Here is a 72,089-nt window from a genome sequence, read left to right on the forward strand (position 1 = left end):
GTTTGTTATTAAAGTATGTGAGAGAATAAAAAGTGTCAGGATTCAGAGATATGTAGCTAAATAATAATGAAAATTCACATATTGATTGTAAATGCTAAACACAAACCATAGTTCTTATATAGTGGCCTAAATACTGACAAAACTGTACAGATATGAAAGAAAAAATAGTTCTGAAAATGTTGACATTTCATAGAAGGTTAGGGCTGGAGGGGATCTTAAAGATCATCTAGTCTCACCTTCTCTTTTCATACCTTGGGATCCTGAAAAACGGAGCAGTAAATTATCCAGAATCATGAAGGTGGTTCATTGTAAGGCCCCAAATAGAAGCCAATCCCCTTTGAAGTTCCATCTCATCTAGGGTTCTAGCCACTATAAAATACCTTTTCCTTTTAATATTCTTAGTATTCATTATCTAGCTTGGTCCATGTTTCTTTTAAAGTCCCAATGAAATCAAACTGTTTAAATCAGTTTCACTGTTAAAATGCATTCATATAGAGATATATTTATGATCTTTTTCCACTGTTTAAACTGAAGATTTTGAAGATGACTTGGAAATTTTTCCAGAATAGTCTGCCCTCCAAAAGTGGTATATCAACACTTTCTTTTCTTAGAGAATTTTTTTTTTGTTGTTGTTGTCCAATAACTGTTTTTTCATATTCAGTGGAGTGGAGCAGCAGTGGCATCTGATGATTAATTAGTTCAAAAAGTGTTAGTTCCCCAAGGATAGCCTGTTAGATACTTTCCAGGTCATTTAAAAAAGAAATCTATTGCTCATGTTTACAGGTGGTGGCACACTGCATTTAGATTGGCTAAAAGACACACAATGAATTTACAACTTCTGCAGTTCCCATTGCTAATCCTGTTATAGTAATCCTGAGCAAAAATCCAAGTTTACATTTGACAACAGAAGGATGAGTACTTGCCTCTTTGATTCTATATTACATTAAATATTCCTTATACTTTCTTTTTAGATTCTTGTGATAGTCTGCATAATTTGATCTAAACATGTTTTAGCTTAAAGTTCCTAGGGAATTAATTCACTTCTGAATTCTGAATGATTTTGTTAAACCAGTTGGATGAATTCTCTAAATGATTGGTAGTTGTCCTGTATAGGACTATGGACACCAACACATCAAAGTCACCGTGCAATTTAATTCCTGAAGTTGTCTCCCACAATGTTGGCATTGGATCACATAATCAAGTATATAATGTTCTTTCAAAAAATATTATTTTGGTCTTTTTCATGTTTTAAAATTACTACTTGGTCTTGGTTCTAAAATGGTAGCTTAAACACACTCAGTGAAGCTGAGATTCTTAGCAGAAACCTTGATAGAAAGATAGGGAATGTTTTTGTATGAATGTAATCAGAGCCTCAGGTGAAGCTTATTATCTAAAAACATAACAGATTTGGACTTTTCTAGATTTTAGAGCCATTAAAACCTATGGGCAAAGGTTTATTTGCCTCAGTATAGGAGGAGCAAGGTTTGGGTCTCATTATTAAGAAACACTGATATAGATGCTGAAAGCCCTACCTTATCGGGTGCAATAGTCAACACAACACATTTTTCCATAAGTACCTGCCATATGCCTGATGTTGATAGGTTGCTCCAGAGAACGAAGAGAAGCAGAAATGGACACAAGGCCATGCTGGCCTGCCAGGGAAAAACAAAGAGTAGACCCTCTTAATTTAACTTCTTATTCACCATTTTTCCTCAGCTATAGGGAAGAGTGAATTTGAAGTGCTGACCTGTAAGATACACTCCAATTACAAAAGTTAATGGCTTGGTTCTTGAGGGCTCAGAATATGGTTACCAGTGAAAGCAAAATTAGACCTTTTTTTTTTTCCTTTTCTCTTTCTTTCTTTCTTTTTTTTTCTATCTAAAAGAGACCTCATGGGCTGAATGTCACTTTTAGTCCTCTCCTGTGTCTATTATGCATTTATTGATCTTTTTAACTATAATCCTGAAAGTGCCAAGTAAATAGATTAAAGACTGCCAATATTAATTTTTAAGTGTATTTAAAATCTTTGAGAACTTTTCTTTCCTCCTCCTTGGAAAACAAAGGCAATGGCTCAGAGCTTTAATTTGGTTTTATTTTTTCCTTTTAACTCTGGCTGATTGTTGTAAATGTTGTGCAAATTAATTTCACAGAAAATCTACTTTTGTATTGAAAAATGAACAGAAAATCTGTTGAAATGTTCTCTTATTTTTATCTAGATATAACTGGTCTTGATAGTTAATGCTTGCATTTCTAGGCTGAGAAAGTTTACAAAATTTATCCAAAAAATAACAATTTTTCCCCTCATTACTCACAGTCATAATCATTACCATAGGCTATTTGCAAAATCATCAATCTGCATTCAGCTCTGTGCTGTGAACTTAAACTGTTCATTTACTGACTTGTATATTAATACTGCCTTTTTTTCTCCTAGAAGAAAACTATTTTGTGTTGTAAAACTTAAAATGAATTAATCACCCTACGATTCTTTATGAGGTAGAATATTTTATTAACTCCGCTATCATTTCTCTTCTCTTTCAGTTAAGGTGGGCAGTTTTTACCAGGAGACCAAGCAACCCCCAGCATTGACCAGCCTTCTGTTCTCAGGTGCAGGCTGTCATTATCCTTTTCTTCTATTCCTTACAGTCTCAGAGGATTTCACCTAGAATCCTTAATCCACCAAAGTCCTTAAACCATGCAGCAGAACTATTCTTTTGTCCTTGGAGTAGCCAAAATAACCAGTTCTAGAACTTTAAGATTTATCCTACCTCCTAAATGGCTAGGGTACCATGATAGATATTTAATTGCTTGTGACCAGGGTTTGTGCTTCTAAGGTGTTACCCTGTGCCAGGTTAAATGGCAAAGAAGTTCCTCATGAGTCTAAGAGGGTGCTCTTGTGGGAGGCTTGTTCATATACTATCTTGTACTCTGAAGACGTCCAGGCATTTTAGTTGTTGACTCCACATCTTTCAAAAGGTGTTACATTTCCTTGAAGTTAATTAATATACATTTATTAAATTAGTAATTTTGGTAAATTTGGTGAATTGGCTGCTTGGCAAGTGGATCTTCAGGTGAGTTGCCCCAGAAAATTGGTTTCAGATGAACTGATTTTCAACATATTAATGTAGAGTCAGGCTAAGCCAAGACACTTGCTGACTTCTTGGCTGAATACACACCAGAGTGATAATTCTAAAAACATCAGTCAGAAGTGCTACTCTTCTCATAAACCCTTTAATCACTTCTCATTGATTTTAGGATGATTCTACCTGCTTTAGCTGGTGCTGACGCCTTCAGCTCACTGGGTACTGGCCCCTAGCCCTCCTGTAGTCCTATTCGCCAGCCACTCTGTTCCTCTCAAATCCCTTTCTTAGTGCTGAAAGTCTCCTTCCCCACTGTTTCCTGGCTCTCTCATCCTCTCGATCTCTGGCAAAATGTCACTTTTTCTGTGAGGCCTTCTCTAATCCCTAAACTAGGTTAGGTTTCTTGATTAGTGGTCCTATATGCACTTTTAGTTTTTTTTTCATGGCATGTGTCAGTACTACTATACAATTATTTGAATAATTGTTGTCTGTCTCCCACACTAAAATGCAAACTCCAGGAAGATAGATATCAACAACTATCTGGTTCAATGCTATCAAATAGTATTTCTGAAATGATGGAAACGTTCTGTTTTGCACTATTTGGTATGATAACTATGAACCATATGTAGATATTGAGTCCCTATAATGTGGTTAATGTGACTTAGGACTTTAATTTTTTAGTTTTATTTAATTCTAATTAATTAAAGACTAAATTTAAATAACCATGTATAGTGACTACTATATTGGACAGAAGAGGTTTGGCTCACTGTCATATCTGAAATTCCAAGCATAGCAACTGACATAATAGGTGTTCGATTAATATTTGTTAAATGAATGATTTAGTGGGGTTTGTAGTATAAATCTTATTTTTGGATAATGAAACTGAAGGACAAAGAGAATGTGACCATCGTTGACAACTGCATACCTACATTCATTCATATTTTATAATGCTTGATTTATATTTTTAAGTCTCAAGGTTCTAAGTCTCAGTTTCCTCACCTGTCAAACAGGGACCATAATAGTAACTATCCTTTAATGTTAAAAATATTTTTTCTAAAATGAGGTAAAATTGTATTATAATATATAAGATTCAGGTATAAGACATAATTTGACATCTGTATACACTAAAAAGTGAGCACCACCAAAAGTCTAGTTACCATCCATCACATGATTCCCTTCACCCATTTTGCCTATCCCAAACCCCTTTCCTCTCTGGCAATCGTCAGTCTGTTCTCTGTATCTGTAAGTTTTTGTATGGTTTTGTTTGTTTGTTTAGATTCTACATATGAATGAAATCATACAATGTTTGTCTTTCTTCATCTGACTTACTTTGCTTAGCATAATACCCTCAAAGTCCATCTCTGTTTTCACAAATGGCAAAATTTCATTCTTTATGGATGAGTAATACATTGAATACACCACATCCTTTTTATTTATTCAACCATTGTTAGAAACTTAAATTGTTTCCATATCTTGACTAATGTAAATACTGCTGCAATAAACATAAGGGTGCATATATCTTTTCAAATTAGTGCTTTTGTGTTCTTTGGATAAATACACAGAATGGAATTTCTAGATCATATAGCAGATCTAGTCTTAATTTTTTGAGGAATCTCTGCACTGTTTTCCATAGTGTCTGCACCAATTTACGTTTCCACCAATAGTTTATGAGGGTTCTATTTTTTCTGTATCTTTTGCAACACTTATTTCTTTCCTTTTTGATAATAACCATGCTAATGAATGTGGGGTGATAGCTCACTGTGGTTTGGTTTGTATTTCCCTGATCATAAGTGATGTTGAATATCTTTTCTTATGCCTGTTGGCCAACTGTGTGTCTTCTTTGGAAAAAAAATACCTGTTCAGATCCTTGCCTATTTTTTAAAAAAATTTTTATTGTTGAGTTGTATGAGTTCTTTATATATTTTCAATATTAATCCTTTATTGGACATGATCTGTTATGAAAATATTCTACCACTTGTTGGGTTGCTTTTCCTTTTTGTTTTTTTTTCTTCCTCAATTTCATCTAAATTATAAACATAGTTTTTTTTAATTAACATATAATGTTTTATTAGCATCAGGGGTACAGATCTGTGAACCATCAGGCTTACACATTTCATAGCACTCACCATAGCAGATACCCTCCCCTATGTTCATAACCCAGATACCCTATCTCTTCCCTGCCCAACCCCAGCAACCCTGTTTCTTTCCTGAGATTAAGGGTCTCTTATGATTTCTCTCTCTCCCAATCCCATCTTGTTTCATTTTTCCCTTCTCTACCGCCCACAGCTCCCTGCCCTGCCTCTCAAATTCCTCATAACAGAGAGATCATATGATAATTGTCTTTCTCTGATTGACTTATTTTGCTCAGCATAATACCCTCTAGTTCCATCCACATCATTGCAAATGGCAAAATTTCATTTCTTTTGATGGCTGCATAGTATATATATATATATATATATATATATATATATATATGTGTGTGTGTGTGTGTGTGTGTGTGTGTGTGTGTGTGTGTGTGTATACACATACATATACCACTTCTTCTTTATCCATTCATCTGTTGATGGACATCTAGATTCTTTCCATAGTTTGGCTATTGTGGACATTTCTGCTGTAAACATTCAGGTGCACGTGCCCCTTCAGATCACTACATTTATATCTTTATGGTGAATACCCCGTAGTGCAATTGCTGGGTCATAGGGCAGCTCTATTTTCAACTTTTGAGGAACCTCCATACTGTTTTCCAGAGTGGCTGCACCAGCTTGCATTCCCACCAACAGTGTAGGAGGGTTCCCCTTTCTCCGCATCCTCGCCAGCATCTGTGATTTCCTGACTTGTTAATTTTAGCCATTCTGACTGGTGTGAGGTGATATCTCATTGTGGTTTTGATTTGTATTTCCCTGATGCCGAGTGATATGGAGCACTTTTTCATGTGTCTGTTGGCCATCTGGATGCCTTCTTTGCAGAAATGTCTGTTCATGTCTTCTGCCCATTTCTTGATGGGATTATTTGTTCTTTGGGTGTTGAGTTTGATAAGTTCTTTATAGATTTTGTATACTAGCACTTTATCTGATCTGTCATTTGTGAATATTTTCTCCCATTATGTCAGTTGTCTTTTGGTTTTGTTGACTGTTTCCTTTGCTGTGCAAAAGCTTTTGATCTTGATGGAGTCCCAATAGTTCATTTTTGCCCTTGCTTCCCTTGCCTTTGGCGATGTTTCTAGGATGAAGTTGCTGCAGCTGAGGTCAAAGAGGTTGCTGCCTGTGTCCTTTTCAAGGATTTTGATGGATTCCTGTCTCACATTGAGGTCTTTCATCCATTTTGAGTCTATTTTTGTGTGTGATGTAAGGAAATGGGCTAGTCTCATTCTTATTCATGTGGATGTCCAATTTTCCCAACACCATTCATGTGGATGTCCAATTTTCCCAACACCATTTGTTGAAGAGACTTTTTTCCATTGGAGATTCTTTCCTGCTTAGTCAAAGATTAGTTGACCATAGAGTTGAGGGTGCATTCCTGGGCTCTCTATTCTATTCCATTGATCAATGTGTCTATTTTTGTGCCAGTACCATACTGTCTTGATGATTTCAGCTTTGTAATAGAGCTTGACGTCTGGACTTGTGATGCCACCAATTTTGGTTTTCTTTTTCAACATTCCTCTGGCTATTCAGGGTCTTTTCTGGTTCCATATAAATTTTAGGATTATTTGTTCTATGAACAATGTTCATAGATGAACTATGTTCTTTGAAAAAGGTTGATGGTATTTTGATAGGGATTGCATTAAATGTGTAGATTGCTTTAAGTAGCATAGACATTTTCACAATATTTGTTCTTCTAATCCATGAGCATGGAATGTTTATCCATTTCATTGTGTCTTCCTCAATTTCTTTCATGAGTACTTTGTAGTTTTCTGAGTATAGATTCTTTGCCTCTTTGGTTAGGTTTATTCCTGAGTATCTTATCATTTTGGGTACAATTATAAACGGGATCAATTACTTAATTTCTCTTTCTTCTGTCTTGCTTTTTTGATTTCAACTTGGTTAGATTTTAGTTCTTTTATTTCTCCAGAAAGGGTTTTTCTAATACCTTACATGCTTTTTTTGAGCCCAGCTAGCTCCTTGATAATCATCATTCTGAACTCTAGTTCTGACATATTACTAATGTTCGTATTGATTAGGTCCCTAGCTGTTGCTACTGCCTCTTGTTCTTTTTCTTTTGTGGTCAGTTTTTCCACCTTGTCATTTTATCCAGATAAGAATATATGAGTGAGAAAACAAAATACTAAAAGGGTGGGAAAGACCCCAGAAAAATATATGCTAACCAAATCAGAAGAAACCCAAATCCGGGGGGAGAAGAAAGGAGGGAAAAAATTAAAAAATATATATATACTGGTGAATAGAGCAGAGCCACCCACTTGATTTTGGGTGTATTCTGGTCTCTTAGAAGAAACTAACTCCCAAAATTTTAAGGAATGAAAAACTTATATGTATATACAAAAACAAGGGTAAACATGATGAAGAGATGGGATATGACTGTAAATTGAAAAATAAAAAAGATTCTAAAAATGGAAATGATGAGTTGGTTGGAAGAAGAAAAAAATATAAAGAGGAGAGAATGTTATCTGGCTGGAGACTAGAACAAATTCATTCGCTAGATTTAGGGTATATTTTGATCTATTAGAAAAAATTATATCCCAAAATTTTAAAGAAAATAAACATATATGTATACAAAAAATAAGGTTAAATACAATGAAGGGATAAAATATGACTATAAAATGAAAATTTAAAAAGATTTTTTAAAAATGGTAATTGATAAGATAAATGGTTTAAAAAACTTAAAAGGGAAGGGGAAAAGTTAAAAAATAGAATAAGAAAAAAATTAAATTTTAAAAAATCAACTTTGAAAGACTAAAGGATCATGGGAAAAAAGCTATGAATTCTATGTGTTGCTTTCCCCTAGCTCTGGAGTTCCACAGTTCTCATTGATTGGTGAACTTGGTCTTGGCTGGATGTTCTTGCTGATCTTCAGGGGGAGGGGCCTCTTGCAGTGATTTTCAAATATCTTTGCCAGAGGTGGAATTGCACTGCCCTTTCCAGGGGCCAGGCTAAGTAATCTGCTTGGGTTTACTCTCGGTAGCTTTTTTTTCCTTGAATGCTTTCCATACAGCTTTGGAAGAGGGGAATGAAAATAGTGGCCTCCCAATCTCTGGCTCCATAGGAGCCAGAGCTCAGGGCCCCACTCTTCAATGTGCCCTCAGATAAAAGCAATCAATCCTTCCCATCTCTCTGGTCTCTGGCTGCACTCTGTGCTCACCCACCCTATGACCAATCATTTCTATCTCTGTCACATGGCCCCATTTGGAGTCTCCAAATGCAACAGATTCCTGTCATGCACTCCCACACTGTTCCTCCTGTAAGAGGAAGGAAGGGGTCTTTACAGATCTGCCACGTGTGGGGTCCCTGATCGAAGAGCAGTGGCCTGAATGTGCCTCAGATCACAGTTTAAGGTAACCCCAAGCTAAGAGTGCACTCCTCAGCTCTGTTCCTGTAGCCGGCTTCTCTGCACTGATACCTGGGAGCTCTGCCACACTCAGATACCCCTGGTTTTTCTGTGACCCCGCAGTTCCTGAGACCACACTGTACCCGTGAGGGCTCCACCTCCCACTTAGCCTCTGGAGTGATGTCCCTCAGTGGAGCAGATTTCTAAAAGTTCTGATTTTGTGATCCATGGCTCTCTCAGTTGCTGGGATCTGGTCCCTCCCTCCACGGTCTATCTTCCTGTCACTTTGGATTCATTTCTCTGCACGTCCTACCTTCTGGAAAGTGGTTGATTTTCTGTTCCTAGAATTGCTGCTCTTCTCTTTGATCTCCTGTTGAGTTTGTAGGTGTTCAGAATGGTTTGATAACTCTCTAGCTGAAATACTGGGATCTGATGTTATTTCAGTCTCTGACTCCTCCACCATCTTGCTTCCTCCCCTGCTTTTTCTTTTTTTTTTCTTTTTTTTTTTAAAGGGGCACCAATTGGTCCATGAGGCAAATCTTTTTTTTTTTTAAAGATTTTTTTTTTTAAATTTATTTGTCAGAGAGAGAGAGAGTGAGCACAGGCATATAGAGTGGCAGGCAGAGGCAGAGGGAGAAGCAGGCTTCCTGCTGAGCAAGGAGCCCGATATGGGACTCGATCCCAGGACTCTGGGATCATGACCTGAGCCGAAGGCAGCCGCTTAACCAACTGAGCCACCCAGGCGCCCCTGCTTTTTCTTTTTGATGATGGTTTCCCTCACTGTAAAGAAGACTTTTCGTTTGTGTTGTCCCAACCATTCTTTTTTGCTTTTGCTTCCCTTGCCTTTGGCATTAGATCCACAAATATATCACTAAGACTGATGTCAAGGAGTTTACCATCTATGTTTTCTTCTGGGAATTTAGCGGTTTCAGATCTTACATTCAAATATTTAATCTATTTTGAGTTAATTTTTGTGTATGGTGCAAGATAATGGTCCAGTTTCATTCTTTTGTCGGTGGCTATCCAGTTTCCCCATCCTCTTATTGAAGAGACTATCATTTCTCCATTGTATGTTCTTTGCTCTTTGTCATAAATTGGAACCATAGTGTGGGTTAACTTCTGGGCTCTCATATCTATTCCTTTGATTTGCATGTCTATTTTTATGCCCAAACCAAACTTTTTGTTGCTATAGGCTTGTATTATAGAGATCAGGGAATGTGATACTTCCAGCTTTGTTCTTTTTCAAGGAGATTCCTTCGGTTGTTTGGGATCTTTTACAGTTCCATACAAATTTTAGGATTATGCTTCTAGCTCTATGAAAAATGACATTGGAATTTTCATAGGGATTGCCTTGCCTCTGTAGATTGCTTTGGGTAGCATGGAATTTTAACAATATTAATTCTTCTATTCCATGAGCACTGTATATCTTTCCATTTATTTGTGTCTTCAGTTTTCTTCGTCAGTGTCTTAAAGTTTTCAGTATACAGGTGTTTCACATCCTTGTTAAGTTTATTTTTATGTGTTTTATTTTATTTTTTTGATGCAGTTGTAAATGGGATTACTTTCTTAATTCTTTCTTTCTTTCTTTCTTTCTTTCTTTCTTTCTTTCTTTCTTTCTTTCTTTCTTTTCTTTCTCTTTCTCTTTCTCTCTCTACTGAGTGTGGATCCTAACATGGGGCTTGAACTCACAACACTGAGATCAAGACCTGAGCTGAGATCAAAAGTCAGATAACTTAACTGACAGCCATCTAGGCACCACACTTAATTTCTTTTTCTGATAGTTCATTACTAGTATATAAAAACACCACAGAGGGGTGCCTGGGTGGCTCAGTCGTTCAGTGCTGCCTTCAGCTCAGGTCATGACCTGGAATCCTGGGATCAAGACACACATTGGGCTCCCTGCTCAGCAGGAAGCCTGCTTCTCCCTCTCCCTCCCCCCACTGCTTGTGTTCTCTCTCTCGCTGTGTCTGTCTCTGTTGAATGAATAAACAAAGTCTTAAAAAAAAAAACCTACAGAATTCTGTATATTGGTTTTGTATTCTGCTACTTTACTGGATTTATTATTTCCAACAGTCGTGGGGTTTTTGTTTTTGGTTTTTGGTTTTTTGTAGATACTAAGGATTTTCTATATATATTGTATTATATCATCTGCAAATAGTGACAATTTTACTTCTTCCTTTCTAATTTAGAGGACTTTTATTCTTTCTTGTCTTATTGCTGTAGTTAGGATTTTCAACACTATGTTGAATAAAAATGGGGAAAGTGGTCATCCTTGTTCTGTACCTGATGTTAGAGGAAAAGTTTTCAACTTTTCACTATTGAGTATGATATTAACTGTGGGCTTGTCATATATGGCCTTTATTATTTTGAGGTATATTCCCTCTATACCAGTTTTGTTGAGCTTTTATTATAAATAAATGTTGAATTTTATCAAATGCTTTTTCTGTATCTATAGAAATGATCATACAATTGTTATTCTTCATTTTGTTAATGTTGTCTTTCATGTTGATTGATTTGCAGATGTTGAACCATCCTTGCAACTCTAGTTTAAATTCCACTTGATCATGGTGTATAATCATGGTCTTTCTTTTAATGTATTTTTGAATATAGCTTGACAATATTTTGTTGAAGATATTTGCATCTGTGTTCATCAAGAATATTGCCCTGTAGGGACACCTGGGTGGCTCAGTTGGTTAAGCAGCTGCCTTCGGCTCAGGTCATGATCCCAGCGTCCTGGGATCGAGTCCCACATCGGGCTCCTTGCTCATCGGGGAGTCTGCTTCTCCCTCTGCCTCTGCCTGCCATTCTGTCTGCCTGTGCTTGCTCTCTCTCCCTCTCTCTCTCTGACAAATAAATAAATAAAATCTTTAAAAAAAAAAAAAAAAGAATATTGCCCTGTAATTTTTTTTTTTCTTTTTGGTGTTGTTGTCTGGTTTTGGTATCAAGGTAATGCTGGCCTCATAAAATGAGTTTGGAAACATTCCTTCTTTATTTTGTTTTTGTTTGTTTTGGAAAAGTTCAAGCAGGATAGGTATTATATCTTTGAATATGTTTGGTTTTGGACTTTTGTTCCTTGGGAGGTTTTTGATTACTGTTTCAATGTCCTTTATAGAAATTGGTCCATTTACATTTTCTATTTCTTTATGATCGAGTCTTAGAAGACTATTTATAGGAATTTATACATTTATTCTAGGTTGTTCAATTTGCTGATGTATAATTTTCTGTTGTAGTTTCTCATGATCTTTTGTATATCTGTGATATCAGTTGTAACTTCTCTTTCATTTCTGATTTATTTATTTGAGTCCCCCATCTTTGTGTGTGTGTGTGTGTCTAGCTAAAGATTTGTCAATTTTATCTTTTCAAAGAACTAGCTATTTTATTAATCTTTTCTATTGCCTTCATTTCTATTTCATCTATTTCCATTATGATCTTTATTATTTCTTTTCTTCTGCTAACTTTGGGCTTCATTTATTCTTCTTTTCTTATTTCTTTTAGATGTATAGCTAGATTTTTTTATTTGAGATTTTTGTTGAGGCAGACATTTATTGCTATAAATTTTTTATAACTACCTTTGCTGCATCCCATAGATGTTGTATTTCTGTTTTCATTTTTCTCAAAGTGTTTTTTGATTTCTCCTTTGATTTCTTTGGTGACCTGTTGATTTTTCAGTAACATGTTGTTTAATCTTCACATTTTGTGATTTTTCTAGTTTTCTTCTTGTAATTTATTTTTAATTTCTTACTGCTGTAGTCAGAAAAGATGCTTGATGATTCGGTCTTTGAATTTATTTAGACTTCTTTTGTGACTTAACATGTGGTCTATCCAGAAGAGTGTTCCATGTGCACTTGAGAAAAATTTGCATTATATTTCTTTTGCATGTAATGTTCTGTATATATGTATTAAGTTTTTCTGGTCTAATGTGATGTTTAAGGCCAGTGTATTCTTATTGACTTTCTATTTTGATGATCAATCTAGTGATGTATGTAGGATTTGAAGTCCTCTAGTATTATTGTATTGCTGTCAGTTTCTCCATTTAGGTCCATTAGTATTATGTTTTTTGGTGTTCCTATGTTGGATACATATGTATCGGTAAATATTATATATTCTTGCCAGATTTACCCTTTATAATTATGTAATACCCTTCCTTATCTTTATTATAGTCTTTGTTTTAAAGTATCTTTTGTCTGATAGGACTATAGCTACATCAGTTTTCTGTTTCCATTTACATGGAATATCTTTCTCCATCCCTTCACTTTCACTATATGTGTATCCTTACATCTGAAGTAAGTCTCTTGCAGGTAGTACAGAGATGGGTCATGTTTTCTTATCCATTCAGACACTCTGTGTTCTCATTGGAAAACTTGGTTTATTTGCATTTTTAATTTTTTTTAATTTTTTAAAGATTTTATTTATTTATTTGATGGAAGCAGGCAGAGAGGAAGGCGGGGGGTGGGGAGGAAGCAGGCTTCCTTCTGAGCAGAGAGCCCGATGATGCGATGTGGGGCTCAATCCCAGAACCCTGAAATCATGACCTGAGCTGAAGGCAGAGGCTTAAACCACTGAACCACCCAGGCGCCCTGGTTTATTTGCATTTAAACTGTTTTTTGACAGTGTGAACCTTTGCCATTTTGGTAACTGTTTTCTGGCTATTTTTGTAGTTTATCTCTGTTTCTTTTTTCTTCTGTTTCTTTTCTCCCTTCCCTTCTGGTTTGATAGGTTTTTTTTTAGTGTAATGTTTAGGTTCATTTATCATTTTCTTTTGTGTGTTTACTCTTACTGTGAGGTTTTCATATAATATTATATGTACATATATATATATAATGCATATAACATTACATATATATATATATATATGAAATGGTCAGTTTTAAATCGATAGGAACTTAACTTTGAACTTAACTTTGAACACATTCTCAAACTTTACCTTTTTACTCCCCCATCCCACATTTTATAATTTTGATGTCATATTTTATATCTTCCTTATTTTATGTTTCCCTTAATTACAGTTTTAGTTAATTTTAATTTTGTTACTTGTTGTTTTTTAACTTTTATTCTTGCTTTATAAGTGACTGATTCACTGTCTTTATTGTGGGTTCACCTGTTTTTAATGAAATTTTTACTTTTTTGTGTTTTCTTGTTATTAATTATTGCCTTTGTTTTCAACAAAAGAAGTCCCTTTAACATTTTTTGTAAGACTGGTTTAGTGGTGATGGACTTCTTTGGTTTTTGATTATCAGGAAATACTTTCAGTCTTTACTTTTTTGTGTGTGTGTGTACTAATTTATTTCTTTATTTTTTCTATTTTTTTTCTTGTGTTATGTTAGTCACCATACAGTACATCATTAGTTTTTGATGTGGTATTCCATGATTCATTGTTTGCATACAATACCTAGTGCTCCATGCAATCTGTGCCCTCCTTAATACCCATTATCAGGCTCACCCATCATCCCCTTTAATTCTTGCTGGGTAAAGAATTCTTATTTGGAAGTTTTTTCCTTTTAGCACTTCGACTGTGTCATGCTACTCACTCCTGGTCTGAAAGTTTCTGCTGAAAGGTCTGCTGATAGCATTATTGGGTTTCCCTCTAGTGTAAGAAGTAGTTTCCTCTTCTTGTTTTTAAGATTCTCTTTTTATCTTTAACTGTTACTCTTTTAATTATGTGTCTTGGTATGGACCTCTTTGCGTTCATCTTATTTAGAACTCTGGTCTTCCTGGATCTGGATATCCATTTCCTTTGCCAGGTTAATGAAGTTTTCTGCCTTTATTTTTTCAAATAAGTTTTCTGGCCCTTTCTCTCTGTCTTTTACTTCTGCGACCCCTGTAGTGCAAATATTATTTTGCCTGATTTTTTTTGGAAATGTCCTTTTAGGTATGTTTACTTTTAAGTTCTTCTTCTTCTTTTCTCTTTTTGCTGTTTGTTTGGGTGTGTTCATTTTTTTTTTTTCTAGCTCACTGATCTATTCTGCTTCATCCAGTCTACTTTTGAACCTCTGTAATATATTTTTCATTTAAGTTATTGCATTCTCCAGCTCAATAAATTCTGTTTGGTTCTTTCTTATAGATTCTGACTCTTTACTGGAGTTCTCATTGTGTTCATTAATTTTTCTCATGAGATTAGTGAACATCTTCATTAATTTGAACTCTTTATCGGGTAAATTGCTTATCTCTGTTTCCTTAAGGTCTTTTTCCAAGGTTTTGTTTTGTTCTGTTTGGAACATATTTCTGTGTCTCCTCATTTTGTGACTCTGTTTGTTTCTGTGAATTAGGCAAGTCAGTTACTTTTCCCCATCTTGAAGGAGTGGCCTTGTGTAGGAGATGTCCCATGGACTTAGTAGTACTATGACCCCTGGCCACCAGAGACAGGCACTCAAGAGGCCAACCCTGTTTGAACTGTGCATGCCCACCTGCTGTGACAGGGCTGTCACTGTGAGTGGTGGTAAGTGGGGCCCTCAGCAGGGCATATCCTCCAGTGCTAACAAATTAGAGAGAATTCCTAAATGAGACCAGTGCTGGTATTAGCAAATTAGAATGAGATTTTAAAAATGACAACTACTAGTGTCTCTGTCTCTGGACAGAGTCCCAGTAAGTTCCTCTCCTTCCAGCATTTGATTGAAGGTTAGTAAGTGGTTCTCCTTCACATATGGCCTAAGATTTTTTTTTTTAAAGATTCTATCCATTCATTTGACAGAGAAAGAGATCACAAGTAGGCAGAGAGGCAGGCAGAGAGAGGGTAAGGGTAAGCAGGGTAAGCAGGCTCCTTGCTGAGCAGAGAGCCTGATGTGGGGCTTTGATCCCAGACCCTGGGATCATGACCAGAGTTGAAGGCTGAGGCTTTAACCCACTGAGCCACCCAGGCACCCCAGTCTAGGTCTAGGTGTTTTGGTTTTTTTTTAAGATTTTATTTATTTATTTGACAGAGAGAGAGAGAGATCACAAGTAGGCAGAGAGGTAGGCAGAGAGAGAGAGGGAGAAGCAGGCTTCCCACTGAGCAGAGAGCCCAACCTGGGGCTCAATCCCAGGACCCTGAAATCATGACCTGAGCTGAAAGCAGAGGCTTAACCCACTGAGCCACCCAGGTGCCCTGGTCTAGGTGTTTTTAAAACATGTTTTTATTCTTGGTCCCGGGATGAGTGAGTCTGTGTATAAGCCCTTTAGGAACTGTTTCTACATTCCCTTCATTTTTATGGTTTTCCTGGATATAATCCCTATTGGTTTTCAAAGCCAGTTGTTTTAGGTGCTCTTCTGTCTTTTGCAAGATTTAAAGATTGGGGTACCTGATACGGAGCTCAATTTTATTTATTTATTTATTTATTTATTTATTTCTCAGGGAAAAATTTCATATTTTTTATATCCCTTCTGGTTGTGGATTGCAACACTTGGAATGTTTTTTGTTTACTTGTTTGTTTTGTTTTGGTGAGAGTGTGTCTATGACTTTTACCTGTTTTTATGCTGTTTTTAAATTTTTTTTACTGTCAAGGTCTTGTTCTAGTTTTCTAGGTCTTTTTCAGAGGAAATTATTCTATATGTCATTGTAAATTTGTTATGTCTATGAGAGAAGGTGAGTATTCTTAAGGAAAGATAATGAGAAAAACTTGCATAAGTGCATGTTTTACAGCATATTAACAGTAATACCTGATATAATTATTTAAAAGCTATTAGTATTTGAAAACTTCAATATATAGTTGTCAAAAGCAGTGAATACATTTATAGTTAAGGAAGTTAGTAGTATGGCTATGGTGTTGGTACATATGTAATTTCAGTTTTATTTATTTATTTAGTTATGAAAAGGATATAAATTAATTTCATGCTCTTTCTCAAATAGTTTGAAACTCTGGGAAAATGCCACCATGCCAGCCAAATTGTAGTCCTTTATCTCTAAAACATGAGACATGTTTTTCTAGACATGAAAAGTTCAGAACTTAGACATTCAAGTTGTACTTCAATAGATTTTTTTTTTCTGTGAAGTTCCCCAGATTTAAATGTCTCTTTACTATTTAATAGGTTGCTCAAGAAGACTAGTACTAGAAAACTAGAACATTTCTCTTACTTACTATTCAGAATGCAATCAAAAGAAATAAGGTATATACAAAAGTTCATGTGTGGAACTGGTCTTAGACTATGCAGTATTTCTGGTGAATTTGAAATAGTACATTCAGTTTCTACATGAGGGTATAAGAAATGCATCATTATCTAGATAAAACACAATTTATATATTTGTTTATTTATGAGCATTTTTTATTTTTACTTATTTTTAAGTTTATTTAAGTAATCTCTACACTAATAGAGTTTACACAGTAAAGTATCATTTAATTTTTTATCTAAAAAACCTTATTATAATTTAATTACTTTAAAATCACATTCAAAACAGAAATTTAAAAATTTAACTTCTGCCAATTTACAGATGGAGAAGTCTATTTATAAGTGATCTCATCCCTGAGAATAATTAACTTAATGGATATTACTGTGTATGTGACTTTCAAAATAAAATATGAAAACCAATGACAGTGATTTCACATTTGATTACTTTTAGGTAGCACAATACATTTCCTAATTGTTTATTTCTTTTTTTTTCTTTTTTTTTAAAGAGAGAGAGAGAGAGAGAGAGAGCGAGCACAGGCCAGACAGAGTGGCAGGCAGAGGCAAAGGGAGAAGCAGGCTCCCCACAGAACAAGGAGCCCGATGTGGTACTCGATCCCAGGACGCTGGGATCATGACCTGAGCCAAAGGCAGCTGCTTAACCAACTGAGCCACCCAGGCATCCCACCTAATTGTTTATTTCAATGCTGTGTTCAGAAGGAATATGACTTCTTCCTTTGTATATGACATATTTTTCAAGTGTTGATCTGTTTGCGTAGTAGGAATTAGAAATATGCATTGAATCTATAGGCTTATTTACAAACTAACATTGTTTAACATTAAGGAAAATAGTACATTTAAATTACATATTACAATGCCCTCTTGCTATGAAGGCAGTACCTCGAACAACAATAAAGTCCAGATAACTGACAGAAATTCTTAATACTGTACATAAATAAATTTAACATGGTTTCTTGTAAATATCCTTAAATTTTGGGAGCTGTAGAGAGAACTTGAGTTGTAATACAGAAGATAGAGCATGGAAAGAACTGTCTCTTGAGAGCAAAGATACTCTGGTTCCTGTCCAGGCAATAAACTAAGTGATCTTGGAGAAATCGCTGGCCTCTCTGGGGCTTCACTTTCTCATCTGTAAACTGAAAAATTCTGACTAAACGAGCTCAAAGTTTTTTTGTTTGTTTGTTTGTTTGTTTTCATCTTAAGTATTAAAAGCCTAAGAGTAGAAAAAAGAACAACTTCAAGTGTAAGAGTCATATCCATTGATTGCATGTGACATTCTGTATTTTTTTTATTCATAAAAAGCTCATGCTTTATTATACTCTTTACTTATAGGTGAATTGGGCTTTAGTGTCATACCCATATTTATACTATTTCTCCCTCATAGAATTCTCTTTTGTTTTGGAAACGTATATTGGGGTATTTTGAGCTCTGTGTTAATATTGAGTGTAAAATCCTTCTTCATCCTTACCCGATATAGGATAATAGCATCTGGACAGATGAATTAGGGTTACTTTCTTGCATAGGATGCCAAACTTGACCAGGATGAACATACAATTTATTATTCAAATTGGGTTGCTTCTGAGATTGAAAAGGAGCATTGCTAACAATTATATGTTGACAACCACAATTAACCAAGATTGTGAGGGAAGCTTATAAGATGAGCAAAGGGAATGATTTTAATGTGTTCTATATAACTTTGCATGCTCTTCTTATTTTCTACTCTTCTTGAGGCAGAGGGAGAAAAATACTTAGGTTGAATAAAGGTAACATTTTGATTCAAATACGTAAATTGCAGGTTTTGCTTTTTATATGTAAAACAGCATGAATTACCAAATAGGAGGGCTCAAATTTGGCCAGAAATTCTGAGAAAGACAATTATACAAATTTCAACAAACTCAGTGAAATATGCAGTTCAGTACTTCATTTTGCTTACCTCTCCATGAAAGGCCAAAAGTACCTCCTCCTGTGATATGTCTGCAATCCCTGAAAGATTGATTAAATTTCTATATAATACAGAATTGCTGAATCTAGTGAGCCATGACTTGTGTAATTTATATTATACTCTATCAGTCATATTTTAAAAGTGTTTAGAATGAAACTAAACATACCCTTTTGGGCAATGGAAACCTCAGAAATTCTCCTTATAGTGAATTTTGTAGTTTGTTTGACTTTATTATATCAAGGATGGTGTGGATTTCTTAAAAGGATTCAAATGTAAACATTGACTTAATTTAAGTCTTTAACTTATCAAAGGGAAATGTCTAAGAATAAAGAAGGTGGATTTTATATTACATAGAAAAGAATGAGAGAAAATAATCTTTTTACATAAAGTGAAAGAGTGGCTAGAGAGATATTTGAAAACTTCCCTTGCTAATTTTTAATTCAAAAGGTAAGATATAGCATAAGTTATAGAAACCTATCTACTCTTGGAAAATTTTATAGTATCTTGGGTTCCTCTTAAATATGACCAATTCTTTTTAGCAGGAGAGTTGAGAGTTTAAAGACCAAGTATATTCCACTTCTAGACCTATAGAGAATTTCCTTTTTCTTCTCTGCCCATGTCCCTCAATTCCTGATTCTCAACTCATTTTAAAGCTTGACCTGGGAAAGTACTCAAGGAATATATGAACTCCAAATAAGTCTAGGAGACAGGCTATCTTACATTCCACTGGCTGGTCTTGGGCATGTGCCCTATGTCCTTGAGTAACAGGGTTTATGTCAGAGCTCCTTGAAAGCTATAGAGTTGTCCCTAGAGACCTCTAGGATGGAAATCTACAGTAAAAGAGCTGAACTCTGAGAACATCAGGGGAGATATTAACAACACTCTGATCACTGGAAATAAAATCTAAACTCCTTCACCTGGCCTTCTAAGCCCTGAATCATTCACCCCATTTCCTCCCCAACCCCATTTATATCATATTTTTCCCTTATTTTCAACCATAGCTGTTTTTATACCTTTAGTGTTTGCCTTCCTTCTTCATTCCCAAGCATTTTAAACATTTTAAATCTACATCCTCTGCTTCTGATTTCCCCCACCTTCAGCAGTCTCCCCCTGGTTAAATCTTATTCATTTCTTACCAGTTCAAATATCTCTTCACAAGGAAGTCTTTTCTGACTAGGTCAGCTCCACATTTTCTGATTGTATTTGTGTTCTATTGTTGTAAAACAAATCACCACAAATTTAGCTACTTAAAAGCAGGCAAGCTTAAGGGTACTTTGATGGCTCAGTCAGTTAAGCATCTGCTTTCAGCACAGGTCATGATTCCAGGGTTCTTGAGCAGCTCCCTGCTCAGCGGGGAGCCTGCTTCTCTCTGTTCTCCCTACTTATGCTCTTTTTCACTATCTCTGTCTCTCTCAAATTAATTAATTAATTAATTAATTAATTAAAAAAACACAAGTTTATTATCTCATAGTTTTCTTGGTTAGGAGTGCACATATGGTTTAGGTGGATACTCCTGGTTCCTGTCTAATCTGCAATCAAGGGATTGCCTGTGCTGCTATTCTTATTTGAGCAGTTGGTGGCCAGCCTGGAAGAAGGAAATGAGAATTTAATTATAGCAATGAGAGTCCAAGGGTAAGTGTCTAGCTCTTAGAGGAGTGAAGAGATAATATTAGGGCATATTCCTAGAGGAGTTTTCTACTCAAGCATATTAATAGGTATATAACAATGGAGTGAGAAGGTACTGGATGGGAAGAGAAGGGGCGTTGTGAGACACAGACCGAGGCATTAGAACGGATTCTTGCAAGGACCTTGGCCCAAAATAATTGAGGAAGTGAATTACTAGGCCTGATGTCCAAAACACAGCAAAATCAGGTTGCTAGTCCAATTTTACACAAATTTTTTTCTATTTGGAAGAGACTGAGGCCTAGATGTACCTCTATCAGTGACAGTAGAGGGACTACAGCTATACAATGAATTTTAGCTGTGGCCAGGCACATTATATTCAGCCAATCAGAGACACATTGCCCCACCATCTTGGATGCATTCTGAGGTGCCCAGGGATGATGGAGATACTTCCCTGTTTGTAAAAATGTTGAGTACGTAGCAAGAATGCCAGGACCCAAGGACTGCACAGACTGGTGAAACATGGAGTTACAGTGATGAAAGTGATTTCATCACTTTTTGTCAGCAAGAGATTTTGGTCAGCCTGGTTCAGTCACAGAGGAAGTGCTCCCACGGGACTTTCTAGGTTCCTTTTTGACTTTCTAGACCTTAAACCTACCCTCTGTTTCTTTCTCACACTCATTAGTTTGATTTACTTTTTCCTGATTCTGTAGAATGTCTTGTTTCCAACCACCCAGCTGAAAGTTCTTTTTAACAGATGATAAATGACCTCTGAAAGTTGGCGAAGATAATTACAGTAAAAAAGTGACTTTTTACCACTTGAAATTTGAATAAACTCAAGCCTGTAGAAAGTTTAGAAGAACAATACAATAAATACCTTGCAATTTTGTCTAGATTCACTACTTATTAATATTTTCCCATATTTGATGTGTTTATTTATATGTATATATTTGTGTATTTTACTGAAAAACTTGAAAGCTAGTTGCAGATTTTTCACCCCTAAGTGCTGTAGCCTCTATTTTGTAGACATACATTCTCCTACATTAACCATGGCACCATTATCATGCCCAAAATATTTTATACTAATGCAATAATGTTACTCTATATATAGTCTATATTCAAACTCCCATCACCTCAATAATGTCCTTTATAGATTAAAAACATTAATTGCAGTATAGTTAACACAGTGTTATATTAGTGTCAGGTGTTCAATGTAATGCTTCAACAAGACTCTACATTACTCAGTGCTCACTGTGTAAGTGTACTCTTAATCTCCTTCACTTCTTTCACCTATCCCTCTAACCATCTCCCCTCTGGTAACTATCAATTTTTTCGCTATAGTTAAGAATCTGTTTTTTGATTTGTCTCTTTTTTTCTTTGCTCTTTGTTTCTTAAATTCCACATATGAATGAAATCATTCAATATTTGTCTGAATTATTTCACTTAGCATTATTCTCTTTAGGTCCACCTATGTTGTTGCAAATGGCAAGATTTTATTTTTTATGGCTGAGTTATAGTCCATTGTATGTATATACCACTTCTTTATCCATTCATCTATTGATGGACACTTGGACTGCTTCTATAATTTGTCTATTATAAATAATGCTGCAGTAAACTTAGGAGTGTATTTATCTTTTCAAATCAGTGTTTTCATATTCTTTGGGTAAATACCTAATAGTGGAATTACAGGATCATAACGTAGTTCTATTTTTAATTTTTTGAGGAACCTCCATGTTGTTTTCCACAGAGGCTGTATCATTTTGCTTTCCCACCAGCAGTGTACAAGGGTTCTTTTTTTCCCACATCCTTGCCAACACTTATTGTTTCTTATATTTTTATTTTAGCCATTCTGACAAGTGTGAGGTAATATTGTGGTTTTGATTTGTATTTCTTCGATGAATGATTTTAAGCATATTTTCATGTGTCTATTGGCCATCTGTATGTCTTCTTTGGAGAAATATCTATTCATGCCTTCTGCCCATTTTTTCTTAAATTGGATAACTTTTTTTTTTTTTTTTTTGGTGTTGAGTTGTGTAAGTTCTGTATATATTTTGGATACTAACCCTTTATCAGATATGTCATTTGCAAATATCTTCTCCCATCCAGTAGGTTGTCTTTAGATTTGTTGGTTGTTTCCTTTGCTGTGAAGCTTTTTAAATTTAATTTAATTTTTTTAATGTAGTCCCAATAGTTTATTTTTGCTTTTGTTTCCCTTGCCTCAGGAGACATAGTTAGAAAAATGTTGTTATGGCCAAGGTCAGATAAATTACTGCCTGTTCTCTCTTCTAGAATTTTTATGGTTTCAGGTCTCACATTTAGGTCCTAAATGTGTTTATTTTTGTGTATGGTATAAGCGAGTGGTCCAGTTTTATTCTTTTCCATGTAGCTTTCCAATTTTCCCAACAGCATTTGTTGAAGACACTGTCTTTCCCATTGCATATTTTTTCCCATTTTGTTGAGGATTAATTGACCATATAATCCTGGGTTTATTTCTGGGCTCCTAATTCTGTTCTATTGATCTATGTGTCTTTTTTCATGTCAGTACTATACTGTTTTGATTACTAGAACTTTGAAATATATCATGAAATCTGGGATTGTGATACTTCCGGTTTTGTTTTTCTTTTTCAAGATTGCTTTTCTATTTGGGTCTTTTGAAGTTTCATATAAATCTAGGAGCTATTTGTTCTAGTTCTGTGAACAATGCTGTTGGTATTTTGATAAGAATTACATTAAGTGTGTAGATTCGATTGGGTAGTGTGGACATTTTAACAGTGTTTATTCTCTCAGTCCATGATAATGAAATATCTTTCCATTTGTTTGTGTCATCTTTAATTTCTTTCATCAATGTTTTATAGTTTTCAGGTTATAAGTAATTCTTTCACCTCCTTTGTTAAGTTTATTCATAAATATTTTATTCTTTTTGGTACAATTGTAAATGGGATTGTTTCCTTAAATTATCTTTCTGCTACTTCATTATCAGTATATAGAAATGCAACAGATTTCTGTATATTGATTTTGTAACCTGTGATCTTACTGAATTCATTTATCAGTCCTAATAGTTTTTTTTTTTTTTTGAGGCTATAGGGTTTTCTATATATAGTATCATGTCAGTTTCAAATAGTGAAATTCTTATTTCTTCCTTACCAATTTGGATGCCTTTTTATTTCTTTTTCTTGTCTTATTGCTGAGGCTAAGACTTCCAGTACCATGTTGAATAAAAGTGGTGAAAGTTGTCTTCCTTGTTTCATTTCTGATCTTAGGGGAAAAGCTCTCAGTTTGTCACCGTTGAGTATGATGTTACCTGTGGGTATTCATAGATGGTCTTTATTATGTTAAGGTATAGTCCCTCTAGCCCTATTTTGTTGAGGGTTTTTTTCATCATGAATAGATATAGATGCTTTTCCTGCATCTATTGAAATGCTTGTATGATTTTTATCCTTGCTTGTTGATATGATGTTGTTATTTGATTTGTGAATTTTGAAGTACCCTTGCATCCTAAGAATAAATCCCACTTGACCATGGTGAATCATTTTTTTAATGTATTGTTGGATTCAGTTTGCTAATATTTTGTTGAGCATTTTTGCATCTTTGTTCATCACCGTTATTGGCTTATAGTTCTCTTTTTTGGTAGTGTTTCTGTCTGGTTTGGTATCAGGGTAATGCTGACCTCAGAGAATGGATTTTGAAGCTTTCCTTCTTCTTTTATTTTTTTGAGACCAACAGGAATTAACTCTTCTTCGGTGTTTGAGAGAATTCACCTGTGAAGCCATCTGGTCCTAGACTTTTGTTTTTTGGAAGTTTTTTGATTACTGATTCAATTTCATTCCTGGTATTTGGTCTGTTCAAATCTTCCATTTTCTTCCTGATTCAGCTTTATGCGGTTATATATTTCTAGGAATTTATCCATTTCTTCTAGGTTGTTCAATTTGTTGACATATAATTTTTTTAATAATAATATTCTCTTACAATCCTTTGGTGTTGGTTATTTCTCCTCTTTCTTTCTGATTTTGCTTATTTGAGTTCTCTCTGTATTTTTCTCTCTCTTTTTATGAGTCTAGATAAAGTTTTGTCAATTTTGTTGATCTTTTCAAAGAACCAGCTCCTGGTTTCAATGATCCATTCTATTGTCTTTATAGTTTCTCTTTCAATTATTTCTGCTTTAATCTTTATTATTGCCTTCCTTTTATTGGTTTGGGGTTTGTTTGTTCTTCTTTTTCTTATTTAAAAAAATTTATTTATGTATTTGAGAGAGAGAAATAGAGTTCGAGCTGTGGAGAAAGGCAGAGGGCGAGAAAGAAACAGATTCCCCACTGAGCAGGGAGCCTGCCATGCGGTTTGATCCCAGAACCCTGGGATTATGACCCGAGTCAAAGGCAAATCCTTAACCAAGTGAGCCACCCAGGTGTCCCTGTTCTTTTTCTAACTCCTTAGGTATAAGGTTAGGATATTTATTTGAGGTTTTCTTGCTTCTTGAAATAGGCCTATATTGCTTATAAAACTCTCTTAGAACACCTTTTGCTGCATCCCAAAGATTTTGGACATTGTGTTTTCATTTTCATTTGTCTTCACATATATTATGATTTCCTCTTTGATTTCTTGGTTGACACATTCATTGTTTATTTGCATATTATTTAAATCCATGTATTTGTGCTCTTTCCAGATTTTTTTCTTGTTCCTGATTTCTAGTTTTCAAGCACTGTGGTCAGAAAAGATGCATGGGAGGACTTCAGCCATTTTGAACTTCTTGAGACTGGTTTTATGGCCTAGTATGTGATCTGTTCTGGAGCATGTTCCATGTATCCTTGAAAAGAACATGTATTCTGCTGTTTTAGGATGGAATGTCTGAACATATCTGTTAGATCCATCTGGTCCTATGTGTCATTCAAAGCCATTATTTTCTTGTTGATTTTCTGTTTGAATGATCTATCCATTGATGTCAGTGGGGTGTTAAAGTCCCCTACTATTTTTGTATTACTGTCAATTACATCTTTATTTTGTTATTAGCTGCTTTGTGTGATTGGGTGTTCCCATTTTGGTTGCATAAGTATTTACAATTGTTATATGTTCTTGTTGCACTGTTTCCTTTATAAATAAACAGTGTCCTTCTTTATCTCTTGTTACCATCTTTGTTTTACAAGTCTGTTTTCTCTGATATAAGTATTGCACCATGACTTTCTTTTCACGTCCTTTTGCATAAATTGATAAATACTTTTCCATCCCTTCACATTCAGTCTGCATGTGTTTAGGTCGGAAATGAATGTTTTGTGGGTGGCATTCTGTGGATTTTGCTTTTTTATCCAATCCATCACCCTCTGTCTTTTGATTGGAGTATTTAATCCATTAACATTCAGAGTAATTATTGATAGGTATGTATTTATTGCCATTCTGTTACTTGTTTTATGGTTGTTTTTGTAGTTCTTCTCTGTTCTGCTCTTCTCTTGCTCTGTTCTCTCAGTTTGCTGGTTTTCTTTAGTGACTAGTTGGATTCTTTTCTCTTTATTTTTTGCACATCTATTACCAATTGATTTATAGTTACCATTAGGTTTACATATAACATTGTATGCATATTGTATTCTATATTAACTTGATGGTCTCTTATGTTTGAACTCATTCTTTATTTTCCTCTTGCCCCCACATTTTAGGAAATGGTGTCCTACTTTACATCCTTTTATTTTGTAAATATAAGATAAAATAGATTAATAGATATACTTAATTTTATTGCTTTTTGCTTCTTACATTTTTACTTCTACTTATGATCTTTCCTTTCCACTCAGAGTCCCCTTTAACATTTCTTGTAGGGCTAGGTTAGTGGTGATGAATTTCTTTAACTTTTGTTTGTCTGGAAAACTCTTTATCTCTTCTATTCTGAATGATAGCCTTGTTGGATAGTATAGTCTTGGGTGCAGGTTTTTCCCCTTTCAGTGCTCTGAATATATCATGCCACTCTCTTCTAGCCTATAAAGTTTCTGCTGAAAAATCAGTTGATAGCCTTATGGGGTTTTCCCTTGTATGTAACTGTTTTCTCTCACTGCTTTTAAAATTCTCTTTTTATCACTACTTTGCCATTTTAATTGTATATGTCTTAGTGTGGACTTCCTTGGGGTGATTTTGTTGGGGGCTCTCTATGCATCCTGGATCTGGATTTCTGTTTCCTTCCCCAGATTCAGGAAGTTTTCAATTATTATTTCTTCAAATAAAATTTCTGCCTTTTTTCTTTCTCTTCTCCTTCTGGGATCCCTATGATGTTAATGTTGTTATGCTTGATGTCATTATGCTTGGTGTCAATGAGTTTCCTAAGTCTGTTTTCATTTTTTATTATTTTTTTCCCTCTCCTGTTCAACTCAATTGCTTTCCACTGCTTTTTTATCCAGGTAACTGATGCATTCTTCTTCCTCTCTTCTACTATTTATTCCTTCTCATGTCTTTTAATTTTAGTTATTGAAGTCTTCATCTATGATTAGTCTTTATATATTTTTATCTCTTTTTTAAGTGACTCATTGAGGACTCCAATCTTTTGTCAAGTCTATGGGTATTTTTATGAACATACTTTAAATTCTCTGTTAGCACATTGTTTATCTTTGTTTAGCTCTCTTTCCATGATTTTTTCTGTTCTTTCATTTTAGACATATTTCTCTTTCTCATTTGTGTACCTGTCTGCATCTGTTTCTCTGTGTTGGGAAGTCAGCTATGTCTCTTGTTTTTGAAAGTAATGGCCTTATGAAGAAGACATCCTGTGGTGCTTTGTGGGGCAATGTCCCCTGTTCACCAGAATCTGGCACTTCAACGATGTCTCCTATGTCTGTTGTGTACCCTACTGTTGTGACTGACCACTTTTGCCTTCAGACCAATCTGGGGCTGTCTTCATCAGCCCAAGCATTTGTCAGAGGTACTTTCCCTGTGTTGTCGTCTGAGAAGCTTTTTTTAGTGGTTGGGACCTGTGGTCAGACCAGATGTCTGCCTGAAGCTCACTGCTGGAGCTGCAGTTGTACTGGTCTGTGTGGTTATCTTCTCCTTTTCCCAGGGCAAGGGTCACTTTGGAGTGATGCTGACCCTTGTAAGGGCAGTTTTGAACACTGTCAGGCTGTGTCACTGCTTTGTTGGGCACTGACTAAAGGTACATTGGAGGGGCAGGTCTATAGAAGAAGTAGGATGGATAATGGGGGAAAAAACTCATACCCAGGCTTGGATGGAGGGAGCATTTCTAGAATGCTGGGTTGGAATGTGCCCTTAATAAACTTAGTGGAGAGTGTTGTGCCGAGCTGACTCCTGCAGGTGTCTCTGTGTCTAGTCTAGGAGTTGAAGGGAAACAGTGTCTGCCAATTTGTGGTTGTGTGTATTGTTGTTGTACTTGGTGAAGTCTTCTAAGGATCCTTGTCCTTCCAGCCATGTTCTGAGATTAGTAAATAAACTTTCCCACATACCCCCATGGGTTTTTCAATCTGCTCCTTCTTTGCTGTATCTTCATGGGGCTATTTGTTGTCTATCTCTTTAAGGTCAGGAACTCAGTACCCTATAGGGCTCCTGGTTCTCACAGAGCCCAGCTGGCAGATTTTTAAAGTTGTGGGTGCTGAGCCTTGTTGATTGTAAGAACTCAAAAAATTATGCTTCTCTGGTTTTCAAAGCCAAATGTTATGGGAAGTAATCTCCCTTATGTGGTTTCCCCATATGTGCTTGTATGAGGGTTTGTTTCTTTTCTGTCTCTGTACCTGTGTGGTCCCTTTCTCCCTTGGACAGTCCCATCAATCTGTTTAGCTCCTGAATGCATCTCCACCCTTCATACGCTCTTCAATGTGGCCTCTTCTCTACATTTAGATGTGGAGAGTCTGTTCTGCTTGGTTCAGTTCATTTTCATTTCTGGTTATTTACACTGATGTATATGTTATCTCATCTTATCCTTGGGACAAGGTGAGCTTAGGATCCTCCTACCCCAGCAATTTCCCCAGAAGTCTAAGGTGTCTCAATTTTGTTTTCTATAGATGTTTGTTATAGTAACTTTTAAAATATCCAGTTTTGTGGAACATTGAGAAATAAGTCTAGGCACATAAGATTTCCGATGGGAAAGCACAACTATCAGTCAAGAATATGTGAGGAGGTCTGGATACATAGTAATGGCTTTTACTTAATGGAGTTAGAGTGAATTTTCATCTGTAGTTAAAAGTGCGTATTTGCTTATTGGATGCTAGCTTTCATATTTAAATTGCATTCATACTTGATCTTTTGGCCAAAGCAGCAAGAGGCAAGTTAAAAATATCTATTCCTCTTAATTTAAAGGCAGCGATTAAAGGAGATTCAGAGCTTTGAAACTGTTGTGAGTATTCTACTTAAGAAAATAAACACTAATTGAAAGGACTAATCAAAAGCTCATCATCCTGAAGGGCACTTGGATAGTTCACAAGTGTGCAGCTTAGGTAGACAAGGTGCTCTTATGAGGACCTCGTCATTCTAAGTACAGAGACCTTAAGCTATGCATTATCTGATTTCCCCATGAGGAGTGCCTATTTATGATGTGAAATTATATCTGCCATAAACTTCCTTCATAATTTTACATATAGTTTATAGAAGTGATTCATTCTTAATCAGTAATAAAAATCTTACTTACATATTATAACCTTTTCTTCAAGAAAGTCTTCCTTTTGCCAATCTGTAGTCTTTGTGCATTTAATTCTATCAAATAGTCTTTACAAATATTTGGGCAAATAAGTTATCATTGCCAATAAAGTTGTGCTCTTTAAACATACATGAATAGTTAAACACATCCCCCTTTACTGCACTCACAAGGAGTTTTTCCTGTCCTAGTAGTGCAGCCTCCTTGGGTTAAACCCACTATGGCTTAACAAAAATATAGAAATGAAAAAAAAAAAGCCATTTGAAGATTTTTTTTTCAGATAATTCTAGATGATTCAAACAATTTCCTAAACAACAAATTTCCTGTAAATGGAATTTTCCCCTTGCCAGATGATAAATCAATACTTGTTGGCTTTAATGATGAATTGGTGATAAAGAAAATCTAACAACTGTTATCTGATGAGAAGATCACTGTTGTGTTGATAGTAGGGAATGGAGGTTTACTGATTATCTGGGAAGCTTGTTGAGACTGCTGCTGTCAGTGGAATTTTGTTGGTCATTACAAGTGCACATGTGCAAAATTGGGTAAAGTGAGAAGGGAATGCAATTGAGCTACATAGTCCAAATAATCTGATATGAGTGTTTAGAAAGTATCATGAAAAAAATTATAATCAGTGTGCCTATAAGTATTGCAAAATTTGGTAGCAGGAGGAATGCAGTTTCCTTCACTGGTTGCTAAATGATCCATTTATAGCCTTTTGGTTTGGCACTCACATTTGCCTTTTCACTATTATCATATCGAATTCAATATAAGGATACAATTTCCTTTCAAATTTAAATATACAAATATTTCAAGTTCAAATTCTCAAATATGTAAGCCATTAAATCTTTAGAAGGTATTGCTATAGTCTGACGCTTGGTGGAAAAGGAGTCCAAAGAGTGGGAATTCATCTTCAAACCTCGTTATGGTAAACTTTCAAGAAGGTGTAATCAAATTCTTTCATTTTATCAAATTCTTCATAGTGAATTCTAAGCTGGGAATAGAATTGCTGCCATCATATATCCCATGGAAATATATCTCATATGGTTTTGTGAACATTAATTTCAATTTTCCCCATCTATCTGCAGGGTGGTGGATACCATCTAGGTCTCTGCCACTAGTTCATGATGTTCGTTTATGCCCTCCTGTCCCCACACCTCTCAGTGAGCATATTGCATGAAAATGGAATTTATTAGAAAATATAGGGTTAGTTCTTTTCTGAGTGGCCATCTTCAGAAACCCAAATAGGACACCAGAGTTACTTAAATAGAGCTTTAGAAGACCTTCTAAGATTGCCGTGAGGTTATTATAATCATCTACTAAGTTGGATCATATAAGGGTACTACTTGACAGATAAAAAGAATACTTTATTATCCAATTGGCACACATTTGAGAGTGAAAGAATAAACTCTTAATAATTAAGGTAATAAGTATAACTGATATTGTCCAGACAAAACAGAGTGTGCTCACCCAGTAATAATAGTACCTACCATGCAGGGTTCTTGTGAAGATTCAGTGGCAAAGTGTATGGAAGACACTTAGCTGTCATGTGGGAAACATTCAATAATGGTACCTATTCATATTAGTGTTATTTTTCGTGCCTCCTACTTTGGGCAACAAAGCAATGAACTCATAGTGACTTGTTTATTCTCTTTTTCTTTTAGAAATGATGCTAGGTCTAGCAATGAGGTAATGAGAGTTTAATTATATAATCATACAGAAGCCCTTTGAGAGGGAAAGGAACTTTTTAACTATTTAATTATGTCTGCTGTGGTGATTCTCCACTAAAAGAAGGGAAATCTCTTTTTAAAATTTTAAAATACCAGACACCATATCCTTCTGTGTCTTCTCTACATACCCAGCTTCCTAACTTCCTAGTTACTTCCACAAAAAGCTACATCTACTGACTGAATTGTGTCATAGCTCTTCGGTTTACTGGGACAATAAAAAATGGAGAGTAACTGATTTATTAGATTAATAGTTTCTTGAAAGCAGTAATTTTTCTATTACTTATTTCCTATGTTTATCACAGTACCCAGCACATAGTAGGAACTACTAAGGTCAATATCAATATTAATATATGTTATATAATATCAGTAAGTATTTGTTAAAATAATGAAAGAATGAATAAGTGAACTTTAGCAGCTAAAAATCAGTATTCTGCTGCAGTGGCCTATAGTATTATTATATAAACAATGTTCTACCACGATAGGGAACTTCCCTGACTCCAACTAGAACTTGTAGAGTCATAGAATCAAGGAATTTAGGGATTTCATAACTGCAGGTGGTGCTAAGTTTGGAGCTGTTGGCTAGTTAGATTTGTCTCCTGTTTTAACTGATTGTAAAAGGAAAAAAGAAAACAATAAAGTTAATCTCCAAAATTCTCAGTTAGGCTTTCTGCTATACCCTATAAATTTCTAACTTGGAAGTTTCACGTATATGCTTAAGTACTATACTAGATACCAGTTACTTATTGTTTGTTAGGGTTTAGCACCTTCGTTGATGTATTGAGAATTGTGTACAATTGTTTATCTATGAAAATGGAAAATATCAATTTTTTATATCACTTCCATAGTACAGAATTTTAAAGGCTTCATCTTAACCCAGTCATCTGCACTTCCTATATGCTTGGAGTTGGACTTGGGACACACTGCAAGTACATTTCCCCTTTCTATCATCCCTCATGTTATTTATAGTTGGTGCAAGTTATTTAAAGTGGACTTTGCAGGTAGCCTCGGTTAATCGGATTAATTTTAATGTCAGGGGAAATATGTGTTGCATCCTTTGCAAAACCTCTTCAGGTGTGTTGTTTTAATCTGTATAGATTAGTGCATAGGTGTTTCTCTTGTTTTTACTTCTGATTTTTGCTCCCAAATCTTAGGGTCAGCAGCCCTATGCCTGAAGGTGGTGAAAGTGTTGGTAGAGAGCACCACGTTAACACTAATGTTCAGCCCAGAGGGTCTCTTCTTCGCTCCACCTAATTTGGCTCCATCCCAATGGATAAACCTGCCTCTCATGTGTGAGGGTCTAAGTTGTTGTCAGTGAAAAGTGGAGGTTGATAGAAGTCTATGTCTGTGTGTGATGGATGGGCTTTAGAGGAGGTTGTTCAAAAGATTCATGGGTGGGCACCTTTGGCACCTGGGTCACAGAACTGTATGGCAGGGAGGAGGTGGGGAATGATGAGTTTTTGGCCTTTCTCATTCCTAACCTCTGGTCAGATCAGAGACCAATACGGTATTGGTACTGCCTCCCTGAGTCAAAGAAACAAGTTTTCTTTCCTTCCTTCCTTCCTTCCTTCCTTCCTTCCTTCCTTCCTTCCTTCCTCTCACATTGTCCTGTAAAACCTACCATTTTTGTTCATTCTTAGAGGAAAGAGAAACTGGAAATTCACATTTTTATTATATAAATGTTGATAGATGTTAACATGATAACATATTCTACAACTTGAGTTTCTTGTGCGAAGAAACCAAGTTAACAAAATCAATTGAAAAAATGCTTCTGTTATTTTAAAATTATGACATTCATGTATATGCTGTGAAAGTGGTATATCATAGGAATACATAAGTGGTCAAAATGTCATAAGCATATCCATAGAAGGGCTACTGGGCATGAATAGAAACCAATAATACTCCGGAACTGATAAAATTTAGCAAGACTTAAGGTTAGTTAGTGAGTCTATGCCTGGTAAAAGCAAGTCTCTTCTGGGGGTGTGGATGGGTATCACAAATGAACGATCAAGATTTGCATATTTCTTTCTAGTGTGGACCATCCTTTCCCAAGTGCTGGGGAGTTCAGAGCTGTCTTGTAGAGTTGGCATAAGACACCAACTCATTTTACAGTGCAGATTTTTGCTTAGGCAGAACTAGGAATAATATTACCTATCAAAGAATCAATCATTTGCAGTAGTTTATATTTTTAAAGGCAGTTTAGCATATAAGTCACCAGAGTTACGAAGCCTATACTATGTATTATATACTGTTACTAATTCCTCTGTTTGAATTAGGGACCCAAACAAAGAAATACCTGTAAAGCCGTGGGTTCTAATTTCTGCCTCAGCTCCTTGCATTCTTTGACACTAGGCATTTTATTTCTCTCCATTTCATTGCCCACATCCCTAAGATTAGGAAACAATATTGGATAATTGCAAAGCAAACATAAATGATTACATTCATGTTAAATCATCTTTTAGAAGTGTGTGAACAAGATTAATACTAATTTAAACATTTGATCAATAAAAAACGATGGATGCTATTTTCTATTGTTTTGTGTATTGTTACAAGTAAAGGGCAATTGCATGCCTAGAATAGTAGAAAAAATATGACCGTGTTAGATATATTCCTGGCTTGAGCGGTGAGATTTCTTATTAAGGGATGATATTAGAATGCTTTATGAAGTTTATGAACTTGTAATTTGCTCCTATAATTAGATGAGACTCTGTCAGACCCATCCTTCTACAATTTCATAATTGAGGGGCTTCTGCCTACAATAGAGTGTTGAATCAGATATACATATACTTAATGGACGAACTATTTTAAAGATTGGCCATGACTTATGCAAAATAAGAACAATCCTTAGAACATTTTAAAGGCTTCCTGGCACAAATTGCTTTTGCAATTTTCATTTCATTTTTAACTATAAAGTTAAGGCATCTTTAGTTATTTTTATTTTAAATTGCTCCTGCTGTTGTTCTCCTTCTAGGAAGTAGCCGCTATTCTTTTCCCTTCCTCCTGGCTATTGTAATCTTTCTTACATGAATAAAAACAAAGTGGTTTATTTTTTTAAAAGAGTTTTTAAATCCTCCCTTACAGTTGCAAGGAAAAATGCCTTACCATTATCAAACTGAAAAAGGGATAATGTAGTGCAGTTACAAGTGAGTTTTATCAATGAGTGTTTTCCTTGGTGTTCTTGTTTTCCAGAAACTCTTTTTGTTGCATCCTTTAACATCTGTGTCTGCAAAAGTTAATTCTGAAAACAAAGTAGATGTGAAAAGGCAGGTGATTGATCAAGGCAAAAATTAAAATTGGGTACCAGTGGCACAATCTCCTACTTTTTGGCCCACAGGAGTCCTGATACAAATTAATTGTTTCTGTGATTCTTAGACCTTCATCAATCAGATGTAAATTACACCATGCATGATTGGCTGCCTTTCCATTCTCGAGTTCCCCGTAGAGAGCTGTTGGCCGCTAACTGCAATAGAGACTCAGTAGAGCAGCAGCCTGTCCGTGGCCGCTCCGGGACCACAAACAGAGCACGATAGCTGACTTGCAACCACAATAGCATGCCTAAGGATGCAGTCAGCACCCTTCCAGAGTAATTTTTGTTTCGGGCACAAGAGACATTTTTTCAAACCAGGTGTAATGTTCCCAAACCTTGTGTGGCCAAGGTTTGATTTTTAAACATGGTTTCAGATCAATCTAAAAAGGATGCTAGAGCACAGAGCACCTAGCAGACAGCAGGATTGAACATGAAATTAATCTCAAGATTGATTAGGGAAAAACAAATATAGACACTCTCAAAAACAGGTTTCCTAAGATACTTTATGTACCTTTAGAGGCAGCAGAAATAATAATAGCCAAAACTTAATTAAAGTAACATAAAAGACCCCAGCAAGGAGACCTTGTGACCACATTTGTAGCTGAGTACTGAATTTAGCCCCAAGAAATATGAGATCTACTTTTCATCTCATGGCAATTTACCATTTCAAAAAAACTCATATAAAGGATGTGATTAGAAGCTACAGAGTTGCCTTACTTCATATGCAAGGAAAGAAGGTTTGAAAATGTGGAAGGGTACCTTTTCAAAGAAACATCACAATTAAAATTTAAACAAATATTGGGAAATGAGAAAATTAGAATGACCTGGATACATGAAATGTAGATATTTTTATCTGAAAACATTCATTCAGATCTTCTTGGACTTGTCTTCACTGTAAATTATTTGTGTTTTTGGATTGCATACTTAAAAAAATACCTGATAAATGTTATTTGAAGAAAGTAGATTGGCTTTGGGCTGCAGTCAGGGACTAAGATTGCCTGGATTCAAATCTTGGCTAAGCTACTGTGTGACTTTGATGAATTACTTAACTTGTCCAGTATTTGGTTTCCTTATCTAAAAAGTGGACATAATAATAGTTCATATTTTAGCAGACTTTGCAGCATAAGTGAGGTAATTCATTTCCAATAGTGCCTGATGCTCAGCAAATGTCAAATACATGTTAATTATCACTATTATTTTATATGTATTATCTGTAACTCATTTAAACCCTTATAAAAAGTGAAAATTTTCCTTTTAAGAAATCATTTCTCAATTGAAACATGAACAAGTTCTTAGATGGGAGATCCCTATAGGTTTCTAGGGACACATATAACTATAAAATAAATTTTCTGCCTCTCTTGCTTATACTCTCTTGCTAGTAAGGGGATTCCTTTGTGATTATATTGTGAACTCTCATTACTGGGTGATGTTTATTTCACAGTGTTTGAGGGTTATAGAAATAAATAATTGAATGAGATGACATTTGTGAAAGTGCTAAGCAGAGTCTGGCTCACAGTAGGTTCTAAATAAATATTAGCCTTTTAAATACACACTTAGCTTTTGTATAGCAAAGGGGAACTACATTTAGTGTTCCAAACAAAAAGCTGTTTTTCACCGTACCACTGAAGCTTGAGATATTCCTATCAACATGACAAATTTTTTTTTTTAACTTTTCCTTTATTCCCATGGCAAATCTCTTCCAACTACTCTGGGGCCATCACTTGAAGGTCCCTGAGTGGTGGTATCTGCTGGAGTCTAACGATACTGGGACCTTATAATGTCAGTGGAACTGGATTCTAAGAAAGACAATGAAGCATATAAAGTGCATCCTGGGGAGCTTAGGAAATCTTGCTCTTATGGGCTGGCTGTAGGTAAGCAAGTACTCATTTTGAAAAACCTCACTGGTGGCAGCTGCCTGCAAAAAACTGAAACTCTCCCTCCTACAGCTGCTAGGAACTGAATGCTGCTAAAAATCTTTTGATCAGGAAAGCAGGATCCTTCCCCAGTCTACATTCCAGATGAGAACCCAGGCAAGATCAGTATCTTGAGAGGCTGAGCAGAGGACTCAGTTAAGCCATTTCTAGATTTCTGACCTACTGAGATTGTGAGATAATAAATGTGTCTTTCTTTTTAGGCCACTGAATTTGTGGTAATTTGTTAGGCAGGAGAAGAAACTAACACAGGTTTTTGTTTTGTTTTGTTTTTGTTTTTTTCTTATTTAATCTTAACACAGAGTCCTTTTTCATAGGGAAGTGGCTTTTAATTTAGGCATCAATGACTTCTTGGATTGGAATTTAGCAAGGTGTACCAGGCACGTATATAGCTAAAAAGCCCTTACCTTCTTCTCTGTTATCTATACCCAAAAAGATAAGTTTGAATCCTCACTCTGCCACTATTTGGTAGATAAATTCTCTCTGAGCTTCAGTGTCATCAGCTGTAAAATAGAAATAATACCACCTAGTTTTTAGGATTATTCTAAGGATTGCCTGAGATAGCCAACAAAAAATGATTAGCATAGTACAAAGTTAATATAACAGGTGCTCAATAAATTATGACTATTTTAAAAATAATATCTGAGACTACCCTGTATTCTGGGGTTTTGTACAATGCCAATGCATGTAGGGAATTAGAGGTAGATTTGAAAGCATTAACCATTGAATATATTCTTACAATAATTTTTGATCATGAAGACTTCCTTTTTTATGATAGAGATTTGATTCCTTGATGTTTAATAGAATGAGATACCATGTAATTATTTGAAATGTTGTTTGTTAAAACACACACACACACACACGGAGAGAAAGTAATATTTGGTAAGGAAAGTTTGCCATGTAAAAGTCAAAATCCTGAATTAGGAGGAAAAAAATGTAAGCCTTCTTTGCATCTATTTACAATATCCATTTAAAACCTAACATTGTTTTGAAGAGCTTGTCTACTCTCCCTTCTATGCCAAACACTGTTTCAGATCAGCAGAGAAACTATTACAAGGAATTCTGGCTTTTTCTTTCACAATTAATGCAGCATCACTTTTGTACATTGTACTTTATGAGATACCAATTAATTTGCTCTTCACTATAGCTCCAAAATAAGCATTTAAAAAAATCTTTATATGTTGTTTTTCTTTGTATTGTTATAACACTAACTAATTAAAAATCCTTTCTTTTAGAAAATAAGATGAAATAATATTTTAATCATACCAGCCAATAAAATGTCTTTCTCCTCATCTATTCAGTTCTTAGTTAACTGCTCATCAATATTGTTTGAGTATCTAACTCATGCCATGTACTATCCCAGGTACTAGGAATAGGGCGGTAAACTATAAAATGCCCTGAACCACAACTTGTACCAGTGTCCTAGGATTTAAGACTTTGATTTCAAGCTTTGATTTTAATAGTAGTTCAGGCAAGATGAAGAGCCTTTGAGCAGCTTCCAAGAAGTGTTAAGATGTGGCATTCAGCATTACAAAGCAAGAAACAAATTTGATTATTGGTTTTATTTACTTCTTTTTCCTGAGAGTCAAAGATATACAGAATAGTATAGTAAAATATAAACAAATGGTGGCATACAAATAAATACATGCATACATTTTTTAAAAAAGATTTTATTTATTTATTTGACAGAGAGATCACAAGTAGGCAGAGAGGCAGGCAGAGAGAGAGGGGGAAGCAGGCTCCCCACTGAACAGAGAGCCCGATGTGGGGCTAGATCCCAGGATCCTGAGATCATGTCCTGAGCTGAAGGCAGAGGCTTTAACCCACTAAGCCACCCAGGCGCCCCTGCATACATGTTTAATTGAGGCTAATGACTGAATTTTATTAATCGAGGTTTTACTATATAAACTCTGGGTTCTTCCCTATCCTCAAATAGTTGGAAAGTAAATAAATATTAGACATCCATGCATGAAGACTGATGATTAGTCTTTTAAGTTCTGCTTATATTTGGCCTTTAGGCATATGAACCTAATAAGCTTACAATAAAAGTATAATTCAATACCTATCAGATGAGCAGTTATTTACTCCATAGTGGTATGTAAGTATGTGTGAGTGGAAACATAGATGCATCATATACATTTGTGTACAAAGATGGTCACAAGGGTAATGGGATTCAAAGAGGACTAGAAGACATTGTGGTAGATTGGGCATTCTAAAATATTATTTGTTGCCTTTTCCTGCTGGCCCCTCCCTGCTAGAGAATTATACTTTTCCACCCCGCTGATGTCAAGCTTGGCATGGGATTTGCTTTGGTTAGTGTACTGTGTACCACTTCCTAACTAAAGCTTTAAGAGCCGTCATGTAGTTCCATATTACTCTTTCCCTCTGTGACAGACCACAAGTTTCAGCTAGCAGTTGCTCTTTCACCATGGCTCTTTCATTGAACAGGATAGTGAATTAGAGTGGTAGCTAATCCACAAACGATAAGTAATGTGAGCAAGAAATAAACATGTTCTTAAGTTATTAAAAATTTTCTTGTTGCTTCAGCATAGCTTAGCTTAAGTTGGAGGAAACAGACAATATAATAGCTAATATTGAGTAGTTTCTGTGGGCCAGTAATGTTTGTCAATTTCACACTTATCTCATGTCATCCTCACAATAACTCCATGAGTTAAAAATGATCACTTCCCCATTTCAAGCTGAGAAAACTACAGCTCATCAAATTTGTGTAGGGTTGACAAGCTAAAAAAATATATGAAATATAAATAGGAACATAGATCTGGCTAATTTCTAAATTTCACTCAGAGTTCTGCCTTATGGAACTTTAGAATTAGACATCATATAGTGCAATATGTTCATTCCTTTTGCAAAAACATAACCTCAGGTCCTCAATTGCCATATGTAGTTCCATTGGCTAGATATAAAGCTGACACCTAAAACATTCATTTCCTGAACTAGAATTCAAACCTGTAAACTCATGGTCATGTGCATGTGGGCACATGTGTGTATCTACATAGACATAAGTAAAATTGTAGCTTTGTAAATACAGAATATATAGGACACATATGCCATATTTATATGTCTTTTTGATATTAGAACAATAAACTTTGAGAATTAGCTTATTGTAACATGTATTTTACCAATATAATAGTGTAGTACCTAGACAAACAATGAAAATGTTTTAATTATGATTTTATATCCTATACTAACAGAGTTTTGATTTATATGTTATGAACTCTTGATTATTAGTGTCCATTTATCATGATTTCCTTTCTCCTTACAGTATAACAATATAGATAGGATTATCCTATTTCTTAAAGATGACTTGAAATTTGAAGTTATATTTCTTGCTTATCTTGTTAAAATAAGAATTGTTTGAATACAATTAAAATGTAGTTATACATTATTTAGAGAGATACGTTAGCTTTAATAAATGAAGTATACAAATCCACTTTTTCTTGTTAGAAATATCTATTTAAAAAAAGAGAAAAGTTAAAAAATTCCTTTTATACAATCTTGCATTACTAAACCATGTAAATATATAAATGTGCCATAAAGCCTATTAATAGGCATTTTGTTTACATATTTTTATCTCAATTATCTATGCCCATAGGACTCATTCAATCAATTTTTCACTAAGTAGTTTTCAAAATATAATTACTCTTATGGGTAGGTCTATGAACAGCAGTGTCATTTACACTATAGTTCACTAATTGCACTTCGAAGCCATTATAATGAATTATACCAGTACATTCTTCAAGAAGATCAGTTAATGCTAATCATTTGTATCGCATATATCACTTAGAAGAAATCCATCCATAAAAATCTTTCATTTACAGCCTCATTTCTTTTTAATTCTCTTGTAAGGCAAGTTATAGCTGTAAATATATACAGCATGTGCTTTTGTTACCTGGTAGCCTGGTGGACTTTGATTCTGAATTAACTATTCAAATCTGAGACAAATAATATTCTATAGTAGGAACAAAATTATTTGCTTTGAGATCCTGTATAATAATTATTTTTATATAATTAGATCATTATTATATATAATAATCTATATTTGGATCAGATTTTAAGAACTTAAATAAAATCTCATTTTCCCTACATTTTTTTTTATCATCCCCCTCAGTGACCCTAGCCCATATTTTTGCATTTCTTTTCATGCTCAGGAGACCTGGCATTTAATATGTCTCTCACTTAAAGTTAAGAGACAGGAAGGTTTATGTTTTTAATCCTATACATATAACATGAAGATTTTATAGATAATGAAAATATGTAATAGATAATAAACATATTTTTATGATAAAACAATCCTGTAGACACAGTATCATGACAGAAGATGATATAAATGTACTGACAAAAATATTGAAAAGTCTCCCTTAAAATATTACTTATTTGTAAAAAAAAAAACAACCCAAAACTTATTTGTAAAATGTGCCTCTGAAGTGGTTGTACCTACAATTGTTATAGAAATTGAGAAAGATTCTTATGAGAATCCTTTTTGTTATTGTCACATATATGAAAAGGCAAGTACAATTTGTGCATTGTAGAAGCTGATTCATTGTGAAGAATTGATTTTCTATTCAAAACAATAATTTTTTATAAATAATATATTCTTCTTTCTTAAGGAAAGGAAGTTCATATTGTCTGTAATCATAATTAGAATTTCTGGCCTCATCTTATGAAACCAGGCATAGAAGGGAAAAGAAGGTGGCTTTCATGAGTTTTTATGAGGTACAGTGAAAGCTGACAATATATGACTGATTCTGTATAGAGTTCAGATTCTACACAATATCATATTTAATCCTTCCCTAAAAAATACTTTTGTCCCTATTTTATAGATAGCAAAACTGAGACTCAGAGAAGCAATTTGACCAGTATTACACACTTATGAGATAGAAGTGGGCTTTAAAGCCATTATTTCTACCCCAGAATTAAAACTTCTGTGTTACACTGAATTTTGGTGTGTGATTGAATATTGAGATGTGGTTATAGCAGGTTATGGTACAAAGCATACTTGTAAAACTCCATTTTACTGCACAGGGAATGACCAATATGCAAAATTACATGTTTGTGTTTGCCTGTTATTTATTACACTTATGCAGGTGAAAAATAAACCAGTCCTCTTCATCCTTATGAACACCCAGACTAAGAAAACATTTAGCTGTGTTGTCTCTAGGTGTCTTATCTTGTCCTTGAAAGAAAAATGAACACCTTAAAGTTACTTTCCAATTGATATGCTTAATCATATAGTAATATCTCATTTTAAAATATATTAAACATGGATTTAAACCAAATTAATTTTCCCCAAATACCTTATAATGAAAGCCCAAGATTAGTAGTTCTATCTCCTAACACCAGCATCATATTTCACTCCCTTGCTACCTTATTTTAAGAATATATATGTTGGGTATATATGTTGGGTTATCTTGGTTCTCTGTTTTGATTTGATTTTGGTAGAAATTCAAAGAAGAGCTATTCTGTTCAGCATTCACATGGAATGCTGGACACGGAAGTCAGGATTTCATTTCCCAAGAATGCTATGGCAGGGACTAGATTTATCCTTTCACTTTTACTTAAAAACTGGACAAAGTATGAAAAAATGGTTTTCAGAACTTGTGCAAAAATCCATACAGGACAATGATTCCAGAGAGAAGAGAAACATCAAGAAGAACCTTATGATCACCACAGCATATTGACTGGAAAGCATTTGCTGGGTGCATCCTAGGTAAGGGCAATCTGAACAGTCTGCTGGTCTTGGTGAGCTAAGGAGGCAGAAATTTAGGGGTGGGGAGTTCAAGACAACTAGAAATAGTGCAGAAAAATGTGACAGAGGGAGACACAGAAAGAGAATTCTGGAGATGTACTGAGGGTCTCTTTGAGCCTTTGGCTGAATACTGGTGTATAATAAATAGGTGAGGGTACTACCTGAGGCATGGAAAGAACCAGTATGAAAGATCAGGCAGAACAACCTGGAAGCTCACATAGGAATAAGAATAGTTTGTGTTCCTTCCAGCCAGAATGGAAAGAACTCATAGCATATGAGACATTGTAGAGAACTCAGAATGGCATTGCCTTAATAGTGGGTCCAAATTGGCCCTAAACTACTGGCTTCCTAGTACCCATGCTAACAAAACTGAAAAGGAAGACTCAAAGAGTCAAACTGATTCTAAATAATTAATTATGCCGTAGAACAAACTTCAATTATATTTAATGCAATACAGTAAAATCTGGCACCCAGGAAAGTAAAATTTTAAATGTCTACTTCCAATGAAAAATATCAGACATACAAAGAAATAGGAAATACGACTCATAACCGGAGAAATTTAATCAACAAAAATAGACCCAGAAATGATAGAGATGATAGAATTAGCAGACAAGAATTTTAAAACAGCTATTATAAATAACATTTACTTTGTTTTAGAAGGTAGAGGAAAGGATGATATAAAAAAAAAGACCCAAATTTCTAGATGAAACAGAATATCTGAAATGAAAAATATTCTGGCTGGAATTAATAGCAGATTAGGCACTGCAGCAGAAGATCAGTTAATCTGAAAATACAGCAATGGAAACCATCTGAAATGAAACATAGAGAAGAAAAAGACTGGAAAAAAGGGAGAGTATTAATGATATATGTAGTACCATGTAGTCTAATATGGATGTTATTAGACTCCCAAAAGGACAGAAATGAGAGGGTTCAAAAATATTTGAAGAAATAATTTAAAAAATTATAAAATGCTAAAACCACAATTCTGAGATGCTCAATGAAGCCCAAACAGAATAAACATTAAATACACACAAATAGTCATTGTAATAATTTCTAATCTCTTTATTCTAAAGATTATTGAGATTATATTCCCATTCTATAAGTGAGGGAGCTGAAGTCCAGAGTATTGGTTTGCCCATAGTTCACGGTTTGTCTATCAGGTCTTGGTGGTCAGAGGGCTTCCCTTCTTATCCTGAACTCAGCCCCATGAGTTTTTAGGATGCTGGCTGGTGGACCACAGCTGCATTTTGATATGGTACCCATGGACTCTAGAAATCAAGAATGTTTAGCTCCACATAGTCTATATAAATACCACATGTATATTTCCACATGCTTTTTGCATGGTGAACTGATGCTGTGCATATAAGATGTTGAGTGCTAATTAACAACTAGGAATTGGGGGAGAAAACTGTTTGCAAGCACTGTTTGATTTTGGAGACTATTTTAACTTGTGAAGAAAATAATAGAATTTATAGATGAGGAAGAAAATTAGGATGATTGTTTATTATGAATGATAAGAAAACAATTTAAGAGAAAACATAAAGAAATGAATAATTGAGGAATAAGATTGAAAACTACAAAAGTGAAAGATAACAGTATACAAATATGAACTGGTAAATCAAAATCTTTGTAACCAAGATCCAAAAATTAAAAGATGATGACTTTAGGCAGTTGTTTTCATAGAGGTGTCCCCCCTCCTTTTACTATTTAGTTTCCTAACATCTCCTGACTAAACTGCACAGCATTATCACTTCTTTATTCTAATCTCTCTCTTGCTGCTTAAAATTATCACTCTTTTATTTCAAAATGTGGCTTCTTATCCTTTGATCCACTAATGGGGTTTATTACCTTCAAATCCTTCTTCCCTTCTCTATGTGATGCCTGATGATTTTTTTCTTGTAAAAAATCAGCAATTCCCAATATTTCGCACTCCTCCCTCCCAGTTCTTTCCCTTTCCTCTGGATGTTTAGAGCCGTGGAATGCAAAGACTCTAGGAGAAATTTCAGTTGTTTCCAACACCGAAAATTCCTTATTAAGCTTGCATATATTAAGCGAATTTTAGAACACAGACGTTATGCCACGAAACATTAAGAGTTTGGGGAATATAGGAATCCTATTCTTTTGTGGGTCAGTCTCCTGGGAACTTAAATAAAACCTCCAGAATTTTTTTTTTCCCAGACACTTATCACACTTCGTAATCACACTTTATCACACTATCTAACCTTTTTTAGAATCAGAATTTTTAAAATCTGGGGTTTGCAAGGGGTATGTGGGTACAATTCAGAGAGCAAAAATTACATCTATATTCTCATTAACCTATAATAAAACTTAACACTTCCTTTATTTATGAAAATAAGCAACAAACTGCAGTGGTATTAGCAGTACTTGTGGTTTTAGTACTAATAGAAATCATTGATATTTTAGTATTACACTATAATTATAGATAATTCAAAAATTATCTACCCTCACCCCTATTTTAAGTTAATATCATTAGAAATGTTGCTATATATTCTTATTTAATGAAATCATAGATAATAATAATTTCTCTTTTCATGGATAAGCTTATGGCATTGATAGTGATGATAATTTCATGGATATATACTTATCTCCAAACTTAAATATCTATAGATTTTTATGTCAATCATGCCCTCATAAAGCAGTTTAAAAACTATTTTCATATTGAAATTTCAGTGTACTTTCTTTTTTATGTATTATTTGCTTTCATGAAATTGAAAACACTATCTGAGAAGAGGGGTGTGGCACAAAGACAATCTAGAACTCCTGTGTTAGATAATAGTGCAGTATGTCTATGAAGGAAGGCCTGTGTTGGTTTACCTGAGGCACTACACAAGTTTTCTCAGTTTGAGATTATTACTCACTGGACGAAGACTACAAAATCAGCTTTCTGTTTATCATGATTTAGTGATAGAGATAATTAGTAAGAATGGTAATAACATGTGCTGCCCATGGTGAGAGGTCCTGTCCCTTAGAGGACAAAGACCCAGATTGGGAGGCAGAAGCCCAGGACGTAAGCCTGGAATCAGACGATGGGTAGGTTCTCTCTCTCATATGTAGAATAGAGGAATTGTAATCGGCATTATTTAAGATGCTTTTCTTTTTTGGTATTTTTGGATCTTCCTATGAATATTATTGCTCATAGCTCCACCAAGCATGTAGAAAATCTCCTTCATAGTCAGAATGACTCTGTCCAGATTGATCCATCCTATCCAGTTCCTCCCACCTCTTGACCAATATACTTCTAGTTGTCTGTTGGTCAAGAGGCTATCATATAGTCTCTGTGTGACTGTAGATTAAGTGGCTTTATTTCATCTGAGCTTCCAATTTTTTCATTAGATAATATAATAATCTCTGAGAACAGTAAATATTAAATAATATATCAATGATACCAAAATATCTAGGTAGAATGGGATCTGGCACACAAGCTGGGGTTTAATCCATCTTATACCTCAGTTCTTCATAGAACAAAGGGAAACTAAATATCTTACTGAAGACTGTATCCCAATATTTTGAGACTTCAGTACCGTTCTCTTGGAGATTGAGCTAATAGGCTTTAGTAAGTGGATTATGTGGTGGGTGTATGAACATTTGTGCAGGCAGAGTGGGACTCATAGAGTCTCTGCCTAGAGCTATCTCTTAGTAATTTATTAAAAATAATCATTAACTTCTTTTCCTTTCCGCTCTTCTCTCTTTTCTTTTTCTAACTCTTCCATTTGGGTTAAAAATGCTTATGCGAAATGAAATAAGTCAATCAGAGAAAGACAATTATCATATGATCTCTCTGATATGAGGAATTTGAGAGGCAGGAATGGGGGGGTGGGGAGGAGGGAGGGAAAAAATTAAACAAGGTGGAATCGGGAGGAAGACAAACCATGAGACTCTTAATCTCATGAAACAAACTGAGGGTTGCTGGGGAGAAGGGGTAGGGATAGAATGGCCGGGTTATGGACATTGGGGACGGTATGTGCTATGGTGAGTGCTGTGCAATGTGTAGGCCTGATGATTCACAGACCTGTACCCCTGGGGCAAATAATACACTATATGTTAATTTAAAAAAAGTTCAAAATTTAAAAAAAGGAAACAAATGCTATTACCATTTTTTTTGAAATGTCTTAAAATTTTTTCAAATGATAGCTCTTGATGACTGTCATTCATTATGATGAACAAAAATGGTATGGTTATCATCTCAAAGAGAATTTTTTTTTCTTTGGTGGCAATGGAGTGTATATTAGTCTAAAAATGTGAAAATAATGCCTGCAGAGAATGTGAGTATATACTGAATTCCCTTACTTTACTGTTTCTCAAACTATATCCTTTATTTATTTATCCTTTATATTAGATGATGTAATCTAATTATATCAACCTAGAAATATATAGGTTTTTATTTTAATGTTAAAAAGGTCAGTACCTTTGAAACTTAAAATCTTTCCTGTCTTTTCTCTGCTGTAAACTCATCATCAAAGGATTACAAGATATCTTTAACAAAAAAGTAGAATTTTATAAACTTAAATTTACTCATTTCCATATATAGTTAAGGTCTTTTGATGAATACTCCCTAAGTATATGGCAAAGCAATATATATTTTATTGAGTGAGAAGTAAAATTTACAGTTACTGTATTTGATATGGACATAAGATTTCTTTTGAGGCAATTTTGTGAACTCTATTATGGAGAATGATATCTTTTTATCACTTTCAACCTATTCTAATATTTTATTGCTTTACTTCAATCGGGAAATGTTTCAAGATCTTGAAAAGTATTATACTAACTTCAGAATGAAACTTATTTTCTGATTCTGCTTGGATTTTTAGAATTTGTTATCAGCTGCATTTTAATTAAAACAGAAAAATTACCCATTATATTCATGATTCTGTGCTGACCATTTAAGGTAAGATTTTTTTTCAAGTTAATTGTTACATTTATTTAGCTTAACTTGAGAATATAAATTTATTCCAGTGGAATAAATACAACTACTACAAAGTAGCACATCAATGAGTTTAAAATGAGTAAAAATGTATAATTGATGTTATTAGGATTTAGGACCAAATAAGCTTTTTAGTAATAGGAAAGCTTTTCACTGAGAATTATAAGGAATATCTCTATTTTTTTTTTTTTTTTGAACTGGAGGAAAAGGCTTAGAGGAGAATCAGGATGCTGAAGGTCACTGAGTAGCTAATGCTAGAGTTGAGAGTATAACTCAAATGTTTTGACTCCTAGTTCAATGTCAGGTTTCCTGGGAAATCTGTGTGAACCGGTCATATATTTCAGTGTTGGGTCAACCCATATAAGATTTCTTGTAATATGATCATATGAAAGTGGCCAAAGCACTTTTAGCTCAGAGCAAGAAGAAATTTGAAATTTCTTTAATATAGATAGGCTTATTTAGCACTTCTGTTATAGAAGAGATTCAACAATAATAATGCCACTATTATAATGCCATTTCTGTAATAATAGCACTTCTGTTATAAAACACCATTATTACAGAAATGTTATTATAAGAAAAGCTCTGTTATTTAGAATTGCTTCTGCAATAAAAGTGCTAAAAAAGTCTTCTTATATTATAGAAAATTATTGCAAATTTTTCTTGCTTTGCGGTGAAATTTTCATTCCAAATCTTATTTGATTCTCCTGTAAAATGGCTCTCAGATTTTATTCTGATGACTCTGAGGCCTGGGCCAGATTGCTGTTTAGGACAGGAAATTGCTTGACAGCCAAAGTCGCTTGGTCAAATAAGTTCTCTTCCTATCTGTCAGTTTCTATGAGGTCAAGTGAATCTTTCTTCCTTGCTTTTCAATCTCAAATACTATATTTTTTATTGTCTTTCTAAAAATACCATATGGTACTTTTTAATAAAGGGTTTGAATAATTTTGTTTCACTGAAACTAGTTACAATCTTGCTTTCACATTAATTCCATGAAGCTAAACAAACATATGGTGTAATTGATTAGAACAAAATAATTTAATGTTTAATCACACAGAGGGAGAAGGAGAAACAGACTCCCCACTGAGCAGGGAGCCCAATACTGGTCTTGATTCCAGGACTCTGGGATCATGACCTGAGTGGAAGGCAGATGCTTGACCAACTGAGCCACCCAGGCGCCCCTATAATATTTCTTACCATAACATCAATCATTGAGTCCAGTACAACATCATGATCACAGCATTTGAAATTATAGGGTATGTATGCTCGTTTCTGTCCTCTGGCTGCTTCAGTTATCATTTAATTCTGTGTTTTTTCTTGGTTGCACAGTATCAGATCATCCTGAGTCATTCAGATAAGAGTTAAAAATGATAACTAGCCTATAAAAGAATGTCTTGCAATGTTTTTATCCTCTTTAATAAGCAGATATAGAAGCTTGAAAGACAGAAGGAGGGAATTTTGGTTTCAAGAGTGAATTGGTAACTATAATAATAGTTTACATCCCTTACCTAGTCAGAGAATTGATACATAAACTTCAAGACTAAAATCATTTCTAATACTATTCAAGACACACTTTACTATGTATTCATTTGTTGTCATATAATCAACTTTTGCCTGTCAGAGAGTATGTGCTATGCTTATACATCATGACAGTGTCCAGCTTAGCCGAATATGGGGTACCGCTGTGCTGGAGAAAACATCTGTCAGAATGGTACCCAAATGGAATAACTGGTGACATAGGAAAACACTGGCAAATGAATAATATTTATATTTAACACATTTCAGTGTGTTTTAAAAATTAAAGTTGTGAAAATAGAGGAACAAGTGTCTTTATTTATACTTCACTAATTAACTTAAATTCAACCCATCCCCCTAACTGCCTCCACTCTGGCAACCACCAGTTTGTTCTCTCTATTTAACAAGCATCTGGGTTTTTTGTTGTTGCTGCTTGTTTGTCTCTCTCTTTTTTCTTTGCCTTTCTATTTCTTTTGTTTCTTAAATTCCACAGTGTATGAAATCATATGGTGCTTGTCTTTCTCTGACTTATTTCACTTAGTATTATAACCTCTAGGTCCATCCATCCAACCTCTAGGTCCAACATCAATTGGGTTATTTCCAGATCTTGGCTGTTGTAAATAGTGATGCATTAAACATAGGGGTACATATATTTATTTGAATTTGTTTGGGTTTTGGATAAATACTTAGTAGTGGAGTTACTGGATCATGTGGCATTTCTATTTATAATTTTTTGAGGAACCACCATATTGTTTTCCACAGTAGCTGTACCAATTTGTGTTCTTACCAGCAAAGGTTTTTTTCTCCATGTCCTTGCCAACTTTGTTTTTTCTTGTGTTTCTGATTTTAGCCATTTTGACAGGTATAAAGTAATGTCTCATTTGATTTTAATTTCCATTTCCCTGATGATTAGTGATCTTGAACATATTTTCATGTATCTCTTGGCCATCTCAATGTCTTCTTTGGAAAATGTCTATTCGGGTCCCCTGCCCACTTTTAATTGGGTTATTTGGGGGTTTGGTTGTGTTGAGTTGTGTAAGTGCTTTATATATTTTGGGTATTAGCCCTTTATCAGTATGTCATCTGCAACTACCTTCTCCCATAGGTTGGCTTTTTGTTTTGTTGATGGTTTCCTTTGCTATGCAAAAGCTTTTTTGATGTAGTCCCAATGGTATATTTTGCTTTTGTTTCCCTTGCCAGAAGAGACATAACTAGAAAAATTTTCCATGGCTGAATCAATGAAATTACTGACTATATTTTCCTATGTTTTCTTCTAGGAATTTTGTGGTTTCAGGTCTCACATTCAGGTTTTTGATGCATTTTGAATTTGTTTTTGTGTATACTGTAAGAAAATAAAATGAGTCTTTTAAAAATTAGATTTGAATGATATATACAAGGAAATCCTTAAAACACTAAGCTTTTCAGACAAGTATTTAAAATCATTAGCCAAATCCAATGAGCCATTCAATTTTTGAAACTCAAATGTAATAGTTCCCCTAAGTAGTTATTCAGTATCCACATAAATATCCCTGCATCCTGGGACAGTCAATTTTGTCCTATGGCATCTCTGATCCTGAGAAAATCCTTTACAGTGAGCTGAAATGTTTTCCTGAAACTACTCCTTGGGATGAGACTGAACAGTCTTTTGACATTATGGTGACTCTTCAGGTATTAGGGAATGATTATTTTTTTAAGTTTTGATTTAAATCCCACTTAGTTAAAATCCAGTGTAATATTAATTTCAGGTATACAATATAGTGGTTCAACACTTCCCTACATTACCCAGAGCTCATCACAACAGGTACATTTTAATTTCCGTCACCTATTTCACATACTCCCCTCCCTTCTGGTAACTGTCAGTTCTCTATAGTTAGGAGTCTGTTTATTGGTTTGCCTCTCTCTCTCTCTCTTTTTCCCTTTGCTCATTTGTTTTGTTTCTTAAATTTCACATATAAGTGAAATCATTTGGTATTAGCCTTTCTCTGACTGACTTATTTCACTTAGCATAGTACTCTCTAGGTTCCATCCATGTCATTGCAAATGGCAAGATTTCATTCCTTTTTTATGGCTGAGTAATATTCCATCACACACACACATATTTATTTTATACACACACACACATACACACACATACACACGCATACACACCACATCTTCTTTATCCATTCATCAGTTGATGGGCACTAGGGATGTTTTCATAATTTGGCCATTGTAGATAATGCTGCTATAAACAGCAGTGTGCATGTATCCCTTTGAATTAGTATTTTTGTAATATTCAGGTATGTATCTAGTAGTGCAATTGCTGGACCATAGGGGAATTCTATTTTTAACTTTTGAGGACACTCCATACTTTTTTCCCACAGTGGCTGTATAAGAGACTGATTCTTATATCTTACTTGATATTCTCCATCCCAATATCCTTAGTTCTTTCAATTTTTTTCTCATATAACCTGTTACAATTGCCCTCCATTATGTCCTGTTTTCCAAATGAGTTTCATAAGCCTATATGCCTATTCAGGCCTGAATACAGACCTGGATATGGGTTTGGTTTTATAGAGAATCGTCACTAATTATTACCTTTCTCCTATGTATGAAGAAAACTTAAATTCTATTGAACTAAGCTTCCATTAATTATGCTATTTACTCAATTTGATATTATTGCCAAAAAGTTCAATTTTTCTCCTCAAATATGGGCATTTTGATGTTATACATCTACATTAGACATTTGGTTTTAGGAACTGAAATGAAAGATTTTAAATTTAATTCAGATAAAAATTACTTGGACTCATTCCATTCTATCATTTTGATTTCTGGTTCTGACATCCATTATATTTCTTCATGTAGCCTTGTGATCTGAAAATATGACAAATATCTCTATGTTTATTCAAGTAAGGAGCAAAGGAGAATTGTTAAAGTCATTAGTGAGAACTGTTAGAGTATCAGTATTTCTGAAGTTTAGGTACATTGAGTCTACCATAGTTGCAAAATATTCTACTTTAATAACTGGAATTAATAAAAATTATGCTTACTGAATCCATGGCATCTCTATAATGTACTTACAACACTATCATTCCATCCTGGAATTTTGCTCAGGATTGATGTTAAATTCACCATTCTATTTGATTGTGGGAATCTCCCAACCTTTTTTTTTTTTTTTTTCCTGCTTGTTGGATAATCACAACATTTTTAGATTTTTGGTACTAATAAAGTAAAAAATTGGTGGGTAGTAAATTTTGATAGTTTTGGGAAGCAGCTTACTGGTATCCACCAACAAAATGCACTGAATTTGCTTCAGTGAATTTGCCAAAATTCAAGCTTTGTTTTTCACCTTTAAGCATGGTGTGAACGGATTTGTTTCTCAGGAAGGAACTTCCATTAGCCAAACTCATTGGAGACAGATCTACAAACAAAACTATTATTCTATCAATTTATAATGAGACACAACTCTCATGGAGACCATAGAATTCAGTATATTGATTTACATGACACTGAAATTTTATTGAGAAGATTAGGTTGGTAGACATTAAATTGAATAAACTATTCAATGGAATAAGGTAGCTGCAGCAGTCTCCTCAAGCTAGATACCTTAGGTTAGGAATGAACTGTTCAAATATGTGAGCTAGAACACTTAATTTTCTTCTATTGTAGACATACTAGTCTCTTTTATGTTGATGGGTCTTTTTTGGGGGGCATATTCAGTTAAGCCTTGGTTGCCTGAAAGTCTTTCGTTTTCATTAGATTGCTTTTATATCTCAGATTCATCCTGCTTTATGTCATTTTATAATTCTGAAGGAAATTTTACTTGTCTTATTTCCAAATGGAAAAAAAAAATAGCAAACATTTGTAAACCGGTGGCTGACATCTGAATCCAGCATAGGCAAAATTTTTTCATCTGATTTTTTATTTCTTTTGTGTTTAACCTGTAAATGTTTTCTTTAATTTGATGCTAATATATAATATTAAAATCTAGATTTTTTAGTACTCCTGAAGAATTATAGGGCCTGCCAACTAAAGGGCATATGCCCTCATAAAAACAACTGATTGAAACTGAGTAGTGCTGCTCAGTCTAGACAGAGCCTGTGCTCCCCATTTCAGTATGTGCCCCCACTAGTCTACCTCACTCACTTATACTACTTGTCTGCCCCCTAGAGGAGTTTGAATTTGACAAACTTGAATAGTCTTTAGTTCCATTTTCTTTGCGCTATCCCTCTAAGAATACCTCTAGCTTCCAACCATTCCCTTAAATATTGTCAATTGTGGTTCAGTAATCTTGCTTGCAAGTTCTCTTACTACCCTGAGATATAATAAGTCAAGTTAAAGACATTTGTCCTCATTGGGGATGGCTAGATACATTTTGAGAGTCTCCTTAATCATGTTTTCCTTCCTTTCCATTTGTTATCCACTAACAATATATCTCCGATATTGAGCAGTGTGTCTATTCCTCATTTAATCATTTTACTTAAGTTAGTCTTCCATAACAATAGTGAAATGCTTATCTCAATGCAAAAACTTGCTATTAAGAGTCATATTTTGTACTCATTTTACACTGCATTCTCTGTGAACTTGTTAATAAATAAACATATTACTTTATATACATAACAAAAATACAAGGAGAAATATGACAATATTGTTAGAAATCTTATGCTACAAGCAATATAAACCAAGATAGATTAAAAAACAACTGCTCTGACCAAAGGAGAAAAAGGATTGAAATAAGCAGGGAAGGTCTACCTTGGAGTTTTTTGCTGTGATTTTGCAAGGCTAGAGAGACCAATAATGGCGAGATGCATTACGAGTTACTATAAAGATGGGTTTGGCTCTCAATGAGCTGATTTCAAATGCTAACTGCTTTAACCATGAGTACTTGAGCACCTACGTGGCTCAGTGGGTTAAGCCTCTGCCTTTGGCTCAGGTCCTGATCTTAGGGTCTTGGGATCAAGCCCCTCATCTGGCTCTTTGCTCAGCAGGGAGCCTGCTTCCCCCTCTCTCTCTGCCTACTTGTAATCTCTGTCAAATTAAAAAAAAAGTGATAACCATGAGTACTTGAGCAAGACTCTTATGAATTGAGCCTCAGTTTTCTCAACTATAGAAATAAAATTAAGAAAGAGTTTTGTTCTTATTTTTGAAACTTCTTCTTTTTCAACCTCTTTTGGGGTTTTAGAGAAAATGGAAAATGAGAATTCAGCTTTATAATCTCTTTGCATCCCATAGGTGTTTGCCTTTAATTTTCAAGGCGTCTTGCTTAATACTTACACTTATTTATTATGGATTTGCTAATGGATTTAGGATAGTTTCTCCTGCTTGTTTTTTACTACTAACCCATTTTATGAAATCTCAAAATAACTTGTTTCCAGGATATCGCAAATTATAAGCACAGAGATATAGGTACTATATATTTTCTTTCAATTTTGATCGACTTAGTGCAAGGAAGGTGAGAGAATAAAGGATTTCAATACTCTCTGGTCCTGAAAAACTTAATTTGCAGAATGGTTCTAAATACCCTAGCAGGGAAATTCTGGTGACAGTGTTAAATATGATAGAATTTTATTGGAGGCTTACATATAGAATGGTTAAATGCACAAAAATATTATACGTAAGATTATTAAATTATTGTGATTTTTTTCAGTAGTACAATTTTACCAAATTTGCTCTACAAAGACTGTAATTGGATTTACTTTGAGCATTGTCAGAAATGTATTGGCTTTCTTGTCTGCTGGTGACTTACTTCGCCTTTAGCCTCTAACCTCAAATACCTTTTAGTTTCTTCCTAAATCAAGTCTATAATATAACTTTTAATTTTGAAAATGCAAGGTACTTTTGGTTATACAAACCTGGGTTCAGAAGCTGAAAATGGTACTTATTAACTCCTCAGTGTTGGATAATTTATTTAAAACTCATAGCCATGGCTGCCCTGAGTGACTCAGTCAGTTAAGTAACCAACTTTTTTTTTTTTAAGATTTTATTTATTTATTTGACAAAGAGAGACACAGTGAGAGAGGGAATACACACAGTGGGAGTGGGAGAGGGAGAAGTGGGCTGTCTGCAGAGCAGGGAACCCGATATGGGACTCAATCCCAGGACCCTGGGATCATGACCTGAGCTGAAGACAGACCCTTAATGACTGAGCCACCCAGGGACCCAAGCATCCAACTTTTGATTTCGGTTCAGGTAATGATCTCAGGGTAGTGTGATCCACACCTTCAAGAGTCAGGCTTCACACTCAGGAAGGGAATCTGCCGGAGATTCTCTCCTTCTCCCTCTGCCCCTCCCCCTTGCTCATACTCACTCTCTCTCTCTCTCTCTCTGAAATAAATAAATAAATAAATCTTTAAAAACCAAAAAACCAAAAAAATGCCTCTTGGCCTTAAGTTTTGTCACCTCTAAAATAAGGAAAATAATATTTACTCTAGAATATGTTGTGAGAATTACTTGAAGTTATAAATAATGTCATTTAGAATATATTCTGTAAATGTTAGACTTCTCCTTCCTCCCTCCCTCCCTTCTTTCCTTTCCCTTCCTTCCTTTCATTTATAGGATATGCATTCAGTGCTTACATAATATGCATTTCTACTGTATCATATGCATTTAAAAATTCAACCTATTATCGTTAGGCACCTCCTCTGGGCTAAGAAACTTTGATAAGTACTGGGATTCAGAGTTGAAGGAAATGTATTCCTGTTTTTAGAGTGATAAAACCTGAAATATAAGTAAACCAACAATTACAATACAGTGTGATGTGTTCCATTTTTAGCAGGAAGTACTATGATACCCACAAGTTCCCGGGTCAGTCTGGAAGGTCAGGAAAGCCATCTATATAGGAGAGTACACTTTAGCTGTCAGTTAAAAAGGAGGAATGATCTAGGTGGATGAGGAAGAGAATCAGACTGAGTCCTAAAAGGACCTGGCATGTTTAGGAACCTACAAATTAACTGATGAGACTAACATATGGGATGCAGAGACCCATGAAGGTAGCAACAAATATAATGGTAGAAACAGACAGAAGATAATAAGTGGCTTTGAGTGGCTATATAATGCACATTTATCGTGGGTTCCATTGCTTGTCCCATTTTCTCTCTAGATAATACTTCTTATGGTTGTGGTTTTCAAACTTGGCTATACATTAGAATCACCTATGGGGGGTACTTAAAAAGAAAATGAAGTCTCAGCTCACCCTAGAGATTATGATTAAATTGTTTTGATGGTCTGGGTTGGGGGATATGATATCTTTGAGTCACTGTTGCCTCAAGCAATGTCATTTTTTCTATTTGGACAGTTGAGCATTTGTTCTTGTTGGGGTTTTCTCATTCATTCTTTCCTTTACATCTGCTTTAGTCTGTAAGTTACTTGAGGGATCTTCTCACAAAATCCTCTCATATGCAACAAAATTCAAACAAAATTGGGACACAGAGAAATGGACATAAGATCAGGAGGTCAAGGCTAAGGGAGGGCATCAAGTGTTATGATACACAAAAGTTGAAATGTGATAAAGTGAATAAAAATAATTTTTAATATAAATTATTGAGGAAATAGCTTTTCTTATTTAACCATAAGTGATATTTCTCATCTGGAAACTGCTTTAGACAAGAAATGCTGTAGTAGATGTCTACATTCATAGATCTTTTCATGCTTTTTGGGGTATTTCTAGCAGAATTACTAGGTAGAAAGACTTATAACCTTTTCTAAACCATTGTACTGATTTACAATATCACCAGCAATCAAAGAACACCTGACAAAATTGTAACGGTGAAACAACATGCTAAATGTGAACTTTCTCATTGGTTCAGAGTTTTGGCTAAAAGCAAAACAATATAATACACAACAGCTCAGTTAAACAGATTGGTTATCTGGGCATAAATAGAAGAGGGCAGCGATCAGATACCTAGAATTTCTTTGAAGAGAGAGTTGCATGTGTTCTTTGGCATTTCTTCTCTCACTCCCCAAAGAGGAATAGAGAGGATATTTCTACAGCTCAAGTGAGGTTGGGTGAGCTCTAAGGTAACTATTTAGGGAGAGTGCCCTGTGTCTCCTGATGTTGAAGTTACACAAGAGACTGGTATTCAGTCAGCCTCTTTGGACTGAGAAGTTCAGAAGTGACAGGCTGGCTATCTAGAGAGGAGCCAGCTGCATTACAGATTGATGAAGATGTTTGGATTTTTCCTTGTCCAAATGGAGTAGGGAAAGGGAACTCAACTGTATCATCTTGAAAGGGACTCTGCCCTGGAGAGTCCAGAAATCATTTTCCAGGAGAAGCAAGTTTTCTGGGTAGGGGAAGACTTTTCCAATAGACAAAGATTCAGAGACTACTGATTAAGGGAAGTTGTCTAAAACACCAGCATGTAAGAGGGCATCCTGTACTTTGAAGGAACTGAGAATTTCTCTGAAATGCTTCAGGAGAAAACAAGTAGGCCCTGATGTCAAACACAGCCCCTTTTCCATAATCCAACTTTCCCAGACCCAACTCTAGAGAGAATAAAATAGCAGCTAGAAAATGATTATGAAGAAGTGGAGTAAAGAAAAATTAAAGAAGGTGCTTATATTCCTTCTCATTCTGCAGATTTATGAGGCTAGGACAGGCCAAAACTAGAGAAGAGAAGAATTTCATTAGTTTATGGTTTGGAGTTTTGATATTAGACTGAATGGAACTTACACTTTCTGTAATTGACTACAAGCCCCTTTAAGATCTGATTAGTAAGGGACAGTGGTGAGGAAGATAAGCTGGTTATTGCCTGTCTATGACTGGTCCAGTAAACTCCTTTAGTAACCTCAACCATTATATCTTGTGGACATTTTCATTGATTGGAAATTCTAAATAATTGGATTTTAAAATCTGTTCTTTTCTATTCTAATTTCTTCTATGTTCAAAGCTGAAAAAGTTATTCTTTTTAGATCTAATATTCTATACTCTTTTCTTGTCATTTTCTAGCAATTGCTTTAAAAGTATTTAGCTGTTTCATCTCTTTGTGGTTTACTTTGTTATATAGTAAAATGTTCATTAAATATAAATTATCCCAGATTACTACCCATATCTGAAAATTGGCACATTTTTTTCATTCACTTTGTCCTTTTATATTGTAGGTCTAAATGGTTTTTGCTCTTCAGGTAGGAAATTGGAGATATTCTCGGACTTTTTTAAATGTAGAGTCCAAAGCTGAAAGTGGCAGAAGGAATTGTTTGTGTAAGGTGGGAGTAAATTTAGCATATTCCAGGCAGCATTTGGCAAAATTTGCCACTCCCTCCTTTTAAAAATTGGCCCTTCTCTTACAAGAAGCTTTAAGAGACTATTCTCATTTTCTTCTACTTCTTTCCCCCTCTTTTTACTAGTTGTTTCACTTCTATCTTAACACTAAATGTGGGAATTCATCTGGATCTGGTTTCAGATATATATTCCTTTTCTATACTTTCTTCCCAGGAAATTCAAATACCAACCATTTAAAACATATATTGGAACATGGTGTAATTGACTGCCTCAGTCAGTGAAGTATGCAACTTTTTAATCTTAGGGTTATGAGTTCAAGCCCCACATTGGTGGTAGAGATTAGTTAAAAAATAAAATCTTAGGGGTGCCTGGGTGGCTCAGTCAATTAAGCTGCCAACTCTTGATTTCAGTTCAGATCATGACCTCAGAGTTCTGGGATTGAGCCCCACATTGGGCTCCCCATTCAGTGGGGAGTTTGCTTCAGTATTCTCTCTCTCCCTCTGCCCTGTCCCCTACAAAATAAATAAATCTGTAAAAAAATGAAAGGAAATAAAAAAAAATGTTTTCTTAAAAAAAAAAAAGAAAAAGAAAACATATTGATGGAGCTTAAATTTGAATCCCTACCCTGACACCTTCTGTGTGCTCTAGAGTCATATATTCAGTTTTCTCCCATTGTGGGGAAAATGGCTAAAGTGATCTAGCTAGTTCCAAACTCATCCTTGACTTTTTTTCTTTATAGTTTCCTCCCATATCTAATTTATTAATAAAAGTAACTGATCCCAATGCCAAAATATATTTCTATATGTTTTCTTCTTTACATGTTTTATTTTTACTGCATTATTTCAAACCTCTAATTGTTCTAGGCAATTTATTTATTTATTTATTTATTATTGTGTTATGTTAGTCATCATACTTTAGTTTTTAGTCACCATCATTAGTTTTTGATGTAGTGTTCCATGATTCATTATTTATGTATTTATGTATAACACCCAATGCTCCATGCAATCTGTGCCCTCCTTAATGCCCATCACCAGGCTCACCCATCCCCATACCCCCCTCCCTTCTAAAACCCTCCATTTGTTTCCCAGAGTCCATAGTCTGTCATAGTTCATCTCCCACTCTGATTTCTCCCCCTTCATTTTTCCTTCTCCTAATGTCCTCCATGCTATTCCTATGTTCCACAAATAAGTGAAAGTATATGATAATTGACTTTCTCTGTTTGACTTATTTCACTTAGCATAATCTCCTCTAGTCCCATCCAAGTTGATGCAAAAGTTGGGTATTAACGTTTCTGATGGCTGAGTAATATTCCATTGTATATTTGGACCACATCTTCTTTATCCATTCGTTTGTTGAAGGACATCTCAGCTCTTTCCACAGTTTGGCAATTGTGGACATTGCTGCTATGAACATTGGGATGCATATAACCCTTCTTTTCACTACATCTGTATCTTTGGGGTAAATGCCCAGTAGTGTAATTGCTGGGTCATAGGGTAGCTCTATTTTTAATTTTTTGAGGAACTTCCACACTGTTTTCCAAAGTGGTTGTACCAATTTGCATTCCCACCAACGGTGTAAGAGGGTTTCCCTTTCTCTACAACTTCTACAACATTTGTTGTTTCTTGCCTTGTCAATTTTTGGCATTCTAACTGTTATAACGTGGTATTTCAATGTTGTTTTGATTTGAATTTCCCTGATGGTTAATGATGATGAACATTTTTTCGTGTGTCTATTAGCCATTTGTATGTCTTCCTTGGAGAAGACATGTCTGCTCATGTCTTTTGCCCATTTTTTGACTTAATTATCTGTTTTTTGGCAATTTATAATATCCTAAAAGACCCCTCCCCTCTATGGTATCCTATTTCTTTCTTTCTTTCTTTCTTTCTTTCTTTCTTTCTTTCTTTCTTTCTTTCTTCTTTCTTTCTTTCTTGTCTATCTGCTTACAGATTTCTTAATCTGTATATGGAGATTATATTAGATAATCCAAAAGGTCCTTTATAAAATTCTTTGCTTTTATTATTTTGTAGTTATTTGATCAGGTATTGATTTAGTAATTTAAAATATTTTGTTGTATCTGTTTAATTCCTTTATTGAGTGTGTATTTGTGTTTCCATACTCTTAAAGTATAGAATTCTGCATATATTATATGATCTAATTCATTGATTAAAAAACTTTCTTTTTTGAAACCATTTTGTTGGTTCTTTAACTAAAATAATGTTTTTATTTTTTAGTTGGGAGGATATGTGCTGTTTGATAAAAGTTACATTGATTGGCTTCATTTCCTATAAATTAACATTTGTAGACCTATTTTATTCTCTGGCTAGAGTGTCTCTTTTTTTTTTTCTTTATTTCCTTCTTTTCTTTTATTTTTCCTTCTTTTCCTTTTCTTTCTTTTTCTTTTTCTTCTCTTCAATTCTCTTTTCTTCTTTCTTTTCTTTTTTGATGTTATTTTTCATTTGGTTCTTACAGCTATCTCCACTGAATAATAGCATCTGTTTGTTTCACACCAACAATAATCTCTTGAAAAATGTCCTAAAGATTCCTTGCTTAAATTGTTGTTGTTTTTGCAATAAGGAACTATAAGACAAATTGAACTTTGCAACTGATACTGTGTGACAATAGTTATAATCATTGTGTTTTCCTCTTACTTCTTTCTCTCTGTTATATTTTCCTGGCTAGGTGATACACTTTAAAATATATTGTATGGCTTGCAGGGTGTCTTAATAATTGACTTTAAATAAAATCGTTATACATTGATTATGATTGATTTCATAAATTTATTTTTAATTCAATAATATTTATTGTTCATCTAGTGCACATCAGACAATGGTGTTATCAGGTATTTGCTATTCATACTGGCATCAGCTCATGGGGATATCATTTTAATCACATTTTAGAAGTATTTTCACCAGTTTCATTAAGTCCAAATCATTGGGATAACTTACAGGACTGTAGTCATTTCTGTATTTAGATTTCAATTTTCTTATGATTCTTTTTTCCCCCCCAACTAGGGGCACCTACCACCTGATCTTTCTTTGTACATATAGGTTTTCAGTTTATAGTTCTAAATTAACAGTGCTTTCTGAGTCCTGACTATGTTTTCTACACTGAGCAATAAAATGTAGCCCTTCCATCATGGAAGACAACTGGGGAAGAAGATAATATTCTAGTAAGCAAATAAATGTGTAATTACAAATTGTGTTAAATACTTTGGAGAAAATAATATGTATTGAGAGTGAATAAAAATAATGAATTTGTTCTGTTGATCTAGCTCAATATATTCAATTCAAACTTTTGTCCGAGTTGTGGATATACATTTTTTAGAAATTGTCTGCTATGTATTTCCATTGTGTATGAACATATGGGATTGCAAATATAGCATCTTCTCCTCCTTCTCCCTTTCCTTTTCCTCCTCCTCTTCTCTTTTTTTTCATTTCTCATTTATTGAATGCTTATTTTCTACCATGAAATGTGATAAGAATTTTATAAATGGTGACCCTATAAATTTTAATTACAGAATAACTTAATATTACTATGCTTATTTTATTGTGAAGAGAATTGAGGTTCATAAAATGTGAAGTAACTTTCTTTTGTTCACTCATTAGCTAATGTTCAAGCAAGGATGCTAATTTCTGTTTCCAAAGTTCATGTTCTTTCTTTTCTGGATGTCATCTGCCCAGCATTTATTATGTGCCTATTTTGTACTAAGATTTCATGCCTTTCTTCAAGTAATCATTACAACAACACCATGAAGTAGATATTATTATCATTTTACATGTGAGACAAGAGACTCAGAAATGTTAAATAACTGTCACCACATAGATAGTGAGAAACTGAAGTGGGATTTGAATCCAGAACCATAAATATCTAAAGACCATGCTTTTTCTTCCCACTTACCATGTACCATCATTTCCTTCTATGACATGAGAATGTATTGCTTATTTTTCTCTTGCCTGTGAAGACCATGAGGGCATCGATGAAATGTTCAGACTGTATAAGATGAACACTCAGTAATTGTCTATTAAATGAAAGATTTTACAGGTAGATTATTTAATAAGTTGTCAAAATTGTGTAAAACTTGACTATAATTATTTTAGTCATTTTGGAGCTAACACCCATCCTTGTGTTTAGGCTAAAATATTTGAAACAATTTTCCCCAGCCAGGCCCGTAACTCTGTAAATACTGTCATTTTGTCAAGATAAACTCCAGCTTCCTCTATGGAATTATGTTCAAATGAGAGAGATGATCTTCATATCACATGTATTCACTAATCCATTCAAAAGATATCTGAGTATCTACTAGGTGTCTTGCATAATGCTAGGCTCTGTGAATACAATGACAGAGAGAAACAACATTGGTCCTACTCTATGAGCAACCTAGTGATAGAAAGAGACAATAACCAAATAATAACACTGACACACACATACACACACACACACAATTACAAATTAAGATAAATGTGATGAATTCAATACTAAGAAAGTCTATCTGTTACCAGAAGAGAGGCCTAATTTGGTGGGGATAGTGAATGTAGGGAGATCTATCAAGAAGGTATCCATTTGATGGGGTGTCTGGGTGACTTAGTCATTAAGCGTCTGCCTTCAGGTCAGGTTATGATCCCGGGATCCTGGGATGGAACTCTGCATTAGGCTCCCTGCTTGGAAGGAAGATTGCTTCTTTCTCTCCCATTCCCCCTGCTTGTGTTCCTTCTCTTGCTGTGTTTTTCTTTGTCAAATAAATAAGTAAAATCTTAAAAATAGACGTCCATTTGATCTAGGGTATGAGGGAATTTTAAGGTCTTAGTTATGCCTATAATACCTGGGAAAGAGTGTAGGTATAGTAGTACATTACTAGAAAGTAATGTAACAATTAATATAATGTAGTTACATTAATTGTTTAATTTAATTAATTGTCTAATTAATTAATTAATGTAATGTTTCCATTAATTGTTCATGCATATCCTTGGAATCTAGCAGATAATACAGAATATATATTTATTCTTCCATTAAGTCACTTATCAATCCACACAGAAACCTCCTATAATTGGCATGTAAGAGACTTTTTTCTTTCTTTTTCCCTACTTCTTTTTCCCTCACAGTGATGTTAGAAGTATTCTGTCCATTCACCCTCTTGCTAGGATATCAGGTCTGTCCTGCAGTTTTGTTGTTGTTGTTGTTTTTTTTTTTTGTTTTTTTTTTGTCCTGCAGTTCTTATATGCCTCTGGAGATGGGTCTATGGGAGGAAGGAGGAAATAATTCCAGGTCACTGGAACAGAATGAATAATCTTCTTGCAAGAGAGAGAACAGTGCATTCAGGAAACCAGGGAGTGAGGGAAGAGATGGCTACATGCCTGGAGCACAGGGAAAGAGTGATTTGGAAGGAGGTATAGAAAAGATTAAGGTCAGATAATGATTTGAGCTCAAGGTTCACTAATTGTGTCAAGCTGAAAATGAGTGCAAAACGTTGAGCTCATTTCTTTCTTTCCTTTTTTTATGGCTAGAAAACTCCCTCAGAGAAGGGATTTTTAAAATTTTAAAATTTATTTTTCCCCCCAAGTTTTATTTAAATTCTAGTTGGTTAACATATAGTGTACTATTGGTTTCTGGAATAGAATTTAGTGATTCATCACTGAACTATAACACCCAGTGCTCATCATAACAAGTATTCTTCTTAATACTCATCACCCATTTAGCCCATCCCCCACCCACCCCCATCCATCAACTCTGTTTGTTCTCTATCATTAAGAGTCTCTTACAGTTTTCTTCTCTCTCTCTTTTTTTCCTCTTCCCATATGTTCATATATTTTGTTTCCTAAATTCCACATATGAATGAAATTATATGGTATTTATCTTTCTCGGACTGACTTATTTTGCTTAGCATAGTGCACTTTAGATCCATCCACATTGTTGAATGGCAAGATTTCATTCTTTTTGATGGCTGAATGATATTCCATCATATATATAATATATATATATATATATATATATATATATATATATATATATATATAACTATATATATATCCATTCATCAGTTTTGGACACTTGGGCTCTTTCCATATTTTGGCTATTGTTGATAATACTGCTATAAATATCAGGGTGCTTGTACCCCTTTGAATCTGTGTTTTTGTATCCTTTGGGTAAATGCCCAGTAGTGGAATCGCTGGATTGGAGGATAGTTCTATTTTAACTTTTTGAGGAACCTCCATACTGTTTTCCAGAGTGACTTTACCAGTTTGCATTCCCACCAACAGTGTAAGAGGGTTCCCCTTTCTCTGCCTCCTCCTCAATGTCTGTTGTTTCCTGTGTTGTTAATTTTAGCCATTCTGACAGGTGTGAGGTAGTATCTCATTATGGTTTTGATTTGTATTTCCCTGATTGTGAGTGATGTTGAGTATCTTTTCATCTGGATGTCTTCTTTGGAGAAATGTTTATTCATGTCTTCTGCCCATTTCTTAAGTAGATTATTTGTTTTTTTTGGGTGTTGAGTTTGAGAAGGTTTTTTTAGATATTGGATTATAACCCTTTATTAGATATGTCACTTGTAAATATCTTTTCCTATTCTTTAGGCTGCATTTCAGTTTTGTTGATTGTTTCCTTCACTGTGCAGAAGTTTTTATCTTGATCAAGTCCCAGTAGTTCATTTTTACATTTGTTTCCCTTGCCTCCCACAATGTGTCTAGTGGGAAGTTGCTACAGCCAAGGTCAAAGAGGTTGTTGCCTGTGTTCTCTTCTAGGATTTTTTTTTAAAGATTTTATTTATTTATCTGACAGACAGAGATCACAAGTAGGCAGAGAAGCAGGCAGAGAGAGAGGAGGAAACAGGCTCACTGCTGAGCAGAGAGCCAGATGCAGGGCTCGATCCCGAGCAGGTCATGGGCAGAAGGCAGAGGTTTTAACCCACTGAGTAACCCAGGCACCCCTCTTCTAGGATTTTGATGGTTTCCTTTCTCACATTTAGGTCTTTGATTTTGAGTTTATTTTTCTGGATGGTTTAAGAACATAGTCCAGTTTCATTCTTCTGCATGTTGCTCTCCAATTTTCCCAACACCATTTGTTGAAGAGACTCTTTTTTCCATTGGATATTTTTTCCTGCTTTGTTAAAGAGTAGTTGAGCATACTGATGTGTGTTCATTTTTGGGTTTTCTATTCTGTTCCATTGATCTATGTGCCCTTTTTTGTGCCAGTACCATACTGTCTTGATGACTACAGCTTTGTGGTATACCTTTAAGCCTGGAGTCATGATGCCTCCAGTTGTCTTTCTTTATCAGGATTACTTTGGCTATTTAGAGTTTTTTGTGGTGCCATACAAATTTTAGGATTCCTTATTCTAGCTATGTGAAAAATGCTGGTGGTATTTTGATAGGGATTGCATTAAATGTGTAGATTTCTTTGGGTAGTATAGACATTTTAACAATGGTTGTTCTTCCAAATCATGAGCATGGAATTTTTTCCTATTTCTTTGTGTCCTCTTCAATTTCTTTCATAAGTGTCCTATAGTTTTCAGAGTACAGATCTTTTTACCTCTTTGATTAGGTTTATTCCTAGGTATCTTATTGTTTTAGTTGCAGTTTTAAATGGGATTGATACCTTGATTTCCTTTTCTGCTGCTTTGTTTTTGGTGTATAGAAATGCAACAGATTTCTATACATTGATATTATATCCTATGACTGCTGAATTTATATATTAGTTCTAGCTATTTGTTGGTGAATGCTTATTGATTTTCTACATAGAGTATCATGTCTGTAATAGTGAAATTTGACCTCTTTGCTGATTTGAATGCCTTTTATTTCTTTTATTGTCTGCTGAGACTAAGATTTCCTCTACTATGTTAAATAGTAATCGTGAGAATGAACATCCCTGTCTGGTTCCTGGCCATAGAGAAAAAGCTCTCAATTTTTCCCTATTGAAGATAATATTAGCTGTGCATCTTTCATATATGGCTTTTCTGATGTTGAGGTATGTTCCTTCTATATCTACTATGTTGAGAGTTTTTATCAAGAATGGATGCTGTATTTTGTCAAATGCTTTTTCTGCATCTACTGAGAGGATCATATGGTTCTTATCTTTTGTTTTATTAATGTGGCATATCAGGTTGGTTGATTTGCAGGTATTGAACCATCCCTACATAGGCTCATTTCTTTGCAGTTTTTCTTTCTCCAGGATCTTAGACTGTTAAGTCCTGGCTGCTTTGGTAGTCCCACACTCCAATTTTTCTCTCTCCAGATCCCTTAGACTGCAGAAAGCTAGAGCATCAGAATGTCACTGTATGCATCTTTTCAGCACCTCTGTGGCCTGTGCTGCAAATTTGAAGATGTCCTAAGAGAAGTGTGAGTCAAAAATTGTTTCATTCACTCAAATGTCTTCAAGTCCTAGCTGCTGTGATTGCTTTTTTTTTTTTTTAAGATTTTATTTATTTATTTGACAGACAGAGATCACAAGTAGGCAGAGAGGCAGGCAGAGAGAGAGAGGAGGAAGCAGGCTCCCTGCCAAGCAGAGAGCCCGATGTGGGGCTTGATCCCAGGACCCTGGGATCACGACCCGAGCCAAAGGCAGAGGCTTTAACCCACTGAGCCACCCAGGTGCCCCTGTGATTGCCTTTTTATGTTTTAAAGCCTTTTTCCCCCTGTAATAGCTCCAATGAAGCATTAATTAGACTGGCATCTAGCTTCTCAACAGAAATACCAGAAGACAGAAGCACATGTCATAATATCTTCTACCTTAATAACAAAGGTTGATAAACACAGTATTATAATTGTAACCACATTATTATTCATCCTAAAGGAAATATAAATTTCATCCTGCAATATATAAAAAGGATGACATATCAGCACTAAGTAGGTTTTATTCTAGGAACTCAGGGTTGATTTAACATCTGAAAATTAATTAATATAATTTACCACATTAAAAAAGAAAAATTATATGGCTACCTCAATAAAGTGAGCAAAAAAGTTCAACATCTATTCATGATATACGGTCTTAGCAAACTTGGAGGAAAAGAGAATTTTCTTAATCTGATACATGGTGTTTTCAACAAATCTACAGGAAATAATACATAGTGGTGAAATGTTAAAATTCTTTTGTCTGAGATCAAGAGTAAAATAAAAATGCTACTTAGTGTTGTAATGTTTTACTTGTAATAAGGAATTAAAAAGAAAAATAAAGAAAAAGGAAATAGGCTTTACAGAAAGAAATAAAAGTTCTGTTTGATATGGTTGGATACATATCAAGTAAAAAAATCTATGGAAATATTTTTAGGATTAATAGGCAAATTTAATAAGGTTGCTGGATATAAGAATAATATAAAAATCAACTGTAGTTCTATATACCAGTAACAACGAGGTGAAATGCAGTTTATAACACACCTATCAGTAACATAAAAATATGAATTAATTAAACACATAGCTAACAAAAATGTGGAAGACCTATATGTAAAATTATAAAATGTTATTGGGAGATGTAAAAGAAGACCTAAATAAATGGAGAACTATAATTGTAATATTCAATATTATAGAGATATTAATTCTCTCCAAATTTATGTATGGATTGAGTGCAATTCAGTTCAAAAGCCCAAAAGGTAATTTTGGAGACTTGAAAGAAAAGCAAATTTTAAAATCTACATAAGGATACAGACTGTCAAAATAGATAAGACAATCTTAATAATGAAGAACAGGATAGGAAGAATTGCTCTACCAGATTAACTATAAAGCTATAGGAATTAAGATTATGTGGCTAGAATAGACAGATGGACCAATGGAGCAGAACAGAGGGCCTAGAAGCTTATTGTTTTCATTATCTATTGCTGTGTAACAAATTGTCCCAAAACTTAGTGGCTTAAACATCAACAACCATTTATTTTGTCTCATGATTCTATGGATACAGCAGAATGGTTCTTTTCCTCAAAATGATGTCAGCTGGAGCTTTCAGTCTTTAGGAATCTCAACAAGGACAGAATTTCTTAAGTGGCTTATTCATATGTCTAGCTGTTCGTGCTGGCCTTTAGCTGAGAGATCACTACCTTTGTTGATTAAAACACTTCAAGTCTCCATTTGGCCTTCCTACAAGGTTTGGCCTACTCACAAGATCCTAAGGAGTTATAAGAAGGAGTGTTCCAAACATACAAAAGAAGAGACTCCCCATATATTTGGGTTTAATTTAGGAATTCACACAGCATCACTTTTGCCACATTCTAATGGTAAAAGCAGGTTATAGGGTCAGCCCAGATTCAAGGGGATGGGAAGGAGCAGGAAATATTTTCTACCTCTCAATGGGAGGAGTTTCAAAGGATTTGCCGTCACCTTTAGTCAATCACTTGATAGTCTGTATACTTGACGAGAACAAAGATGACATTATGGGTAAAGATTTGACTTTTCAATATATAGTACAGAAAGAATTGGATGGAAAAAAGTGAAACTTGACTGTACATCATACCCTAATCAAAAATAAATTTCAGGGGACGCCTGGGTGGCTCAGTTGGTTAAGCAGCTGCCTTCGGCTCAGGTCATGATCCCAGCGTCCTGGGATCGAGTCCCACATCGGGCTCCTTGCTTGGCGGGGAGCCTGCTTCTCCTTCTGCCTGCCATTCTGTCTGCCTGTGCTCACTCGCTCTCCTCTCTCTCTGACAAATAAATAAAATCTTTAAAAAGAATAATAAATTTCAGTAGGGTAGTATACTTAAATGTCACAGCCAATAAAATATATTTCAAATAATGTTATAGAAAAATATCATGACTTTGGGTTAGCAATTTCTTAAAAACTGCACACAAAATGCTTTAATCACTGTGAAAATATTAAACTGGACTACATTTTAACAGTTGCTGTTGGTTCTTAATGTCATTCCCTTGACCCATCTCTAATTAACCATACATAGCTGGTGGAAGGATAGTTCCATGGTGACTCATACTCACCTCCTGACAGCGTTTCAGAGATTCTATCCAGGACCTTTTCTACTACCAATTCTTAGCCAATGATTCTCTTAGCCAATGTGTAAACACCACTGAAAGTATTAATGGCCCTAAGTACATTTCTAAAACAGTAGAGCAAGATCTGGGATAAATGCTTCAGTCTCCTGTCCTTCAGAAAGATAGTTCTGTAAAGGATTCTGTCCAGTTCTCAGGAAGTTGTAGCAGAATTAAGCCCTCCTTAGAGTGGTGATGTAAAAAACACACCTTTATATTAGCTTTCCTTTCCTCTCTAACTCTTCCTAGTCTCTGACCTCTAATACCTAGGATCATTTCCTAATTCAACTACTACATGAAAGTGACTGTCTTGGTCTGTTTGGAGGAATTAAAACTAAAACATTAAAATTAAGAATCACTGTTTACCAATGGTGTTAATAAAGAGAAAGAATAAGTCCACAGAATAGGAGTAGATATTTTCACAAAATGCAATCAAATAAAGCTTATATCCTGAACATTTAAAAAAGAAAACCTATAAATAAAAAAGAGAGATAATATTTTAGAAAAATAGACTTGTTTTGTATACAAGCCATTTACTTAGGGAAGAGGTACTCAACTACAAATCCAAATTAAAGCACATATGGTGCCACTACACATCCACCAGAATGGCTAAAATTCAAATAAAGACAATACAAAATCTTAACAATACAAAATCTTCTATGCAGTGCTGTGATCTGAAGTCCGTGTCCCCCTGAAATTCACATATTGAAATCCTAACCCCTAATGTTGATAGTAATAGAAGGTGGGGCTAGTGAAGATATGAGTTGAATAATCAATTTGAAAAACTGGCATCATCAACCAAAATTAAAGATATGCATACCCTTTGACATACTAATTCCATTCCAAGGTACACATCTAATAGGAATATATGAACTTGTCCCCATAATATGTTGTAATAACCTAAAACTGGAAAGGATCCAAATGTCCAATCATCCTAGAATGGATAAATATATATGTTGTAGTCATACAGTAAAATATAACAAGGAAAATTAATATGCTAGAGCAGTACATAAGGTTACAGTATACATGCAATAGATTTAAAAATACATAAATTATGAATTATGGACTGTTTTATTTCATCTTTATTACCCTATTATGCCTACCTACAACATGGATCATTTTTGGGCAAATCTAATATATATCATTAGCTCTTCAAATGTAGAAGTATTTTTACATACCTGTAAGACATATCATTAAAAAACATACAATACCATTATCACACTAAGAAATTTAGTTTCTTAACATCATCAGTTATCCAATTAATATTCAAATTTTCCTGGTATTCTCAATTATTTAACAGTTCATTTGTTCAAACTAGGACCCACAAAGTGGCTAACCTCTTTTATTTGACTGCTATGCCTCTTGAGTGGTGTGACTGTATATACTAGATTCTCCAGAGTCCTATTTCAATAGTATCCCTTTTAGCTCTCTAAAATATCCTGTTTGGATGAAAAAGTATATGGTTATCCTACAATTAATTCCCTTTTGTCTTTAAGCTCTCATTCTCTTTCATTTTGTTTTTTTTTTTTTAATTTTTTTGTTGTTTGAAGAAACTAGGTTATTTGCCCTGTAGATTTTTCTAGTCTTGATATTTGTTAATTGCCTCTCCCTGTTGTTTAAATGTCCCTCTGTCTCCTGTGTTTCCTGTAAACTGGAAGTTGTAATTAGAGGTTTTATTTGGTTTAGGCTCCATGAGGGTAGGGGGCAGAATACAGATAGTTTTGTTTACTTCTGTTAGAAAGAATGTAGAATCTGCTTGTCTTTTTTTCAGTAAGCTTAGCAGTCATTGGTGATCATTGTCTAGATGTATTATGTATTATTTCAAAAGGAGTTTTCCAAATGGTGATATTAATGTTCTGTTTCTTGATCTAGGGGGTAATTATGTGGGGCTTTGCTTTATAATAATTCACTCAGCCACTTATAAACTTCTCTAAATATGTATTATATTTCATGAAAAAATTTTAAAATTACATATGTGTGTAACTAAAAATGTGTATGGCTATGGGAGGATAAACAGATGAAATCGGTGAGAAAAATAGTTAAATCAAAATTATGAAGTTAACATGTTTTGCATATTAGGCAGAAATTAATTACAGAAAGTAAATTTCCTCAGTATTCTCAGTACTAAAAATAAAATTTAAATAATGTTGATGAAAGAAAGACTATTCCAATGTGTCCATTTCTTTAGGAGAATTTCTAAACTTGCTTTCTATGTTAGACTCATGTGAGAAATGTGGTAAAAGTAGAAGGTGGTGATGGTGAACAGAAAGAAGGTTGGATGTGGTTTCATTAGAATTAATGAGAAGAGGCTTATATCATTTTTAGTAAAATATATTAACTAAGATTAGTGTTTAGTGAATAATATATACACATTTTTTAAAAATGATAACTTGATTGTGCTTTTGACATTTAAAAAAAATAAAAATGCTTATTCAGTTTGATGATCACAAAGTGATTCATGTGTTTATTACCCTACATTGCAATTGATTCTAGACACCATGTCCCAGGATAGACTTACCAAAGTGATAGTGCTAGATTTTAAAATATACAAAACTAATAAAGCCCCTACCAGCTTGTTGATAGAGATGGAAAATGGAGAATCTTTTCTATTTGATAATAGAGGTGAAATCATGAATCTACCACTTTCTTGCTAAGGTGGAATTACTATCGTAGAGCAAATTTCCATGGCACTGCATTTTGAATAATATTTCCCAGGGATATTAGCCCACTGAATTTAATTACTTCTGGGGAGTAAAAAAGAAAAAAAAAATAACCTCATTGGCTCCTGGGAAAATATGCCATTGTTCTCTGGGGTTCTTTGATTTATATTCAGGCTGTATTGGCCAACAAACTCCAAAAGCCATCTGTATCTTAACTGATATGGAGATCTTGTAACTTGGTTCACAGTCTTCTTCAAGCCGTCCTACTGATGACCCATCTATTTCCCTAGCCTGACTGTATTTGGTTTCCATTACTCTAATGACCTTTTTCATTGGAGACTACAAAGCATGGAAATTGAAGGACTGATTTGTGAAAACAGGCTGGGTTGAATCACTTCTGGCTATGTCACACTGGGAAATTTCCTTAATCTCTTTGTGTCTTATTTCTTTCACCTGTAGAATGATAACTATAGTATGTCCTATGTATCTATTGTAATGATAATACATGTGATACATTTGGCACATAAGAAGTCCACAGCAAATTGTAGTTATCTTCAGTGCACTTTCACAGCTTATTTACTTAGTTTCATACTAAAAAATTTACCACTGCCAAACGGCTCTATTCTTCAGATCTTGAACCATGAAGATATCTACTCTGATTATAACATTCTTGCTTTGTAAATGCTATTTCTCTCATTTCCTCATGACCAAGACTTCCCTTTTACTATAGTTTCTTGACCTGTTTTTAATACCTTGATTCCAGTGGTTTCCAAATTTCTATACTTCATGGCCAGAAAAAAATTGGGAGACCAATATAGGATTATTAATTTATTGCTAAGTAAGGATGTTGAAATAACCAGCAATATCACAGGTTGAAATTATGAAATTATTTGTGTAACTTATTTTTTAATTTTTAAATTTTTTATTGTTATATTAGTAACCATACAATACATCATTAGTTTTTGATGTAGTGTTCCAAGATTCATTGTTTATGTATAACACCCAGCTCCATGTAATATGTGCCCTCCTTAATACTCATCATCAAGCCAACCCATCCTCCTACACCCCTCCCTTCTAAAACCCTCAGTGTGTTTCTTGGAGTCCATGATCTCTCATGGTTTGTGTGCCCCTCTGATTCCTTCCCCTTCATTTCCCCCTTCCCTTTCCTAATGTCTTCCATCATATGTCTTTCCCTGATAAACTATGTATTCTTTTTTTTTTTTAAGATTTTATTTATTTATTTCACAGA

Source organism: Lutra lutra, chromosome 6 (genome assembly GCF_902655055.1).
Source record: "Lutra lutra chromosome 6, mLutLut1.2, whole genome shotgun sequence".
Taxonomy (NCBI): Eukaryota; Metazoa; Chordata; class Mammalia; order Carnivora; family Mustelidae; genus Lutra; species Lutra lutra.